Source organism: Falco cherrug, chromosome 3 (genome assembly GCF_023634085.1).
Source record: "Falco cherrug isolate bFalChe1 chromosome 3, bFalChe1.pri, whole genome shotgun sequence".
Lineage (NCBI taxonomy): Eukaryota > Metazoa > Chordata > Aves > Falconiformes > Falconidae > Falco > Falco cherrug.
Window position 1 is genome coordinate 14781666 of NC_073699.1, and position 60948 is coordinate 14842613.

At 58.1% G+C, this 60948-nt stretch overlaps 2 protein-coding genes across 4 annotated transcripts in view; both read left to right on the top strand.

Annotated features, from left to right (window-relative positions):
- LOC102059710 (microtubule-actin cross-linking factor 1, isoforms 6/7) overlaps positions 1-5950 on the top strand; it is a 36509-nt gene extending 30559 nt beyond the window's left edge. For all 3 annotated transcript variants that reach the window (XM_055703899.1, XM_055703901.1, XM_055703900.1), the window contains 11 exons: positions 317-460; positions 1556-1744; positions 2093-2207; positions 2296-2462; positions 2917-3079; positions 3335-3489; positions 3570-3644; positions 4053-4170; positions 4423-4610; positions 4691-4811; positions 5043-5950. In XM_055703899.1, the coding sequence (XP_055559874.1) occupies positions 317-460; positions 1556-1744; positions 2093-2207; positions 2296-2462; positions 2917-3079; positions 3335-3489; positions 3570-3644; positions 4053-4170; positions 4423-4610; positions 4691-4811; positions 5043-5089 (1482 nt within the window). In that variant the 3' untranslated portion in view covers positions 5090-5950. The remainder of the gene's footprint in view (positions 1-316; positions 461-1555; positions 1745-2092; positions 2208-2295; positions 2463-2916; positions 3080-3334; positions 3490-3569; positions 3645-4052; positions 4171-4422; positions 4611-4690; positions 4812-5042) is intronic.
- Positions 5951-15664: 9714 nt separating this feature from the next.
- EPPK1 (epiplakin 1) lies at positions 15665-60562 on the top strand. The gene is made up of 5 exons (XM_055703857.1): positions 15665-23239; positions 23342-23602; positions 24578-29743; positions 30050-36121; positions 57029-60562. The coding sequence occupies exons 1-5, from the start codon at positions 15665-15667 to the stop codon at positions 60560-60562; spliced, it is 22608 nt and encodes a 7535-aa protein (XP_055559832.1).
- The last annotated feature ends 386 nt before the right edge of the window (positions 60563-60948 follow it).

The window sequence follows — 60948 nt, forward strand, 5'->3', positions numbered from 1 at the left end:
CTTGCCCTGGGACATCCTGTTGCTGGGGTCAACTAGGACATTGAGAGAGTGTGGGGTGCACCACGCTGAGACATGTTGGGTCCCATCACACCAAGACATGGGATTTGGGGCACGAAGCACCCTGAGGTGTGGAGATTTGGGGTCCTCAGCACCCCATGCAAAGACAGCTATGCTCAGGGAATGTGCCCGCTCAGCCCAGTGCCCTTGCCCTGCCTTTGCACCCATCTGGGTGGAGGCTGGTCCCTGGAGTGCTGGAGGGTGCAGTGGGGTGCAGGGAGCTAAGACCCGGCAGTACCACAGTCTGTGCACCCTGCAGGAGCTGATGAAGTCCCTGCAGTGCCAGCAGCTGGAGCTGGAGTGCATCACCTCACTGGGGGAGGAGATCCTCTCCACCTGCCATCCGGACTCTGTCATCACCATCAAGTCCTGGGTCACGGTCGCCAAGAGCCGCTTCCAGGAGGTGAGCAGGGCACCCCTTCTCCATCCCTCCCTGGGCGGGGAGCAGATCTGCACCCGTGCCTGGGACTAGCACAGCCTCCCGCCTTTCCCACCGCCGGTGCCTCTTTGTCACAGCCCTCCTGACTGGTGCATTGTGAGGGGCTGGGAGTGCTTGGTCCCATCCCTGGCCGACACATACGGTCTTGGTCTTGCCAGTGACCAGCTGGCTCTTGCTTGGCTCCTCTTGGCCTTCCGTGAGCTGCTGGGATGTACTGCCCCTGCCAGCCCTGCTTGCCCATCCTGGGGCCATGCCGGGGGTCACCAGGCACCTCTGCAGTTCCACCTGTGTGGTGGTGGCTCACTGCTGTGTGATGGCAGATGCCATGCAGCCCAGGCAGGGAGTCCCCTAGGAGCAGTGTCCTGAGGAATCCCCATCCCAGACTCCGCTCCTGCAGTGGCTTGGAGGCTCGCCCCAGCCATTGTGGGTTTGCAGGTGAGAGTGCTCCTGGCTCCCCCTGAACGGGTCTGACAGGTTCAGCCGATCCCTCGACCTCATCTACACAAAGCCCTTAGTGAGCAGAGATTTTTGGTATCTGATCTGGATCTGCCTTGGGGTCTGGCCTCCCTCAGGGCTGCTCTTCTCACCCCTCACCTGGATAGCAAGGATGTGGCCCAGCCCCGCTGTGAGGGTAGCCACCACGTCCACTGAGGCACAGACCTGGGTACTGGCACGTTCAGCCACTGTCTGCAGGGACATACCAAGGACTGGTGCTCAAAGCAGCGGCAGCAGCACCCCAGAGCTGCAAAGGCCCCTCAGCAGATGAGGGGCAGCACTGGCAGCCCTGCAGGAACTCGGGCCTGCCCCATGGTCACGGGTGGGCCATGGAGCCCCCATGTCCCTGCCCCATAGTCACTGGGGCTGCTGCCCGGGGGTCTGTGTGCCTGCCCCATGGCAAGGGTGGGCCAAGGCTCCCCGTGCAGAGACTCGTCCCCACTGAAGCAATGGCCCTGGGATGCCCGCTCGGGGCTGCAGGCGCTGGGGTCCATAGCAGGGCAGCTGGCCCCGTGCCCCCCGCTGCCAGCCCCCGTGGCCCAGCTCCCCTGGCCATGCCCACAGGTGCTGAGCTGGGCCCAGCAGCAGGGCGAGCGGCTGCAGGTGCAGACGGCCAGCCTCGCGGCCGAGCGGGAGGAGATGGCCCAGCTCATTGACTGGATCACAGCCGCCGAGGAGGCGCTCAGCCTGCGGGACCAGGAGCCGCTGCCGGAGGAGGCTGAGCAGCTGGAGGAGCTCAATGCCCAGCACACGGTAAAGGACCCTGCGCCGGGGGCTATGCTTGTCCCCCCTAACCTGCGTGGCCCTGGGCAAACACTCAACCCAACCAAGGACTTTCAGGTGCACCAGGCTGAGGCTATGGGTGCAGCTTCTGCATGCAGCCGTGATGTGGAAGCACCTTTCAGGCGTGGCAGCAGCCACATCCCAAGCCCACTGGGTCTGTGGCAAGGACTGCTGATGCAGGAGGGTCCTGGGGAGGGGGAAGAAGGGCTGATCTGTGGGTGACTGTGCTCCCAGCTTCAGCCCCCTACCCCAGCTGTGCTGGCAGGGCATGCCTAGGGGACATGCTGGTGGGCACTCAGCGCCAGTGCTCTGTGGCAGGTCTTCATGGAGGAGCTGAACCGTAAGCAGCCTGACGTGGAGAAGGTCACCAAGAGCTGCAAGCGGAAGCTGGCCACGGAGCTGGGCCCGCCAGCTGCACGCCGGCTGGCCACACGTAAGGATCCCCCCGCCTTGCCCCCTGTGCTGCACCATGCCCTGGGACCCATGGCTGTGCCCTCACCGCATGTCTTCGCTGGCTGCAGGGCGCCGCAGCACAGGGAAGGCACAGGGCACACCGGTGGTGCCGCTCGGGGGGCTAGAGCCCCAGACACCCCTCATGGCCCAGCTCCTGCACCGCTGGCAGCAGCTCTGGCTTCTGGCCCTGGACCGGCAGTACCGGTTGGAGACAGCCCTGCAGCACCTGCGAGAGGTAGGGGCAGCCCTGGTGGTTCTGCAGCCCCAGGTGGGTGTGGACAGCTTGTCTCACCTTCTGCTGGTGGGAGCCTCTGGCCTTGGGTCAGATGCTGGTGGGGAAGGTCCTCAGGGTCAGTGGGATGGAGCAGGCATCTTCCCAGATCCCGTCCCTGCAGCTGGGAGTCCTGGTGCATCCCTGTGGGCTGGGGTGAGTGCACCCCTGAGAGCCAAGAGCCAGCTGCTGGAGCCAGCGCTTCCCTTTGCAACCCAGAGCTGGGCTCCTGGGCAGAGAGACCCCCCTGCCAGCCTCAGTGGTGTCAGGGCTGGGAGCAATCCGGCTGCATGGCAGCGAGGCTGAGCCTGAATGTGGGTCCTGCGAGGGGCATAGCACGGTCACCCAGGCTGACATGATGGGGGTTTAGGGGGGTCTGTCCGGCTGGTGCGTTAATTCCTGTCTGTGCCTCTCCGAGCTGGAGGAGTTTGCTCACTTTGACTTTGGGGTCTGGAGAAAGCGTTACATGCAGTGGATCAGCCAAATGAAGTCCCGTGTCCTGGATGTTTTCCGAGGCATCGACAGGGACCAGGATGGGCGCATCAGCCAGCGAGAGTTCATCGAGAGCGTCCTCTCCTCCAGTGCGTGCCCCCGGGGCTGGGCTGGGGTGGGCTGGGGCTGGCTCGTTGGGCTCCTGCACCCCACAGGGCTTCCCCCCTCCCTGAGAGCCTGGGAAAGGGCACTGTGGGGAGAGGGGGGGCAGTGCTGGCAGAGATGGGGAGGGACAGGGTCTGCCAGCCAGGATGCCCCTTGGAGGGGGCCAGGATTTGGTGCTGACACCAGCTAGCTTTGGTACAGGGGTGCACAAGGCATGGTGGTCCCCTTCCCCCCTGCAGAGTTCCCCACCAATGTCTTGGAGATGAATGCTGTGGCGAGCATCTTCGACATGAATGGTGACGGCTTCATCGACTATTATGAGTTTGTCAGCGCCCTGCACCCCAACCGGGACCCACTGCGCCGGATCGCTGACGCTGACCAGATCCAGGATGAGGTATGGCAGCAGGGCTGGGCCTGGGGCTGGGCAGGGTGGCGGGCCCCGCCGTGGGCCTGAGCCAAGTGTGCTGTCCCCAGGTGAACAGGCAAGTGGCCCAGTGCAACTGTGCTAAGCGCTTCCAGGTGGAGCAGATCAGCGCCAACAGGTACCGGGTAAGTGCCAACCCACACCACTGCTGCCACCTCCTGCTCTGCCACCATGGCCAGCAGCCCCCGTTCCCCAGCTGGGGTCCTGGGATTGCTCTGACACCTGTGCACAGCCTGCACCATGCAGACATCCCACAGCTCCCTCTGCGCTGTGACTCCCTGCCCCAGACCCTTTGCAGCAGTGGGGGGAGGGCACATCCCCGTGTCCCATGGCATCCCTGGCCACAGATGCTGCACACTGTGGCACAGCAGGAAGGGTAGTTGTGGTGGGAACGGAGGTGCCACAGGGGACCCAATGGGCTGGTGATGGGCAGATCTGGGTGCTGGTACCTGCTCTGGCACCCCCTCCCTGGCTCCCAGCCCTGCCAAACCCCACTGGCCCCTGCCTTGCCCTGACATCCCTCTCCCCCACAGTTTGGGGAGTCCCAGCAGCTGCGGATGGTGCGGATCCTGCGCAGCACCCTGATGGTGCGAGTCGGTGGGGGCTGGATTGCACTGGACGAGTTCCTGGTGAAGAACGACCCCTGCAGAGGTGGGTGTGGATGTCCCACACTGGGCATGGGGCACCCATGGCCAAGGGTCTGCAGTGGACTGAGGCCAGGAGAGCCCTGACGTTGGTGTGGTGGGCATCCCTGGGCCCAGGTGGGATATCTGTGGGGCCATGTGGGTCGGTGGTGTCCATGTGGGACACAGCGCACTGGGCTCCCCAGGCTCTCGCACTGCCCGGCCTGGGGCCGCAGGACCTCCAGCACCAGCCCCACTCACCACCTCTTGTCATCTCCAGTGAAGGGAAGAACCAACCTGAAGATCAACGAGAAGTACCTGTCCCCAGACGCCTTCGGGGCCGCTGCAGCTAAGTGTGCGGGGAACCAGTCGGCCCCTTCCTCCAAAGTGCTGTCCCCTAGCCGCTCCAACTCCAGCCTCAGCCTCTACAGCAGTGCCTCGGCCCCCAGCAGCCCCCTGGCCAGGAAGGTAAGGACTGGAGAGCCCCTCCAGAAGTCCTGAACCCCCCCAGCCTGGCCACCACAGGTGCTGACCCTCTCCCTCCCCAGTCGGTGCTGCGGAGGACGCGCTCCGGAGATCGGTGCCCCCGCTCCCGTGGCTCCCTGCTGCCTGACGGAGGTGAGCTGCAGTTCACCGCAGCCGAGGAGAGCCTGGCTGTGGCACCCCCAGGTGAGAGCTGTGCCACTGTGGGGGGTCCCCTGCCCGCCCTGGCCAGCCTGCTGCAGGCTGCACCTTGCTTGCCCCACAGGGCAGGGGACTGGGGGGCTGCGGGGGGCCGTTGGGCCTGGGGAAGCACAGAGTCAATGGGGTGATGTGGGACAGGGCAGTGGGGCTGTCCCCCAGCCCCTGGAGTGCCAGTGCAGGAGGGCATGCTGCTCCAGCGCTTCCATGCCCTTGCAGAGCCGCCGGAAGGGTCCCCGCCAGAGCGCTGCAGCCCCTGCCGCTGAGCCCCCCCAGCTGCCCACCCTACGCCCAGCACCCTTGGCCGGCCCCACTCAGGACTCTCCTCCCTGGCGGCTGCCCGCCCCGAGGCTGGAGGTTGGCAAAGCCGTGGCCATGCGCCCCAAGGGTCTCTGGCCCAGCGCTGCGGCCCCCCAAGTGGGCACCCACCTGCAAGGGCTGAGCTGTCTGTCCGTCAACGACTCCGCTGGGCCTGGCCCCAGCCTATATGCAAGCATCCCCTGACACACACCAAACCGCCCCTGGGCTCTGGCTGGCACGGCCCCATGCCCCACCAGGCACCGCGTGGGGGGCCAAGCCCCGGTACCCCCACTCCAAGCACCCGGGGCAGCTGCCGGCAGCATCCTGCAGCTGGAGGTCAGCCAGGGCTGCGGCAGCCCAGATGCTCCTGGGCTGGGCCCTATCCTTCTCCCCTAGGTTCCTGCGCTGTGGGGGTGACTGCTGGTGGCCCCGGGCACTTGGCATTGCTGGCGAGGGGGTCCCCTGTCCTGCCACCTGCATCCTGGTGGGAGGTGGCTGGGCTTGGTACCTGGGCACCAGGGCCCCTCGCTGGATGCAGAGCCCCGTTTCTGGTGCTAACCCTCACCCCTTGGGCCTTCGGTGTGTGCACACAGGGCCCCGGCTACAGCTGCCCCCACAGCCCCCGGCAGGGTTGGGGCTGCCACAGGCTGGGGGTCCCTCGTGCCTGTGCCCCCATCCCGCCTGCAGCACCCGTGGGTGGTGGGACCCCTGCCCCGCTGACGCATGCTCACGTCACCCTGCTAACCGGACAGCAGTAGAGCTGAATGTAACCCTGGCTGGGCACAGCCCTGCCAGCCACAATAAAGAGTAGGTTTCTTTTTCTATGAGCACCTGGGGCTTGCTGCAGTCTGTCAGTCTGTCTGTCTGCTCATCGCGGCTGCTGCGGCCAGGCGGTGCGGGGCCAAGTAGCATTGCCAAAGCTGATGCACATATGGCCCAGCATGGTGGCACGCAGTGGCCAGGGATGGCTGGGTGTGCCTCCAGCTGGGTGCCACCAGCAGACGCCTGGCGCCATGGCTGGCAAGCCCGGGGTGTTGCAGCGGGTGCCAGCGGGCACCACGCCGTGTTGCCTCCTTTCTGAGGAAAGCATTGCTGGGATTCCTGCTGTGCCCCAGCACCTCTGCCTGGGGCTGGGAGTCCACACCCACAGTGGGCAGCTCTGGGAGATGCCATGTCCCTGTCCCTGTGTGCTGGCTGCCCTTCTGCCACCCTGTAGCTCTGAGGGCACCGGCAGTGTCCATGCGGTCCCTGGCCAGCGTGGTCCCCTGTAGCACTGTGTCTGTCTGCCCGGTCCCATGCTGGCGCAGCTGGGGGACAGTTGGGATGGGGTATGGCTGCAGGTTGGGGTGGGGTGAGGTGTCTGGAGACACTGGCTGTGTCCCGACTCCAAAAGGTGGGGACATATTGTGTGCGGGGACTGTCCCCAGGTGTTGCAGCAGCATGGCCCTTGTGTACCAAGACCCCTGGGTACGAGGGCTGCTGCAGTCCTCTGATCTCCCCTGCGGGGCTGAGGCTTTGCAGGTTGCCTCCTCCCTTGTCTCAGTCCTGTTGGCTGGCTGACCATGCCTTCATGGATTTTGGTCCCATATCTGCACTGTTGTCCCCTAAAAATGTCTCCACGCTTTATTTTTTTTATCTGAATAAACACTTCTGTGTCAGAGAGTAGCCAAAGGAGGCCAGGTTTGGAAACACAGCAGAGAGCCTGTGCTGGGGCATGTCCCCATCCATGCACAGAGAAGCATGTGGGTTGAGGCCCCTCGCTCTGGCACCGCTGGCAGCCCCCTGAGAGCGGTGCTGAGCCCCGCCGCTCTCCACAGAGCAGAGCATCTGCCAACATGTCCTGGGATGGTCCGTGCAGCGCTGCCAGCACAAGCTGGGACCGCTGGTACAAGTTGCGTTGCACATTCCTCTGCTTATGGAAATCTCTTCCACCACTCCCAGCTGGGGTAACACACCCGGCACCACTGGCACCACCAGCCTGTGTCAGCCACATCCAGAGCCCTGGGCAATGACTCCAGCTCGGGAAGCAAAGACAACAGGTGTGGGGTGGCTGGGGTGCGTGCACACAGTTTGCAAAATGTTTGCGTAGCCATGCAAACCTTGGCAATGCAGCCTCCCCAGGGCTGGAGCTGGGGATGGGCGCCATATGATGGACAGACAAACAGACCCAGGGGATGGGGGTCCAAGTGAGACTGCACTGTCTTCAGGGAGATGTGGTGCAGAGGGGGATGCTCTGGGGGAGCCTCCACAGCTCGCAGCCTGTGTTGCGGCTGGGAGAGGAGAACCACATGGCTGCAAGCACGTCGCTTTGCTGCACGAGTGGCTCCTCGGGCAGCGAGTGAGCAGGCAGAGGGGGGAGAGCAAGGCTGGAGGCTTGGTCCCAGGCAGGCACCATCATGGCTGGGCATTTGGACCCAAGATCCCACAGCTGTGCTGTCTGGTGGAGCCGGGTTGCGTGGGGCCCTGCGCACACGGCAGAGCAGCCCTCTCGCCGGTGGGAGCCCTGCAGAGCCAGCTGGCCCCCGCCACAGGGAGAGGGAGGCGGGTGCCACCCTGTTGCCCAACCACCCCAGCACTTGCCCCAGCTGTGGGAACCCCGGGAGCGGGGCCTGCCCTGCCTGACGGGCCCACCCTGCACACCCCACACAGCCGTCCCAGCCCCGGACTGGAGCCACACACCCGTGGTGGTTGCTTCATCCCCCTTGATAGACACATCCAATCCCCTCTCCAGGGGCAGCGTGGAGTGTGAACCCCAAGGCTCCCAGCCTGCTGAGCAATCCCCCAGCCTGTGCCGCAGCTCCTCCAGCCCTGGGGCACACAGCCCCAGCTCCAGCTACTCTGTTCCTGGCTTTGCTGCTTCCAGCACGGGTGTCTCCAGGATACTCTGGCTTCTGCCTGCAGGCTTGGGTGCTCCTGCCTGCAGTTTGCACCCATATCCCACTCCAAGCCCTTGCCCAGTGCTGGGGTATGGTGCTGCTGGGCAAGAAGCGAGACCCCGGAGCCCTCCAGGACCCCCATCTTGCCCTGTGCACCACCATCTGGGCATGGGGTTGAGACGCCTGCAGGGCTGGAGGCAATGGCACGATGGAGTTGGAGGCTGGTTGGGCTGGAGGCTTCGGTGCTGCACAGGTTGGTATCGGCACACCTGCTCTGCTCTCAGACTGGGGCCAAAACACGTACAAGCACAAGCGTGTGAGTGCGCAGAGCCGCTTGCATGACAGATGCATGTGCGCAACTGTGCCTCTGTGTGTGTGAGCAACTACAGTCACCTGTGCAAGAGCATTTGTGTGTGTGGACATGGGTATTGGGCAGCAAAGCCCCAGCAGGCATCTCCTGGCACTGAGCTCAGTGTCTGGCCCGAGGCTTAACGTGGTTTGTCCCAGCCAGTGAGGGGCTGTGCTCCTGCACCGTGTCACCCCTTCCTCAGTGCTCGTCTGGAGAGATGGGGAGCACGGTGACTTGCACCCAAACTGTCCCATCCTCCTCATGCTGCCATTGCAATCTCATTGGTGCCACCAGCAGCACTTGTCTCCCCCCCGAGCTACTGGAGCCATGGGGCTGTGCCCTTTGCTGCAGGCACATCCAGAATAGCTGGACCTCAGGGTGTCCATGGGCCTGGACTGCTTGTGGCTGGGAAAGCCCAACATGGCACAGGGGGACATGCAGCCTGGTGATGTCTGGCAGTGTGGGTGAGCACAGCAGGCTGCTGCACACCAGGGATGTGCTGGAAGTACTGGATGGCATGTCCCTGTGGAAAGGGAACCCGGCTGGTGGCAGCAGCGTGGTTTGCCGTTGGGAGACTGGCAGCCGCTGAGCCCCACGACAGCAGCACACAGTAGTGGTGGTGAGCTCCCTGTCTGCGACACATTGCAACACCCTGCCAGCTCGACCCAAGCCCCTGCTGCTCCTGCTCGGGCGCAGCACCCTTTCCACAGCTTCCATCAGTAGCCAGGCATGGCTGGGTCTGCCAGCGCACCCTGTGACACCCAGCTTGGTGAGCCATCCCCACCAACCCACCCACGTGGGGTTTCCCGCTCTGGGACAACTCCTGCAATACTGAGCAACCGCATCCCGATGCCTGTGCCTCTGGGCTTTCCCCTCTCCTGCAGCAAATGGCTCCATGGCCCCGCTGGCTCAGCAGCCAGCACAGCAGGCGTGTCACCAAGGCTCGCGGCAGCCAGCTGCCACCTCCAGCCCCAGCCACGGCCGCCCACGGGCAGGGGAGAGGTGCCCAGGCCGGTCCCCTCCTTGTCTTTGTACGTAGCTGAGATGCTTTGGTTAAGCCACATATGGTTAGTTCCAATGTATACCCATGAATTGCAGCCTCACATTACTGCTAATTACTGTAACCAGACCCTTTCCTCTGCCTTTGGGCGGCGTCCCCAAGAAAGCAAAAGCAAAACAGTGTCGGCAGGCACAGCACTGAACAACACAGCCCAGCCCAGTATGGCCCAGCACAGTGCGCCAGTTCCTGCCTGACCCAGGGCAGGGACCCAAGGTCCCGTCCCTGCAGGGAGATGATGCCCCATCAGCCACCCGTGTCAGGCTCCCCAGTCACTGGCTGGCTGTGCCCATGACTGGCCCCACTGTGGCCTTGGTGCTGTCCTTGCCCCCTGCGTGGGCTTGCAGGACCCCGAGGAGGCTGCAGGTAGGCACTGCTGGCCCAGACCCCGCTGGTGGATGAGAGGATCAGCACCTCCACAGCCTTGCCAGTGGAAAGCTCTGCGGTGATGGCACCGCTCCAGCACACTGGTGCAGCGTCCTCTGCGGTGATGGTGACGGCAAACGCTTACCCCTGTTTGCCTTTGGATTAAGGCTCCTTAGGACCTTCCAGGAGTGACACCTCTGTGACATCTGTTGACAATGCCTGTGCAGCCGTTGGAAATCGAGGCTGGTTTCTGGGATGCAACCTCCTCTCCATGTGCCACAGGAACAGGGACAAGTATGGGGGCAGCTGCCAGGGCGGACACAGCCCCTGCCCCTCTCACCAGCCCCACCGATGCTGCCCCTGTCCAGACATTGTCCCACACGTCCAGGGCATTGTCTGCACCAGCCCCTCTCTTGACCCCGTAGCTCTGGTGTGGCACCCTCCCGAGGGTCCCTCTGCCCTCCCATGACTACCAACACAGTGGTGCCCCAGCAGCGGGCACATAGGGGGCTCCTGCCTGGTGCTCGGCCATGCCATTCCTGGCGCAATACCCCTTCACATGGGGTACACCACCACTGCTGGGGTTAGCCGCACCCGCAGCAGGTGCCAGGGCTGTGTGCCCACTGGACCACACCGTGCCATGCCACAGGCTTGCCCAGCCAGCCCTGTGCCTGGATACCGGCAGCTCTCCAGACAACACACTCCCACATACCATAAACATCTTGCCCAAGCCATGTGCATCCCTTCCTCAGTGCATTGCCCTGCGGGTCTGGCACCAGGAGGAGGCTGTGGCACGACTCTGCAGCGTCCGGTGGTCCCAAAGGTCCCTGCCCCTGTGCACAGTGCTTGCTGTTCTTTTGGGGCTCATTGAGCACTGATGGCAGCAGGGAGAGGAGAAGGGGTGCTCAGGGGGAAGGGGGGAGCTGGGTATGGGTATGGGTGCAGGGTCCAGAGGGAGGGTGTGGAGCTGGTGACAGAGGCAGGGCAGGGGTGTTTGGGTGACTCAGGTGGCAACGGGGTGGCTTGGGCATGTTTTGAGCAATTCAGGCTCTATGTACACATCCAAGAATGTGGGCAAGTTTGGGGGTGGGGTGGGTGGGAAAGGATCCCCCTCTCCACCCCAGCTGCCATGGTGCCAGGGGCAGGCCCACAGCTGCAGGTCTGGGGTCTGTTAGCCCTGCAGCTGCAGCCCGGCATCGGGCCAAATAGCCACGGCAAGTGCAGCCAGTTTGAGGGGAAATGGACATACAGCAGGCTTGGGTGGCAAGGGCTGCAGGGGCTGCCCTAGGAGAGTGCAGGGGGGGAGCTGCCACCAGGATGAGGTGCGGGAGCATTGCTAGGACTGTGGGCATGGGGCATGGGGTGTTAATGGGATGCTGGGGAGAAGGGATGAGAGGCTGCTGTGGATGGAAGCAGCATGGGCACGCTGACCTTGTGGTCTCTCCTGGCTTTTTCTCACCTCCTTTGTGGAGGGCGCTACCCGAGCAAAAGGTTGCCTGCTGGGACAGGGCCACTTGCCCACACTGCAGCCATTTTGGGACCAGCAAACCCCTCGCCCTGCTTACAGCTCTGCCCACCAGGCCGACCTCAGACAGACCCCTTGCAAGGGGGGACCCTGGCGCCCAGAGGGAGCTGTAGGGAGGGCTGGCCCACATGTTTCTGGCAGGGCTGGGCTGGTGTGTCATCCCCAGGGGCGGGGAAGGGCAAGGTTTTAAACGTGCTTTGGTCCCGGGCAGGAAGCAGCGGCAGAGCAGCGGGACTGCAGGCACCTGCCGGGCAAGCCCATCCTGCGACCACTGCGGACAGGTAGGAGAGGTCCAGCGGAGAGGGGCTCGGCTGGGCATCACGGTGTTGTGCTGGGGGCCACAGCGGTCAGAGGCACTCACCTGGGTCCCCAGTATGCAAGGAATGCAGCATTGCCTGCACCGGCTGCTCTGGCTGGGCTGCAGCCAGGTGCCGGGGTGGGACAGTGGGCGTAGGGCAACAGCCATGCGGTGCTGCAGCGTGCCAGGCACCACCAGCCCTCATGGCTGAGCACAGTGGGAGGACGGTGGTCCATGATCCTGGCATGCCCCGGGACTAGGACAGGAGGTGATGACTGTCTGGGCAGGACAGCTCCCAGAGAAAAGCCCGGGATGCCTCAGTGCTCCAGTGGACACAGCGGGGCTCATCAGGGTAGTGGGTGCCTTGCAGAAGGGTCAGGCAGCGGGGCAGGGCACAACGGGGACTGGCAGCACTGTTGCACAGTACCCAGTGAGGTGGGTGCACGGTCCTGTGGGATTGCCCCACCATGGGCAGGGTGCGGCCCCATCTCACAGCTGCAGCGGAGGAGCGGTCCTGCTCTAGGCACCTCATAGGGCACGTCAGCAGGTCCTGCCACTGGCCATCGGTGGGACCCAGGCACTTCGTCCCCTGCTGCATGGCAGCAGGGCAGGCAGCACCATCTGGGAAGGAGTACTGGGCCCCCCCAGCCCCGCTTAGAGCAAGGACCCCCGAAGTGCCCCACCTACCTACCCTGTCCCTATCACTCTTCCATTACTCCCTCAGACAACTTCTCTACTGCTCTCCCTCCCCCTGAAACACCCCCAGCTTCAGCCTGTCCCACCCGAGACCACCTCACAGACTTCCTCCGGCCCTGCCAGGCTCCCACCCACCGCCCCAGCCCCTCTCCAGTGCTCTGCTGCCCCTTCCCTGGCAGACAACTCCTCCACCACCCTCTCCCTGAAACCACGTACCCCACTCTGCCAGTAAAACCTGTCCCTTCTCCCCGTCCCTCCCAATGGCCCCCAGCAGCCTCCCTCTCCCCAGCCACCACCAGCCTACTGGTGCACCCTGTGGGTGCGGGATCATCCCACGGGACGTGGGGCAGCCGTAGCTGTAATGCTTTCCCGTGTGCTGGGTGTACAAGGAAGAGCCTCCTGCAGTGACTCAACGCTCGGGTGCTGGCGGCACCAGTGGGTGTGAAGAGGCTGTGGGTGCACGCGTGCAACGCCGTCCAGAGCCGTGGTTTGCACCAGCATGTTTCCTGATGCAGCCAGCAGCAAAAGGCGTGGAGCAGCAATTGCTGCTGCCAGGGAGAGCTGCCTGCGTCGGGGAGAGACTGTGGCCCCGGGGGGGGGCTGCAGGTGCCAACACCTGAAATTCCGCCAGGAATCTCCCTGGCTTTGTAGGCAGTGCTGGTTACTAAAAGTTTCCACGGGGCTGACGCCTTCTGACTAAAAGGAGAAGAGTCCTTCCCCTGTCCGCATGGCCGCTGCTTCCTCCTCTGCCCGTGAAGGGCAGGGGGCTCCACCTCAACTCCGGGGGGAACCTGCCCCTGCACCCCTAGCTCCGATGGGAATTGGGCTTTCCAGTTAGGGGTGGTAGTGCACAAACACCTTCTGCACTCTGGTGCCGGTGGCCAGCTCAGGTCTGGGACATGATGAGATCTGCCTGGGGCTCTCTGGATACTGCAGCCACACTGCTGCTGCCCACCTTTCTGCCCATGGCATGGCTGGGCTGAGCCCAGCTTCCCCCAAGCACAGCACAGCCTGCACCATCTAACCCAGAATCTCTGCCAGGAAAGGGCTGCAGGGCCAGGAACAGCTTTCCCAGCCCTGCAAGGTGGCATGGTCGCAGGACTGGAGTGGGCAGAGGTGGTGGTGAGGTGCCACCAACCCTGTCGTGTGTTTTGCATGCACACGGCACCAAGCACAGGGCTGCCCAGCACCAGCACATGTGGGTGTGTGCACCCAGCATGAGCCCACAGGATGGAGGGGACAGCCCTGCAAGGCAGGGGACCCCCTCACTCCTAGCCCACAGCACAGGACAGAGTGACTCCCCCAGCTCTCAGCCAGCAAGACGGGCCCCTCACCCCCCTCCAGCAGGCAGAGACACACACCCTGGAGTCCTGACTCTGTTCTCCTCCCCTTGCCCAGTGTGGCTCAGGACGGCCCTTCCCAGAAGCAGGAGCAACACCCGTAGCCGTCCCGCCCGTCGTCCCCACCTTTTGGCTCCAGAGCCAGACGCAATCCTGAACCTGCAAACACAAACAGCATTGCCTGGGCAGATCCAAGCACACATGGCTGCGCTCACACTGACATCACGGGCGGATGGAGCCAGTGCCTGTTGGGACCTCTCCCCCGAGATGGGCAGCCAGCCTGGAGCAGGGCTGGGACAGAGGAGCCCTTGCGAGGAAAAGGTGCTGGCCTGGCTCGGAATGAGCTGGAGTGGGCACACAGGGATGGGGCCGCTGCACATAGCCTCATTGGAGAGGCTGGTCCTGTGGTGAGCATGGCCATGGGCACAGTGTGCACCGGCACCAGCACGCTACTTTCACTCCCTGGTTTCTTTATACTGGGGATGTGGGGAAGGTTGTGGGCTGGTCCACACCAGATACAGCTGGTCCGTGCCATCCCCACTCAGTGTGATCGTTGCAGGAGGGTCAGCAAGGCACTGTCTCTCTCTGGGGCTGCTGTGCCAATGCCCTTCCACATACAGTGGTGCATACCATGGGGTAGCTCTGCTCTGGTTGTGTCCTTGCAGCTGGGTCTAGAGATGCTGGTGGTCAACAGCATGACCCAGCCAGCTCCACCCCAGAAGCTCAGGCAAGCAGGACTCCTCAGCATGCTGCAGAGCTTCGTGCTCTCTCCCATGGCCTCACCTGCCTCTGTAGGGCTGGTGCAGCCCTGGCACACCCCACTCTGCACTGGTGCCAGGGGCTGTGCGAGGGAATAAGGAGCCATCTCTGCTGCCCTGATGTAGCAGAGCCAACCCCCTCTCTTCTCAAACCGGCTCCAAAACTGCAGCCTCCTGCTGCAGGACTGGCTTCCAGCCAGAGGACGTGGACGCCCCACTGTGCAAGGTTGCGGGCAGTGAGGCTTCTCTGCAGCAGCGTGTGCCACAGTTATAGCCCAGGGGCTAATGACAGCTCCCAGACCTCTGCACAGCCCATACTCAACCACAAGCACCCTCCAGCCTTTCAGTGTGCACAGCCCAGCACCCAACGGCCTCATACTCCCTCCAGCACCATAATTTGACTGTATAATGGCTGTGCTGTGGTTGATCCCAGAGTGTCTAGGAGCTTTTCAAAAACAGGAGTGTAGGCATGCAGGTCCATGTGGCCTGCTGCACCCAACCCCTTCTCTTTCTGCTGGTCCCCCCTTCCCATGCTTCCTGAGCAATGCAAGGGGGGAAGATACCCCATCTCACTGCAGCAGTGGGCACCAGGCAAAGAGCCTCCAGAGCTTCTTTTGGGTGCCTGGCAGTTCCAGCCCCTGCTGACTGGTGTTGCTGTGAGGAGTGTGCCAGGGGACCAGGCTGACCCCCTGTAGCAGCCTTTCCACCCCGGCTGGGGATTTGCTTATCCCTGTGCCAGTGCCAGCAGCAGCCCGAGTGAGTGCTGGTACTCCCTGGTAGCTGCTGCTTTTGGATGGTGCTTTGCCCCCAGGGCCTGATGTCCTTCAGGCCTTTGAAGCACTGCACAAGGTTTTTGTGCAGAGATGATCTCTGCACAAACTGGTGGCTAAATTCATGTGGCAAGGGCTTTACTCCTCACAGGAGCCAAGCCTTCCCTCAGCTCAGTGCTCCACAGGTCCCACTGGTGCCTCTGCTCTGGTGTCCTTCTCTCATGCTGAGATGTCCTAGTGCAACCGGCAAGCCTAGCTCAGGAAGCAGAGGGTGCTTGCCTCTGCCAGGCCTGACTCAGCATGTCAGCTTCAGGGATAAGCACACTGCCCTGAACATGCTCAGCCTTTGGCTGTTACTTCCTACTGCCTCTGAGGCATTTATTTTTCTTTTTTCTCCCTGTATTTAGCATGCAAACTATAGAGAAGCTGATTTCTCACTGAGCTTTCCCGTTCTCTCCCCTTTCTCCAGAGAGGCTTGACAGCTGTGAAAGGAGTGCAGCGGGAGGATGGAGAGCAAGCCAGCAGTGAATGGCCATGCTGCCCTCATCTCTCACCAGGAAAACATGCCAGGAGCAAACCACTTGTGCCAGGACATAATGCCTTGCAAACAGAAAAAAGCAGCTGACAGGGATGTGACAGTGATGGATGCTTCTAGCGAGCCCTCTAAGGCAGCTGGCAGCATTGCTGGAGTGTATGTAGAGGTTTCAAAGAAGATAATGAGCTTTTATGATGCCACCAGAGAGCACCTCCTGAGTCTGGATTCAGCACTCTGTCTTCTCGAGGCCCAGGCAGCCATGGGCTTTATCATTGACCCGGTGAAGAACAGGCATGTCTCCGTGGCAGAAGCTGTGCATCTGGGGCTGGTGGGGCTGGAGCTGAAGGAAAGGTTGCTCGCTGCAGAGAAAGCTGCTACTGGCTTTGTGGACCCCTACACAGAAGAGAAAATCTCCCTCTACCAGGCGATCCAGAAGGACCTGATCGGGAGGGAGCAAGGAACCCGGCTGCTGGAGGCCCAGATTGCAACCGGAGGCATCATTGAGCCAGCCACTGGCTGCCGGCTCCCCGCAGATGTTGCCTGTGAGAGGGGATATTTAGATGAAGAGATGAGCCAGCTCATCTCTGACCCCAGCAATGAGGCCAGCAAAGGATTCCTCAACCCCAGTACTATGGAGAGGGTCACTTATACGGAGCTTATAAAGAGGTGTATTGTTGATCCAGCCTCAGGCTTCCTCCTCTTGCCCCTGCAAATCACGTTCCCAGGTCTGGGAGGGAGGGTGAGCAGCAGGGATCTTTTTGACTCTGGCATCATCAGCTCTGACATGTTCAGAGGTCTTGAGGAGGGAAGAGTTTCTGCCCAGGAGGTAGCAGAAAATGACTCTGTTCAGCAGTTCCTGCATGGGACAAGGAGCGTGGCTGGTGTTGTCCTGCCTTCCGGTGAGCGGAAAAGCCTTTACCAGGCACTGAGAGAGCACCTCCTGGTGCCTGGCACTGCTCTGATGCTCCTGCAAGTCCAAGCCTCCACGGGCAGCCTAACAGACCCCATAAAGAACAAAAGCTACTCAGTTGATGAGGCTGTCAGGATTGGTCTCATCGGCCCAGAGCTTCACAAGAAACTGTCTTCAGCTGAGAGAACCATCACTGGATACAGGGACCCTTACACTGGAGAAATGCTGTCTCTGTTCCAAGCCATCAGGAAAGGCTTCATCCCCAAGGATCATGGCATTTGCCTTCTGGAGGCTCAGATGGCTACAGGGGGTATAATTGCTCCAGGCAGGCACCTCCGTGTCCCTACAGAGACAGCTTGTAAGTGGGGGTACCTGGACGAGGCCACAAGACAGCTCCTCTCCAGTCCTACTGATGACATGAAAGGGTTCTTTGACCCCAGCTCCAAGGAGAAGCTGACCTATGCAGACCTGCTCAAGCGCTGTGTCACTGATCCCAACACGGGGCTCCTTCTGCTGCCGATTGGTGGGGACAGCAGAGAAGAATCCAAGGGAACCCACCTCTTTTTTGACCATAGGACCCAAACAACTCTGGAAAACACACAGGTATCCGTTGCTTTGGGTAAATTCAAGGGAAAGTCAGTGTCTCTCTGGAAACTCCTCTTCTCAGACTACATCCAAAGTGAGCAAAGAGCTGCTCTCACTCAGCAGTACCTTGCAGGAATGCTCTCTACACAAGAATTGGGTAAGGCAGTCAGTGCCACCATTGAGGAAATGGCTTCCACTGCTAATGTCACTTTTGAAGGACTGAGGGACCGTGTGACAGCTGACCAGCTTCTGAGCTCAGAAATTATCAACAAAGATTTGTTTAAGAAACTGAAGGAGGGAGAAACATCAGCCAAAGAAGTTGTTGGCATGGACACTGTCAAGAAGTACCTGCAAGGGACAGGTAGCATTGGTGGTCTGCTGCTTCCTGACTCCCAGGAGAAGATCAGCATCTACCAGGCAAAGCGGAAAGGACTTTTAAGGCCAGGAACATCACTGATCCTCCTGGAGGCACAGGCTGCCACTGGATTTATCATTGACCCAGCTGCCAACAAAAGGTACTCTGTAGATGAGGCTCTAAGAGCGAACATCATTGGCCCAGATGTTTACAACAAGCTACTGACTGCAGAGAAATCAGTCACTGGCTATAGAGATCCTTACTCAGGGAACAAGATCTCCCTCTTCCAGGCCATGAAGAAAGAGTTCATTGTGAAGGAACATGCTATCCGCCTGCTTGAGGCCCAGATCGCCACTGGCGGCATCATCGACCCTGTCAACAGCCACCGCATCCCTGTGGAGGTGGCCTACAAGCGCGGCTACTTTGACAAGAAGATGAATGTAATCCTTTCTGATCCCAGTGATGATACCAAGGGCTTCTTCGACCCCAACACTCACGAGAACCTCACCTACCTGCAGCTGAAGGAGAAGTGCATCACAGAGCCCTCCACAGGGCTCTGCCTCCTTCCCCTGAACAGCAGGAAGCGCCAGTTCATCGATGATGACACCAGACGGGTGTTCAGGAGCTCCTGGCTGCCGGTCAGGTTTGGGCGGTTACGGGGGGAGAAGGTCTCTGTGTGGGACCTGCTGAACTCCGAGTACTTTAGCGAGGGCAGGCGCAGAGAGATATTCAACCACTACCAGCTGAAGAAGCTCACCCTGGAGCAAATTCGAATCATGTTAGAGGAGGAAATGAAAAAATGGGCCCCCATCAAGTTCCCAGCCATGAGAGGCAGTGTCAGCGCTTACCACCTGATGGAAACAGGTGTCATTGACAAGGCCCTGTTTGAGAAGGTGTTGGAGGGATCCATCACACCTAAGGAAGTTCTGCACATGGACTCTGTCAGAAAGTATCTCTACGGCTCTGGCAGCATTGGAGGTGTTGTGCTCCAGCCATCAAACCAGAGGTTAAGCATTTATGAGGCCATGAAGCAAAACATTGTTGTACCAGGAGTAGCCCTCCCATTGCTAGAGGCCCAGGCTGCCACAGGCTTCATCATTGACCCAGTGAACAACCAGAAACTCTGTGTGGATGATGCTGTCAAGGAGGGAGTCATTGGGCCAGAAGTCCATGAGAAGCTGCAGCATGCAGAAGGGGCTGTAACAGGCTATAAAGATCCTTTCACAGGCAAGAAAATACCCCTCTTCCAGGCAATGAAGAAGGGCCTGATTGCGGACAGCCAAGCCATGCAGCTGATGGAGGTGCAGATGGCTACAGGAGGCATCATTGACCCAGCATGTGGCCACTATATCCCCATAGAATCTGCCCAGAAGCGAGGGTGCCTGGATGAGGATACAAGCAAAGCCCTTTCTAAACCCAGTGACAACAACAGAACCTTCTGTGTCCCCGACAGCAAAGAGACTGTGACCTATGCGGAGCTAATCAAGCGCTGTCAGAAGGATGAGATCTCTGGCTTCCACTTGCTGCCTCTGCCACAGACAGCTGCTCCTGCCTACACTGATGAACAAATCCAACAGATTTTCAAGGAAACTGTGGTGAAGGAAAAAGGGGTCTCCCTCTGGGAGCTAATCCACTCTGGGTATTTCACTGAAGAGCAGGGAAGACACTTCGTGGAGAGGTTCCGGTCTGAGGAAATGTCGCTGGAGCAGCTGGTTGCTCTTGTGCTCAGACTGGTTGAGGAGATGGAAATGAAAGCCCGCACCCAGATCACCTTTGAAGGTTTGCGGGGCAGTGTCCCTGCAGTATGGCTGCTGGATGCTGGCATCATTACTGAGAAGATGTTTGAAGAACTGGCTCAGGGCAGAAGAGCTCCAGAGGAAGTGGCTGCGATGGAGAGTGTGAAGAGGTACTTGCAGGGCACAGGCAGCATCGCTGGGGTATTCATAGAGGCATCCAAAAAGAAGATGAGCTTTTACGATGCCATGAAAACCAACTTACTCCTCCCTGGGGCTGCTCTGAGACTGCTAGAAGCTCAGGCAGCCACAGGATACTTAACTGACCCAGCAACAAACCAGAGACTCAGTGTGAGGGATGCTGTGAAAGCAGCAGTTGTTGGAGAAGAACTCACTGAGAAACTCCTTCTTGCTGAGAGGGCAGTGACCGGTTACACAGATCCCTACACAGGGAACTCCATCTCACTGTGCCAAGCGCTCAGGAAAGAGCTGATTCCCCTGGAAGATGCTATTCCCTTCCTAGAGGCCCAGTTGGCCACAGGAGGGGTCATTGATCCCATTCACCATCATCACCTTCCACTCCAGGCTGCATGCAGGTACGGCTTCTATGATGAAAACCTGAACCAAACCCTCTCTCGGATGAATGACAGCACCAAAGTCTTTTTTGATCCAAACACAAAGGAGAACGTGACCTACCAGCAGCTGAAGGACAGGTGCATTCACGAGGCTGAGTCAGGTCTCTGGCTGCTTCCTCTGTCAGAAAATGTGATGTTCTGTGTGGATGAACAAACCATGGAGGTGATGAAATCTGTGACTGTTTGTGTCAATGTAGGGCGGTTCAAAGGACAGACAGTGTCAGTCTGGGACCTTCTTAACTCTGAATACCTCTCAGACGGCAAAAGAAGAGAGCTAGTGCAAAAGTACAAAGATGAAAATACTGAAGTGCTGCAGGAAATTGTAACAAGTGTCACCACAATCATCAAAGAGACTGAGACACAGGGCAAGAAATTTGCATTCAGGGGCCTGAGGAAAAGAGTATCTGCCAGTGACCTCTTCCAGTCTCAACTGATAGACAAAAAAACCCTTGATGAGCTCAACCAGGGGAAGAAAACTGTCAAAGAAGTGACTGAAATGGACTCTGTCCGCAGGTACCTAGAGGGCAGCAATTTCATAGCAGGGGTCCTTATACAGCCAAGCAATGAGAAGATGAGCATCTACCAAGCCATGAGGAAGGGCATCCTGAGGCCAGGGACAGCACTGGTGCTGCTGGAGGCACAGGCTGCCACTGGCTACATCATTGACCCAGAGAAAAACAAGAAGTTTTCAGTGGAGGAAGCATTAACTGCAGGCCTAATTGGAGGGGAGATTTTTGAAAAGCTACTCTGTGCAGAAAGAGCTGTGACAGGCTACACTGACCCCTACACAAAAGCCCCGATGTCCCTATTTGAAGCTATGAACCAAGGACTGATTGTGAAGAGCCACGGCATCCGCCTGCTTGAGGCCCAGATCGCCACCGGCGGCATCATCGACCCCGTGCACAGCCACCGCCTCCCCGTGGAGGTGGCCTACCGGCGCGGCTACTTTGACCAGGAGATGAACCAGATCCTCTCCGACCCCAGCGATGACACCAAGGGCTTTTTCGACCCCAACACCCATGAGAACCTCACCTACATGCAGCTACTGGAGAGATGTGTTCAAGATTCAGAGACTGGGTTGTACATGCTGCAAGTTGTACAGGAAGGAGGGAAGTACTTCTACATTGATGAGCTTACAAAACAGGTTTTGCGCTTAAAGCCCCTTAATGTGAAAGTTGGAAAGTTTAAAGACCAAACAGTTTCTATCTGGGAAATTCTCTGCTCTCATTACATCTCCGAGCAGAAAAGGAAAGAGCTAGTGATGCAGTACAAAAGCAAAACCCTAACACTGGAAGACCTTACAGCACTGATCATGAAAATAATTGAGGATACAGAGCAAAGAGCAGAAGGCCTCAAGGTTAAAGGACTCCGAGGGTATGTGTCAATATCAGAATTGTTTAACTCTGAGATAATTGACAAGAAAACTCTAGATCAGCTGCAGGATGAAAGTCTCACACTTGTGAGCCTCACAGAGAGGGACACCATCAAAAGGTACTTGGATGGCACTGGATGTATTGCTGGGGTTCTACTCCCATCAAGGAAAGAGAAGATGAGCATCTACCAGGCCCTAAACAAAGGCCTCCTCACAGAGCAATGTGCATTGGGGCTGCTGGAGGCGCAGGCTGCCACTGGTTTTCTCATTGACCCACTGAAAAATAAGAAGCTATCCGTGGATGAGGCTGTCTCATCTGGGCTGGTGGGGAGAAACTTGCACAAGAAACTCCTGTCAGCAGAGAAAGCCGTGACAGGATATGAAGATCCTCATACAGGAAATAAAATATCTCTCTTCCAGGCAATAAGGCAAAAGATAATAGTCAAGGAGCATGGCATCCGCCTGCTCGAGGCCCAGATCGCCACCGGTGGAATCATTGACCCCGTGAACAGCCATCGCCTCCCCGTGGAAGTGGCCTACTGGCGCGGGTACCTAGATGATGATATGTTTATCCTGCTTTCTGATCCAGATCATGGTACAAAAGGTTTTATAGATCCTAATACTCATGAGAAAATCAGTTACAGCCAGCTCCTGCAGAGATGTTCCAAAGACAGAAATACTGGATTGTACCTGCTGCAGGTCATGGAAAAAGATGATGACTATTTCTACATTGATGAGCATACAAAAACTGCCCTATTATGTACAAAGGTGGAAGTGCCTTTTGGAAAATATAAAGGACAGGTGTTGTCACTGTGGGAACTTCTCTGTTCTGAGTACATAACAGAAGAAAAAAGAAAAGAACTGATAAAAAAATATAAAGATGAATCCCATAACATTCTACAAGGAATCATTGATATAATATTAAATATAATGAAAGAAAAAGAAGAGGACAGAAGTGATGTCTGGTTCCAAGGAATCAGGCAACAAATAACAGCATCAGAACTTCTAAGTGCAGGAATCATTACAGAAGAAACAATGGAAAACCTGCATGAAGGAAAAGAAAGGGCACAAGATATAGCAAAAATGGATACTGTGAGAAAATACCTAGAGGGAACCGGAAGCATTGCTGGTGTGCTGGTACCCTCTAAGGCTGACCCCACCAAGATGGAGAAGATGAGCATCTACCAGGCCATGTGGAAGGGCATCCTGAGGCAGGGCACGGCTCTGGTGCTGCTGGAGGCGCAGGCTGCCACCGGCTTCCTCATTGACCCATGCAAAAACAAGAAGTTCTCTGTGGACGAGGCGGTCTCATCTGGGCTGGTGGGCAGCGAGCTACAAAAAAAACTTCTTACTGCAGAGAGAGCTGTGACAGGCTACACGGACCCCTGCACAGGAAAAAAGATGTCCCTCTTCCAGGCCATGAAGAAGGAGCTCATTGTCAAGGAGCACGGCATCCGCCTGCTGGAGGCCCAGATCGCCACCGGCGGCATCATCGACCCCGTGCACAGCCACCGCCTCCCCGTGGAGGTGGCCTACCGGCGCGGCTACTTTGACCAGGAGATGAACCAGATCCTCTCCGACCCCAGCGATGACACCAAGGGCTTCTTCGACCCCAACACCCACGAGAACCTCACCTACATGCAGCTCCTCCACCGCTGCGTGCCCGACCCGGACACGGGGCTGCTCATGCTCCAGCTGATGGACAAGGGCTCCGTGCTCTACCAGCTGACAGAGGATGCCCGCAAAGCCCTGCAGGACGCCCGCACCACCCTCAGCGTGGGGCTCTTCCAGGGCCAGAGCGTCACCGTCTGGGAGCTCCTCTTCTCCCGCTACGTCCCCGACCACCGGCGCCAGGACCTCCTCCGGAAGTACAAGGCGGGGACGGTCACCATCTCGGAGATGATCACCCTCCTCACCGCCATCATCAGCACAGCTGAGGGCCAGGGCCACGGCACCGCCCTGGCCCGCAAGCCAGTGCAGCGCGAGACAGCGCCGCTGGCCGAGAACGGCGAGGCCACGGGCCCCTGGCAGGAGCAGGAGCAGGAGCAGGAGCAGCAGCTGCAGCGGTCCCTGAAGTCCCACACTGTCGAGGTGTCGGCGGGCGGCTTCCAGGGCAGGAAGGTCTCCCTGTGGGAGCTGCTCTTCTCCAAGTATGTCTCCGAGGCAAAGAGGCAGGAGCTGCTGGGGCAGGCCCGCGCCAGGAGTCTGGCGCTGGACGAGCTGGCAAGGCTCCTCACCGTGCTCGTCGAGGAGGCGGCAGAGCAGAGCAGCAAGATGAAATTCCCGGGCCTCAGGAGGCAGGTGACTGCCTCGGATCTGGTGGACTCGGGCATCATCGACAAGGACACGCTGGCCGACCTCGTCCAGGGCTCCAAGACCGTGGAGGAGGTGACGGAAATGGCCTCCGTCAAGCGCTACCTGGACGGCACGGGCTGCATCGCCGGCGTGCTGGTGCCCTCCAAGGCTGACCCCACCAAGATGGAGAAGATGAGCATCTACCAGGCCATGTGGAAGGGCATCCTGAGGCAGGGCACGGCTCTGGTGCTGCTGGAGGCGCAGGCTGCCACCGGCTTCCTCATTGACCCGCTCACCAACGAGAAGCTCTCTGTGGACGAGGCCATCTCGTCCGGGCTGGTGGGCAGCGAGCTGCACGAGAAGCTCCTGTCGGCCGAGAGGGCCGTGACAGGCTACACGGACCCCTACACTGGCGACCAGATCTCCCTCTTCCAGGCCATGAAGAAGGAGCTCATTGTCAAGGAGCACGGCATCCGCCTGCTGGAGGCCCAGATCGCCACCGGCGGCATCATCGACCCCGTGCACAGCCACCGCCTCCCCATGGAGGTGGCCTACCGGCGCGGCTACTTTGACCAGGAGATGAACCAGATCCTCTCCGACCCCAGCGATGACACCAAGGGCTTCTTCGACCCCAACACCCACGAGAACCTCACCTACATGCAGCTCCTCCACCGCTGCGTGCCCGACCCGGACACGGGGCTGCTCATGCTCCAGCTGATGGACAAGGGCTCCGTGCTCTACCAGCTGACAGAGGATGCCCGCAAAGCCCTGCAGGACGCCCGCACCACCCTCAGCGTGGGGCTCTTCCAGGGCCAGAGCGTCACCGTCTGGGAGCTCCTCTTCTCCCGCTACGTCCCCGACCACCGGCGCCAGGACCTCCTCCGGAAGTACAAGGCGGGGACGGTCACCATCTCGGAGATGATCACCCTCCTCACCGCCATCATCAGCACAGCTGAGGGCCAGGGCCACGGCACCGCCCTGGCCCACAAGCCAGTGCAGCGCGAGACAGCGCCGCTGGCCGAGAACGGCGAGGCCACGGGCCCCTGGCAGGAGCAGGAGCAGGAGCAGGAGCAGCAGCTGCAGCGGTCCCTGAAGTCCCACACTGTCGAGGTGTCGGCGGGCGGCTTCCAGGGCAGGAAGGTCTCCCTGTGGGAGCTGCTCTTCTCCAAGTATGTCTCCGAGGCAAAGAGGCAGGAGCTGCTGGGGCAGGCCCGCGCCAGGAGTCTGGCGCTGGACGAGCTGGCAAGGCTCCTCACCGTGCTCGTCGAGGAGGCGGCAGAGCAGAGCAGCAAGATGAAATTCCCGGGCCTCAGGAGGCAGGTGACTGCCTCGGATCTGGTGGACTCGGGCATCATCGACAAGGACACGCTGGCCGACCTCGTCCAGGGCTCCAAGACCGTGGAGGAGGTGACGGAAATGGCCTCCGTCAAGCGCTACCTGGACGGCACGGGCTGCATCGCCGGCGTGCTGGTGCCCTCCAAGGCTGACCCCACCAAGATGGAGAAGATGAGCATCTACCAGGCCATGTGGAAGGGCATCCTGAGGCAGGGCATGGCTCTGGTGCTGCTGGAGGCGCAGGCTGCCACCGGCTTCCTCATTGACCCGCTCACCAACGAGAAGCTCTCTGTGGACGAGGCCATCTCGTCCGGGCTGGTGGGCAGCGAGCTGCACGAGAAGCTCCTGTCGGCCGAGAGGGCCGTGACAGGCTACACGGACCCCTACACTGGCGACCAGATCTCCCTCTTCCAGGCCATGAAGAAGGAGCTCATTGTCAAGGAGCACGGCATCCGCCTGCTGGAGGCCCAGATCGCCACCGGCGGCATCATCGACCCCGTGCACAGCCACCGCCTCCCCGTGGAGGTGGCCTACCGGCGCGGCTACTTTGACCAGGAGATGAACCAGATCCTCTCCGACCCCAGCGATGACACCAAGGGCTTCTTCGACCCCAACACCCACGAGAACCTCACCTACATGCAGCTCCTCCACCGCTGCGTGCCCGACCCGGACACGGGGCTGCTCATGCTCCAGCTGATGGACAAGGGCTCCGTGCTCTACCAGCTGACAGAGGATGCCCGCAAAGCCCTGCAGGACGCCCGCACCACCCTCAGCGTGGGGCTCTTCCAGGGCCAGAGCGTCACCGTCTGGGAGCTCCTCTTCTCCCGCTACGTCCCCGACCACCGGCGCCAGGACCTCCTCCGGAAGTACAAGGCGGGGACGGTCACCATCTCGGAGATGATCACCCTCCTCACCGCCATCATCAGCACAGCTGAGGGCCAGGGCCACGGCACCGCCCTGGCCCGCAAGCCAGTGCAGCGCGAGACAGCGCCGCTGGCCGAGAACGGCGAGGCCACGGGCCCCTGGCAGGAGCAGGAGCAGGAGCAGGAGCAGCAGCTGCAGCGGTCCCTGAAGTCCCACACTGTCGAGGTGTCGGCGGGCGGCTTCCAGGGCAGGAAGGTCTCCCTGTGGGAGCTGCTCTTCTCCAAGTATGTCTCCGAGGCAAAGAGGCAGGAGCTGCTGGGGCAGGCCCGCGCCAGGAGTCTGGCGCTGGACGAGCTGGCAAGGCTCCTCACCGTGCTCGTCGAGGAGGCGGCAGAGCAGAGCAGCAAGATGAAATTCCCGGGCCTCAGGAGGCAGGTGACTGCCTCGGATCTGGTGGACTCGGGCATCATCGACAAGGACACGCTGGCCGACCTCGTCCAGGGCTCCAAGACCGTGGAGGAGGTGACGGAAATGGCCTCCGTCAAGCGCTACCTGGACGGCACGGGCTGCATCGCCGGCGTGCTGGTGCCCTCCAAGGCTGACCCCACCAAGATGGAGAAGATGAGCATCTACCAGGCCATGTGGAAGGGCATCCTGAGGCAGGGCACGGCTCTGGTGCTGCTGGAGGCGCAGGCTGCCACCGGCTTCCTCATTGACCCGCTCACCAACGAGAAGCTCTCTGTGGACGAGGCCATCTCGTCCGGGCTGGTGGGCAGCGAGCTGCACGAGAAGCTCCTGTCGGCCGAGAGGGCCGTGACAGGCTACACGGACCCCTACACTGGCGACCAGATCTCCCTCTTCCAGGCCATGAAGAAGGAGCTCATTGTCAAGGAGCACGGCATCCGCCTGCTGGAGGCCCAGATCGCCACCGGCGGCATCATCGACCCCGTGCACAGCCACCGCCTCCCCGTGGAGGTGGCCTACCGGCGCGGCTACTTTGACCAGGAGATGAACCAGATCCTCTCCGACCCCAGCGATGACACCAAGGGCTTCTTCGACCCCAACACCCACGAGAACCTCACCTACATGCAGCTCCTCCACCGCTGCGTGCCCGACCCGGACACGGGGCTGCTCATGCTCCAGCTGATGGACAAGGGCTCCGTGCTCTACCAGCTGACAGAGGATGCCCGCAAAGCCCTGCAGGACGCCCGCACCACCCTCAGCGTGGGGCTCTTCCAGGGCCAGAGCGTCACCGTCTGGGAGCTCCTCTTCTCCCGCTACGTCCCCGACCACCGGCGCCAGGACCTCCTCCGGAAGTACAAGGCGGGGACGGTCACCATCTCGGAGATGATCACCCTCCTCACCGCCATCATCAGCACAGCTGAGGGCCAGGGCCACGGCACCGCCCTGGCCCGCAAGCCAGTGCAGCGCGAGACAGCGCCGCTGGCCGAGAACGGCGAGGCCACGGGCCCCTGGCAGGAGCAGGAGCAGGAGCAGGAGCAGGAGCAGCAGCTGCAGCGGTCCCTGAAGTCCCACACTGTCGAGGTGTCGGCGGGCGGCTTCCAGGGCAGGAAGGTCTCCCTGTGGGAGCTGCTCTTCTCCAAGTATGTCTCCGAGGCAAAGAGGCAGGAGCTGCTGGGGCAGGCCCGCGCCAGGAGTCTGGCGCTGGACGAGCTGGCAAGGCTCCTCACCGTGCTCGTCGAGGAGGCGGCAGAGCAGAGCAGCAAGATGAAATTCCCGGGCCTCAGGAGGCAGGTGACTGCCTCGGATCTGGTGGACTCGGGCATCATCGACAAGGACACGCTGGCCGACCTCGTCCAGGGCTCCAAGACCGTGGAGGAGGTGACGGAAATGGCCTCCGTCAAGCGCTACCTGGACGGCACGGGCTGCATCGCCGGCGTGCTGGTGCCCTCCAAGGCTGACCCCACCAAGATGGAGAAGATGAGCATCTACCAGGCCATGTGGAAGGGCATCCTGAGGCAGGGCACGGCTCTGGTGCTGCTGGAGGCGCAGGCTGCCACCGGCTTCCTCATTGACCCGCTCACCAACGAGAAGCTCTCTGTGGACGAGGCCATCTCGTCCGGGCTGGTGGGCAGCGAGCTGCACGAGAAGCTCCTGTCGGCCGAGAGGGCCGTGACAGGCTACACGGACCCCTACACTGGCGACCAGATCTCCCTCTTCCAGGCCATGAAGAAGGAGCTCATTGTCAAGGAGCACGGCATCCGCCTGCTGGAGGCCCAGATCGCCACCGGCGGCATCATCGACCCCGTGCACAGCCACCGCCTCCCCGTGGAGGTGGCCTACCGGCGCGGCTACTTTGACCAGGAGATGAACCAGATCCTCTCCGACCCCAGCGATGACACCAAGGGCTTCTTCGACCCCAACACCCACGAGAACCTCACCTACATGCAGCTCCTCCACCGCTGCGTGCCCGACCCGGACACGGGGCTGCTCATGCTCCAGCTGATGGACAAGGGCTCCGTGCTCTACCAGCTGACAGAGGATGCCCGCAAAGCCCTGCAGGACGCCCGCACCACCCTCAGCGTGGGGCTCTTCCAGGGCCAGAGCGTCACCGTCTGGGAGCTCCTCTTCTCCCGCTACGTCCCCGACCACCGGCGCCAGGACCTCCTCCGGAAGTACAAGGCGGGGACGGTCACCATCTCGGAGATGATCACCCTCCTCACCGCCATCATCAGCACAGCTGAGGGCCAGGGCCACGGCACCGCCCTGGCCCGCAAGCCAGTGCAGCGCGAGACAGCGCCGCTGGCCGAGAACGGCGAGGCCACGGGCCCCTGGCAGGAGCAGGAGCAGGAGCAGGAGCAGCAGCTGCAGCGGTCCCTGAAGTCCCACACTGTCGAGGTGTCGGCGGGCGGCTTCCAGGGCAGGAAGGTCTCCCTGTGGGAGCTGCTCTTCTCCAAGTATGTCTCCGAGGCAAAGAGGCAGGAGCTGCTGGGGCAGGCCCGCGCCAGGAGTCTGGCGCTGGACGAGCTGGCAAGGCTCCTCACCGTGCTCGTCGAGGAGGCGGCAGAGCAGAGCAGCAAGATGAAATTCCCGGGCCTCAGGAGGCAGGTGACTGCCTCGGATCTGGTGGACTCGGGCATCATCGACAAGGACACGCTGGCCGACCTCGTCCAGGGCTCCAAGACCGTGGAGGAGGTGACGGAAATGGCCTCCGTCAAGCGCTACCTGGACGGCACGGGCTGCATCGCCGGCGTGCTGGTGCCCTCCAAGGCTGACCCCACCAAGATGGAGAAGATGAGCATCTACCAGGCCATGTGGAAGGGCATCCTGAGGCAGGGCACGGCTCTGGTGCTGCTGGAGGCGCAGGCTGCCACCGGCTTCCTCATTGACCCGCTCACCAACGAGAAGCTCTCTGTGGACGAGGCCATCTCGTCCGGGCTGGTGGGCAGCGAGCTGCACGAGAAGCTCCTGTCGGCCGAGAGGGCCGTGACAGGCTACACGGACCCCTACACTGGCGACCAGATCTCCCTCTTCCAGGCCATGAAGAAGGAGCTCATTGTCAAGGAGCACGGCATCCGCCTGCTGGAGGCCCAGATCGCCACCGGCGGCATCATCGACCCCGTGCACAGCCACCGCCTCCCCGTGGAGGTGGCCTACCGGCGCGGCTACTTTGACCAGGAGATGAACCAGATCCTCTCCGACCCCAGCGATGACACCAAGGGCTTCTTCGACCCCAACACCCACGAGAACCTCACCTACATGCAGCTCCTCCACCGCTGCGTGCCCGACCCGGACACGGGGCTGCTCATGCTCCAGCTGATGGACAAGGGCTCCGTGCTCTACCAGCTGACAGAGGATGCCCGCAAAGCCCTGCAGGACGCCCGCACCACCCTCAGCGTGGGGCTCTTCCAGGGCCAGAGCGTCACCGTCTGGGAGCTCCTCTTCTCCCGCTACGTCCCCGACCACCGGCGCCAGGACCTCCTCCGGAAGTACAAGGCGGGGACGGTCACCATCTCGGAGATGATCACCCTCCTCACCGCCATCATCAGCACAGCTGAAGGCCAGGGCCACGGCACCGCCCTGGCCCGCAAGCCAGTGCAGCGCGAGACAGCGCCGCTGGCCGAGAACGGCGAGGCCACGGGCCCCTGGCAGGAGCAGGAGCAGGAGCAGGAGCAGCAGCTGCAGCGGTCCCTGAAGTCCCACACTGTCGAGGTGTCGGCGGGCGGCTTCCAGGGCAGGAAGGTCTCCCTGTGGGAGCTGCTCTTCTTCAAGTATGTCTCCGAGGCAAAGAGGCAGGAGCTGCTGGGGCAGGCCCGCGCCAGGAGTCTGGCGCTGGACGAGCTGGCAAGGCTCCTCACCGTGCTCGTCGAGGAGGCGGCAGAGCAGAGCAGCAAGATGAAATTCCCGGGCCTCAGGAGGCAGGTGACTGCCTCGGATCTGGTGGACTCGGGCATCATCGACAAGGACACGCTGGCCGACCTCGTCCAGGGCTCCAAGACCGTGGAGGAGGTGACGGAAATGGCCTCCGTCAAGCGCTACCTGGACGGCACGGGCTGCATCGCCGGCGTGCTGGTGCCCTCCAAGGCTGACCCCACCAAGATGGAGAAGATGAGCATCTACCAGGCCATGTGGAAGGGCATCCTGAGGCAGGGCACGGCTCTGGTGCTGCTGGAGGCGCAGGCTGCCACCGGCTTCCTCATTGACCCGCTCACCAACGAGAAGCTCTCTGTGGACGAGGCCATCTCGTCCGGGCTGGTGGGCAGCGAGCTGCACGAGAAGCTCCTGTCGGCCGAGAGGGCCGTGACAGGCTACACGGACCCCTACACTGGCGACCAGATCTCCCTCTTCCAGGCCATGAAGAAGGAGCTCATTGTCAAGGAGCACGGCATCCGCCTGCTGGAGGCCCAGATCGCCACCGGCGGCATCATCGACCCCGTGCACAGCCACCGCCTCCCCGTGGAGGTGGCCTACCGGCGCGGCTACTTTGACCAGGAGATGAACCAGATCCTCTCCGACCCCAGCGATGACACCAAGGGCTTCTTCGACCCCAACACCCACGAGAACCTCACCTACATGCAGCTCCTCCACCGCTGCGTGCCCGACCCGGACACGGGGCTGCTCATGCTCCAGCTGATGGACAAGGGCTCCGTGCTCTACCAGCTGACAGAGGATGCCCGCAAAGCCCTGCAGGACGCCCGCACCACCCTCAGCGTGGGGCTCTTCCAGGGCCAGAGCGTCACCGTCTGGGAGCTCCTCTTCTCCCGCTACGTCCCCGACCACCGGCGCCAGGACCTCCTCCGGAAGTACAAGGCGGGGACGGTCACCATCTCGGAGATGATCACCCTCCTCACCGCCATCATCAGCACAGCTGAGGGCCAGGGCCACGGCACCGCCCTGGCCCGCAAGCCAGTGCAGCGCGAGACAGCGCCGCTGGCCGAGAACGGCGAGGCCACGGGCCCCTGGCAGGAGCAGGAGCAGGAGCAGGAGCAGCAGCTGCAGCGGTCCCTGAAGTCCCACACTGTCGAGGTGTCGGCGGGCGGCTTCCAGGGCAGGAAGGTCTCCCTGTGGGAGCTGCTCTTCTCCAAGTATGTCTCCGAGGCAAAGAGGCAGGAGCTGCTGGGGCAGGCCCGCGCCAGGAGTCTGGCGCTGGACGAGCTGGCAAGGCTCCTCACCGTGCTCGTCGAGGAGGCGGCAGAGCAGAGCAGCAAGATGAAATTCCCGGGCCTCAGGAGGCAGGTGACTGCCTCGGATCTGGTGGACTCGGGCATCATCGACAAGGACACGCTGGCCGACCTCGTCCAGGGCTCCAAGACCGTGGAGGAGGTGACGGAAATGGCCTCCGTCAAGCGCTACCTGGACGGCACGGGCTGCATCGCCGGCGTGCTGGTGCCCTCCAAGGCTGACCCCACCAAGATGGAGAAGATGAGCATCTACCAGGCCATGTGGAAGGGCATCCTGAGGCAGGGCACGGCTCTGGTGCTGCTGGAGGCGCAGGCTGCCACCGGCTTCCTCATTGACCCGCTCACCAACGAGAAGCTCTCTGTGGACGAGGCCATCTCGTCCGGGCTGGTGGGCAGCGAGCTGCACGAGAAGCTCCTGTCGGCCGAGAGGGCCGTGACAGGCTACACGGACCCCTACACTGGCGACCAGATCTCCCTCTTCCAGGCCATGAAGAAGGAGCTCATTGTCAAGGAGCACGGCATCCGCCTGCTGGAGGCCCAGATCGCCACCGGCGGCATCATCGACCCCGTGCACAGCCACCGCCTCCCCGTGGAGGTGGCCTACCGGCGCGGCTACTTTGACCAGGAGATGAACCAGATCCTCTCCGACCCCAGCGATGACACCAAGGGCTTCTTCGACCCCAACACCCACGAGAACCTCACCTACATGCAGCTCCTCCACCGCTGCGTGCCCGACCCGGACACGGGGCTGCTCATGCTCCAGCTGATGGACAAGGGCTCCGTGCTCTACCAGCTGACAGAGGATGCCCGCAAAGCCCTGCAGGACGCCCGCACCACCCTCAGCGTGGGGCTCTTCCAGGGCCAGAGCGTCACCGTCTGGGAGCTCCTCTTCTCCCGCTACGTCCCCGACCACCGGCGCCAGGACCTCCTCCGGAAGTACAAGGCGGGGACGGTCACCATCTCGGAGATGATCACCCTCCTCACCGCCATCATCAGCACAGCTGAGGGCCAGGGCCACGGCACCGCCCTGGCCCGCAAGCCAGTGCAGCGCGAGACAGCGCCGCTGGCCGAGAACGGCGAGGCCACGGGCCCCTGGCAGGAGCAGGAGCAGGAGCAGGAGCAGCAGCTGCAGCGGTCCCTGAAGTCCCACACTGTCGAGGTGTCGGCGGGCGGCTTCCAGGGCAGGAAGGTCTCCCTGTGGGAGCTGCTCTTCTCCAAGTATGTCTCCGAGGCAAAGAGGCAGGAGCTGCTGGGGCAGGCCCGCGCCAGGAGTCTGGCGCTGGACGAGCTGGCAAGGCTCCTCACCGTGCTCGTCGAGGAGGCGGCAGAGCAGAGCAGCAAGATGAAATTCCCGGGCCTCAGGAGGCAGGTGACTGCCTCGGATCTGGTGGACTCGGGCATCATCGACAAGGACACGCTGGCCGACCTCGTCCAGGGCTCCAAGACCGTGGAGGAGGTGACGGAAATGGCCTCCGTCAAGCGCTACCTGGACGGCACGGGCTGCATCGCCGGCGTGCTGGTGCCCTCCAAGGCTGACCCCACCAAGATGGAGAAGATGAGCATCTACCAGGCCATGTGGAAGGGCATCCTGAGGCAGGGCACGGCTCTGGTGCTGCTGGAGGCGCAGGCTGCCACCGGCTTCCTCATTGACCCGCTCACCAACGAGAAGCTCTCTGTGGACGAGGCCATCTCGTCCGGGCTGGTGGGCAGCGAGCTGCACGAGAAGCTCCTGTCGGCCGAGAGGGCCGTGACAGGCTACACGGACCCCTACACTGGCGACCAGATCTCCCTCTTCCAGGCCATGAAGAAGGAGCTCATTGTCAAGGAGCACGGCATCCGCCTGCTGGAGGCCCAGATCGCCACCGGCGGCATCATCGACCCCGTGCACAGCCACCGCCTCCCCGTGGAGGTGGCCTACCGGCGCGGCTACTTTGACCAGGAGATGAACCAGATCCTCTCCGACCCCAGCGATGACACCAAGGGCTTCTTCGACCCCAACACCCACGAGAACCTCACCTACATGCAGCTCCTCCACCGCTGCGTGCCCGACCCGGACACGGGGCTGCTCATGCTCCAGCTGATGGACAAGGGCTCCGTGCTCTACCAGCTGACAGAGGATGCCCGCAAAGCCCTGCAGGACGCCCGCACCACCCTCAGCGTGGGGCTCTTCCAGGGCCAGAGCGTCACCGTCTGGGAGCTCCTCTTCTCCCGCTACGTCCCCGACCACCGGCGCCAGGACCTCCTCCGGAAGTACAAGGCGGGGACGGTCACCATCTCGGAGATGATCACCCTCCTCACCGCCATCATCAGCACAGCTGAGGGCCAGGGCCACGGCACCGCCCTGGCCCGCAAGCCAGTGCAGCGCGAGACAGCGCCGCTGGCCGAGAACGGCGAGGCCACGGGCCCCTGGCAGGAGCAGGAGCAGGAGCAGGAGCAGCAGCTGCAGCGGTCCCTGAAGTCCCACACTGTCGAGGTGTCGGCGGGCGGCTTCCAGGGCAGGAAGGTCTCCCTGTGGGAGCTGCTCTTCTCCAAGTATGTCTCCGAGGCAAAGAGGCAGGAGCTGCTGGGGCAGGCCCGCGCCAGGAGTCTGGCGCTGGACGAGCTGGCAAGGCTCCTCACCGTGCTCGTCGAGGAGGCGGCAGAGCAGAGCAGCAAGATGAAATTCCCGGGCCTCAGGAGGCAGGTGACTGCCTCGGATCTGGTGGACTCGGGCATCATCGACAAGGACACGCTGGCCGACCTCGTCCAGGGCTCCAAGACCGTGGAGGAGGTGACGGAAATGGCCTCCGTCAAGCGCTACCTGGACGGCACGGGCTGCATCGCCGGCGTGCTGGTGCCCTCCAAGGCTGACCCCACCAAGATGGAGAAGATGAGCATCTACCAGGCCATGTGGAAGGGCATCCTGAGGCAGGGCACGGCTCTGGTGCTGCTGGAGGCGCAGGCTGCCACCGGCTTCCTCATTGACCCGCTCACCAACGAGAAGCTCTCTGTGGACGAGGCCATCTCGTCCGGGCTGGTGGGCAGCGAGCTGCACGAGAAGCTCCTGTCGGCCGAGAGGGCCGTGACAGGCTACACGGACCCCTACACTGGCGACCAGATCTCCCTCTTCCAGGCCATGAAGAAGGAGCTCATTGTCAAGGAGCACGGCATCCGCCTGCTGGAGGCCCAGATCGCCACCGGCGGCATCATCGACCCCGTGCACAGCCACCGCCTCCCCGTGGAGGTGGCCTACCGGCGCGGCTACTTTGACCAGGAGATGAACCAGATCCTCTCCGACCCCAGCGATGACACCAAGGGCTTCTTCGACCCCAACACCCACGAGAACCTCACCTACATGCAGCTCCTCCACCGCTGCGTGCCCGACCCGGACACGGGGCTGCTCATGCTCCAGCTGATGGACAAGGGCTCCGTGCTCTACCAGCTGACAGAGGATGCCCGCAAAGCCCTGCAGGACGCCCGCACCACCCTCAGCGTGGGGCTCTTCCAGGGCCAGAGCGTCACCGTCTGGGAGCTCCTCTTCTCCCGCTACGTCCCCGACCACCGGCGCCAGGACCTCCTCCGGAAGTACAAGGCGGGGACGGTCACCATCTCGGAGATGATCACCCTCCTCACCGCCATCATCAGCACAGCTGAGGGCCAGGGCCACGGCACCGCCCTGGCCCGCAAGCCAGTGCAGCGCGAGACAGCGCCGCTGGCCGAGAACGGCGAGGCCACGGGCCCCTGGCAGGAGCAGGAGCAGGAGCAGGAGCAGCAGCTGCAGCGGTCCCTGAAGTCCCACACTGTCGAGGTGTCGGCGGGCGGCTTCCAGGGCAGGAAGGTCTCCCTGTGGGAGCTGCTCTTCTCCAAGTATGTCTCCGAGGCAAAGAGGCAGGAGCTGCTGGGGCAGGCCCGCGCCAGGAGTCTGGCGCTGGACGAGCTGGCAAGGCTCCTCACCGTGCTCGTCGAGGAGGCGGCAGAGCAGAGCAGCAAGATGAAATTCCCGGGCCTCAGGAGGCAGGTGACTGCCTCGGATCTGGTGGACTCGGGCATCATCGACAAGGACACGCTGGCCGACCTCGTCCAGGGCTCCAAGACCGTGGAGGAGGTGACGGAAATGGCCTCCGTCAAGCGCTACCTGGACGGCACGGGCTGCATCGCCGGCGTGCTGGTGCCCTCCAAGGCTGACCCCACCAAGATGGAGAAGATGAGCATCTACCAGGCCATGTGGAAGGGCATCCTGAGGCAGGGCACGGCTCTGGTGCTGCTGGAGGCGCAGGCTGCCACCGGCTTCCTCATTGACCCGCTCACCAACGAGAAGCTCTCTGTGGACGAGGCCATCTCGTCCGGGCTGGTGGGCAGCGAGCTGCACGAGAAGCTCCTGTCGGCCGAGAGGGCCGTGACAGGCTACACGGACCCCTACACTGGCGACCAGATCTCCCTCTTCCAGGCCATGAAGAAGGAGCTCATTGTCAAGGAGCACGGCATCCGCCTGCTGGAGGCCCAGATCGCCACCGGCGGCATCATCGACCCCGTGCACAGCCACCGCCTCCCCGTGGAGGTGGCCTACCGGCGCGGCTACTTTGACCAGGAGATGAACCAGATCCTCTCCGACCCCAGCGATGACACCAAGGGCTTCTTCGACCCCAACACCCACGAGAACCTCACCTACATGCAGCTCCTCCACCGCTGCGTGCCCGACCCAATGACTGGTCTTTATTTCCTTAATATTTTTTGAAGAAAATTTAAAACTTTTTTCATGCCCTTCTTCATTACTGCCGTGGTGTTTAATTTTGCTAATGTTAATAGTTCTTTGTCTCCTGGTATATTCCTTTTATATAGATATATATACATCATATTTTTAAAAAATCCTAGTTGTATTCAGCTTATTTTCTGGGTTTTCTCCTTTTTTTTCAGTAGCCTGACTACATCAGGTATAGCTTTTAATGACTGCCCCAAGCATTTTGGTATAGCGTATTAAGTCTTCATCTTCTGTAGTCTTTTAAGAACCCAGGAAAGAAGTTGGGTTGTCTGTGGTCATTTTGTTGAATTATCTTGTCTGTATTTTCCTTATCCAGGTTTAAATGGAAGTATGTCTTCATGTGGTGTGTGTTTTGTAGTGAGAACTGTATTTTTATTTTCCTTCTAGTGTGTTTTCTTTTACATGAAGAACATTCTGTTCCTAGCACATTTGCATGGCATTATTGGAGTCACAGGGTTTGAAGCCTAGTTTTACTTGTAGCTCAGATTTCCACATAGGCACTATGTCAGGCTCGTTTTAGGTATCACCAGACTGGGATGCATTCTCTGTCTTTGCTTTTAATGTCTCAGCTTGTCTATTTTTTCTGGGGGTGTCTGGACTACATATACCCTCATCTTAGAGTGGTTTGGTCTCTCACTGATCCACACACTCAGTTCATGCCCATGCTGTGCTTTCCATCCCTTTCCATCCCTCCAATTCTCCAGCTGTCCATGGAGCCTCTACAGTGAGCTGTGGTCCACGTGCTCTATGCAAAAGCTGCGAGCCGCAGTGTGTGTTATCATGCTGTATTTCTAGCCTATCCATCCACGGTCAGGGAAGCTGGCAGAGGAGCATCCATTCTCTCCAGCTGGATCCTCTGTGCATTTCTCAGCTCCTTTTGTCACCCTGTGTCCTGAGCTGCCTCAGCCCATGAGCCACACCGCTGGAGAGGAGGCAGCCCTGGAACTACTCTGCCACAGACTTCAGGGTTGAATAATGCTACTACTGTTTGATAGAAGAAAACTTACTCTCTTTAAATGCATTACCTTAGGCTAGTTGCCTTAATTAACCCAGTAATGTCCTGTAAAATGGACTTTTTGCCACAGCTTGTACAGCTGATAGCTGGAAACAAGTGTAGATTAGCCATGGAATTCCTCACCACAACTTGCTGTGTATCCCAAAGGTTTGCATGGGCTCAAAAAGTGAATGGACAGATTAACGGCAGAGAAGTCCCCTGAGTGTTGTTAAATGCAAAGACACATCTCTGCCTCAGCAGGTCCCTCAGCTGCAGGTTACTAGAAGCCGGAAGACACGATCAGGGAGGTGTTGGTGAGGTTTGCGCTGCTCTTACATACTTAGGGTAGGCTCTGATACTGGACAAAGCTGGCTGCTGCACGGTGGAGACACGGCCTTCTGCTCTGGGCTGGTATAACTATGACTGTCCTACCACCATCTGCATTACAAACATGGGGGAGCATCAGAAACACCACAATTCACTGAAAGTGCCAGAGCATAATGGGGAAGTTTTACAGCTCTCAGGCCTAGCCACACTCTGTACTGGGGTTAGTTCAGCTTCTTAACACACTGACCTGCAGACACTGTAATGCCATCTCCAGGGGGGCTTGATGATCTGGGCTCCTATGTAAATCAAGGGGCCTCATATTAATCTTCTACACTCCTGCTCTTTCCTAGAAATTGATTAGAAAATGCTTTAGCTGAAGCCAGGGTGAATGGCCAAGCTGTGTCTTTCACACTATCTAGCCTTGTGCATCTCTGCCTCTCAGAGCCCTGCACGCTGCTGCTGTGTAAGAGGGCTCACTACCAGCTGCTGCATGAGACAAAGCACCCAGCTGGATAGGCCCTTGCCCTGCTCCATCATAGCCATTCCTTTGTTTCTGCCCACATCCCTTGCTCACAGACTGTCTCCTCTCATTCAGTCTCTAGTTCCACATCTTTCAGCCTTCGCCATGCTTTTCACCTGGTCTCCAAGTGTCTCTGTTCATAGAATCACAGAATGACAGAATGGTTTGGGTTGGAAGGGACCTTAAAGATCATCTAGTTCTACCCCTCCATGCCCTATACCTTCACTAAACCACATTGCTCAAAGCCCCATCCAGCCTGGCCTTGAAAAAATACCATTTAACTAAACCCAACTGAAAGCTAGTGGCTTATTTTTTATATATTCCACTAGGATATACAAAAGAAAAAGAACCAAGGGGAAACTCCATAGTATTCTGAAGTTCTCAGACTCCTAGCGCTGGGCCAGAGCATCATCTGCCAACAGCCAGCACCTCAAAGCTTGGTTGTTATCACCTTGTGGCACTGGATATGGAAAAAAGCCAGTCTCACATAGAGATCAGGAATGGGAGGAGGACTGCACAGGATAGAAAGCATGCACTAAGGAAAGGACGATAGGGTAGGGCCTTGCAGCATGGGCCCAGCGCCAAAGCTTGGCTGCCTTCCCCACCATGCTGCTCTGTGCAAGGACTGTGCGGCGAGCAGCTCACAGCTCTCCCCAGCACATTAATAGCAGGCAGCACTGAAGCGTCATCTGGCAGCTGGAACAGCCTTCCCAGGCAGCATGGTAGCCTGGCCTGGCTGCAGGCTACAGGGCAGATACGGAAGCAGGCTGGTTAGACAGTCAGTTCTTCCTCTGTCAGGGGAACAGGGGCTTCCATGGCCACATGGACCATCAGGGCTCACTTCAGGAGTTGTGTTAGACAGCCACGCACTTGAACAGCCAGGAGCTAGCACTACCTCTGTAAGAAACTCAGTACCAGGCAATGAAGCCTAATGGGAGTGTGATAGCAGTGATGGTCCTCCCTGACGAGGGATGCAGAGAGTGAGCTGAGGCAAAACAAACTTCGGGGCTTGTGATCTGGAGTCACATTGTGACTTGCCTGCAGGGCGGAGGTTTCTGGAAAGGCTCATAAGTGCTGGGGAGGAGACTGTGACCATGGACCCCACACAGAGGAAGATGAAGGAAAGAGGTTCTGGCATTAAAATGTGTGGTTCAGGCAGGAAGATGAAGGCCAGGCCTTCCATGACATTATTCCCTGAAGCAGGCCAGGTACCACGTGGAGGTCAGTCAGCTAATAAAGCAGACATAAATTCATAAAATGGGGCTGAGAAGCTGAAAAGATGTTATCATAGAAGTTTTGCATCTCCAAGCAAAGGAGAGGCCAAACTCACACCTGGTGAGGTGGGTGTTGGTGTCTTTTCCCCAAGTAGCAAGCAATAGGACAAGAGGAAATGGCCTTAAGTTGCACCACCAAAGGTTTAGATTGGATATTAGGAAAAATTTCTTCACTAAAAGGGTTGTCCAGTGTCACAGCACTCTCCAAACCATCAAGCTGCAACGAGGTCTTTTACCATCACAGATAGCATACTCTTCATGCTAGTCCCTCTGCTGCCTCCTCCTTGTCTCACCTGATCAAGGGCCCACTCTCTCTTCTCTTGCTTCTTTCTCTCTCTCTTCCTCGGCAGTTCTCTCTTTCTTGGCTACCCAACCTCTTAACAGAACAGCCACAGCTGCACCTTATCTACATCAGCCAACCCACCACCCCTGAGGCCAGCCCACAGTTGTATATTATCAAGGATAATTAATCCAGCTTCATTCCTCTACAGTCCAGCACTGGAACAGGCTGCCCAGGGAGGTGGTGGTGTCACCATCCCTGAAGGTATTTAAAAGATGTGTAGATGTGGCACTTGGGGATGTGGTTTAGCGGTGGGCTTGGCAGTGCTGGGTTAATGGTTGGGCTTGATGATCTTTAAGGTCTTTTCTAACCTGAATGATTTTATGGTGAAAACCAGAATGGAGAAAAGGAAAAGGGAGGAACCATTAAAAGAAGCAGAATCTTGTTTAAACACAATACAGGAAAAAAGTAGAGAACCAGGATAAATATCTAGGGTTGAGGAACTGGAATGCCTCATCTTCAACAAAACACCAGCATGCCATGGGCTTCTTGCAAGGAGGCTCAGCAGGTGGATGCTGTGACACCAAATTACAAAATGCACAAGAACAGCAGAGGAAGGTGTGCTGGTGGCAGCATGGGGCCCTTATCAGAGAGCTTAGAGCTGGGTCAAAGTCGCAAGCACACCATCAGAGAACCCCGGACTGAAGTTCCAGCTCCAGGGAGCAGGGCAAGGGGAAGGTGAGCAGACAAAAATAAGGGGCAGTGGCTGGCTGTGCAGAGAGTGAACTAGGTAGATAGTGTCCTCTGCAGTCAGGAGGAAGGGCAGATCCCGAGCAGGGATGTAGAGGGGACATAAAAACATAGATGACATGGATAAGGCAAGCAGGGAACTAATATTTGTTATTTTCCATAAGAACTAGGTTGTGGAGAAACATCAGGAAAGATTTCTGCATGCAGCAGTTAAACCGTGGCAGTTGCTGCTGGGGTGTCATGGAGGCAGAAGCTGCAAATGCTCAAAGGAAAGAAAAGGCAAGAAAAAGTGATCCATCTTCTCAGTGAGGGGGTCACCAGTGGGGCCCAGAGGGCTCCATGCTGGGAGCTGAGCTGTTCAACACATGAAGACATGGCCTGGGAAATGCTGTGAACAGTGAAGAAACAGATGGTATTAAATTATTCAGCTTAGTAAAGAAAAGTGCCAGCTGCAAAAACTGCAGGAAGACCAAGCAACATAGAGTGACTGGAGTTAAAATAGCAGATGTTCAAGGTAGGTAAAAAGGCACAGAGAGGGAGAAGCAATCCTAGTGTCCGTGTACCCAGCTGTGAGTTGCCACCGGTCAGCAGCAAGAATTGTAACAGATTATTTGATGTGGGCTCAACAGCGGTCAGAATAAATCAAATGTTAGGATTAGGGAGGGAATGTGCCTGTGCCAGGGTAACATGCACAAGCTGCGTCCATCCAAAGGCACCACATCATACCCCGAGGGGAGACCAGGCTCCTTTGTGGAGCTGCAACCAGGATCTCTGCAGTGGCCCAGCTTTGGCGGTCAGTGGGGCTTTGGGGCTGTGAGGCAGAGTGGAAGGAGAGCACCTGCTCCTTTGAGGGTGTCTGGTCAAAGGAGCCATCAACAAGAACATACAAGAGCAAACCTGATAGGCAAATCATACGGGATGTGGCAGTGGGAACAAACCTGGCCAGTCACACCAATGGGTCAGTATGTGTGGAGTGAGAGGATGCTTATTTTTTTCTGTTGAGATGACAAGGAAATGGAAGGAGGCAAACACAGAGACATAAAACCTGACCAATAAGTGTTAACAGAGACAATAACCAGAAACAAATCTGATCAGTGGCATTAAGTGATGGGTTATGAAGAAACTGCAGGCACACTAGGACTTCATGGCTGGAACAGATGTAACCCTGAGGGTCTCAGCATCAGTAGCTGGAGGGGTCTCAACTCACTGGATCTGGGGAGGGTCCCACAGACTGTGTACCAAAAACCAGCTACTGAGGGGGACTAGCATGAGTGAGGGCTCCATGCTGATGGCTGAAGCGGGACCACAGGTCACAGTCCTTGTGGGACATGGGACCAGCACGTGTGCCGGCTGGTGGGGGGGCTGTAAGCATCTTCCCCAACCCTGGTGTGCATGGGGAGTGTGGGTGTGTGCTCACCAGCAAACATCAAACTGACCAGATGGTAAGTAGGGGACCCATGGGTGAGGATCTGGGCAGGTCTGTCAGCAGGCAGAGGGGCTGTGTTGGTACTCGGGGTCCATGAGTGTGCGTGTGCTTGCAAACCCAGTCTCATGTCTGTGCCTGCAGTAGTGACCTGCTGCCTCGGCCAGTCCCAGAGGAGGAGGGGACATGGCTGCCTGTGCTCATGTGTGATGCAGGTCCTGTGCACGGGTGCTACTGATGGCAGCACCTTTTCTGTGGCAGGCTGTCTGACTGGCTGTGTCAGTGTCCTGTGTCTGTCTGTGTGTGTGTCTCTGGGATACATGTGCAGTGTTGCTGCTGGTTGAACCTGCAAATGAGAGGGCAGCAGCCATGTCCCTCATTCTGTACAGACACCCGAGGTGGGCTCCAGCAGCTGGGCAGGACCATACTGGGTGGTACTGGGCTGCAGTGACCAGGCTAGAAATGACAGCCACTCCAGTCATCCTATAGCAGGTATTTTCATGCTCGCAAATAGGGGTTCCAAGCAGATGCCCAGTGGCTGGTGGGGCAGTTGGCAGGATGGTGCAGGGACGCTGCTGGGACTGGTGCTGACGGCGGTGCTGTCTGTCTGCACACCAGCTCTGGCTCTGTTTCCACCTGTGCTGGGAGCTGCCTCTGGTGCCTTTGGGTCCACTGGAGAGCAGAGCTGGCATGGACATAGCAGGTCATAGCTGTTGTCATGACAGTACCCAGTATCTCTGCTGGGGGCTTCTTGAAGACCCAGCAGCAATGTTCTCAACACATTGCAGGATGCACGTTCCTGCAGACTGGTGCGCAATGGATGCCTCAGCCCAGAGCTCAAGACGGCAGATGTTGCCATCAAGGTCTGGGACTGCTAACAGTGCCTGGGGCATCTGAGCAGGCTGTGCACTATCAGGGAAAATGGGGAGAAGATTTACAGGGTATTCACAGAGACCTGGGGCCAGGATCTGGGATGCTGCAGAGAGGCTGACCAGATTTGTCCAGCCCTCAGACTGTTAGCACTTGCTTCCCTTTCACATGAGCACCAATGACATTGCCAGGAGTGACCTGGAGGATATCAGCAGTGGCTACAGAGCTCTGGGAGCAAGGACTTTGCCCAACTTCAGGAAGGAGCCTCATGCAGTTAACAAAGGGAAACCCCAAGTCCTGCCCCTGGGGAGGAACAGCCCCAGGCACCAGCGTGGGCGGGCTGGCCTGCTGGAAGGCAGTTTTGCAGAAAAAGACTTGGCTGTCCTGGTGGACAAGCTAAACATGACCCAGCGATGTGCTCCTGCAGCAGAGAAGCCACCAGCCCCCTTGGGCTGCATTAAGCAAAGCATTGCCAGCAGGTTGAGGGAGGTGATCCTTCCTCTCTGCTCAGCACTGGTGAGGCCACACCTGGAGTACTGGGTCCGGTTCTGGGCTCCCCAGCACAACAGATGTGGACTACTGGACACAGTCCAGCAAATGTTCACAAAAATTATGAAGGGACTGGAGCTTCTCTCCGTTGAGGAAAGGCTGAGAGAGCTGGGACTGTTCATCCTGGAGAAGAGAAGGCTCGGGGTCATCTTGACAGCATATATAAATACCTGAAGGGAAGGAATGAAGAAGATGGATCTTGTCAATGGTACCCAGTGACAGGAAAAGAGGCAAGACAGGACAGGAGGTTTTCTCTGAACATCAGGAAACACTTTTTTTACTGTGATGTGGTCAAACATAGGCACAGATTGCCCAGAGAGGTTGCAGAGTCTCTATCCTTGGAATTACTCAAAACCCAACTGGACATGTTCCTGAGCAACCTCAGGACATCAGGCTGGTTGTGGCTGACCCTGCCTTGAGCAGAGGGGATGGATCTCCGGATGTCCCTTCCCTCCCCTTGGAGGTTATCGACACTGCATGAACACAGCCCTGAGCAATCTGATCTGATCGGACCTGCTCTGAGCTGGACCAGACAGCCTCTGAAGCTCTCTTCCAACCAAAATTATTCTATGACCCTGATTTTCTGGTTTTTGGTGTTTTTGGTGGTTTTTTTTTTAAAGAGTAGAATGGACTGTGTAGTTCCAGCCTCTATACCTCACCTGCCCATCACCAAGGGCCATGCCTTCCAGCCCAAGCATGGCAGTGTTCTTGTTGCTCCAGGACATGCCACAGCCTCATCTGGCCATCTTCTCCTCCACCTGGGCACCAGTATGGCCCTGCTCACCACACTGAAACAGTGCCTTGCAAGAGACACTCAGTCCAGGAACACGCCCAGACAATAATTAAAAATTATTGTTGATAATTAGGCATGAAAACTGCAAAGATGACCATCACACCCACCTTCCTGCCACATCCTACTTCAGGCTTGAGGGCCCCATTATCTGGGAACATGATCGAAGTTGGTGGCCTTTCTTGGGAGGCCAGCTCCCACTGGCCTCTTTTCAGCTGCCTATTCAAAGCCTCTCCTCCCTTTTTGTCTGTTTTACCCTTCATGGAAGCTTGACTTCGTCTTTCCCAATGGCAAATGGGCATAGCTGCTGTCAGGTCCCCAGGCAGCCAGCTACATTGCTGGGCATAACATCCGACTACATTGGCCGCAGCACGGTGCCCCTGCGGCCGCTGCATGCCCTGGGCTGGGAGACCTGTGTCGTGCCATGGTCCAGTGCACCACGCAGGAATGGTGCTTGGCTCCAGCAGCACCCGGAGCTGGACCCTGGGACCAAAGGGTGCTAAGCTGTGGCCTCCAGGAGATCAAAGCACCCACCAGCAGCCAGCCAGGTGTGCCTGTCCCCTGCCTGCCTCCGGAGCCTGTGTAAGTTATCCTCTGTGGCATGCTGCCTCCTGCGCTGCCTTCCTCCCCCACCTTCATTCCTGGTCCACCCAGTCCTCTTCCCCTGAGCTCCCAGCTGTCTTGTCCCCCTGTCTCACTCGCCATCAGATCTCCAGCCCTGCAGTATGCACCTCCCCATACACTGGCAGCATTTCCCACACACTGACCTATTGGCCACCACCATTAGGTTCCTGGCTGCAGCCCAAGGCTGCACGTTTGCTGCACAGCTTTGTGCCTTCCCAGAGCTGTCCTCCTCTTGGCCAGGGAAGGTCCAGAGATACTACCCCCTCAGCCATTCTGCTGCCTCCCAAGCCCCTTGGAGCTCTCCCCAGCCCCATTACAGGGTGAATCATGGTCTCTTCTGGTCTTTCACCTGAAGCCCAGGTGTCACAGCCCCCTGAGTGCTCCCTGGCCCCTGCCTATAGGGACTGCCTCCACACCAGGACTTCTCTGGCGCTGGATACCCACCTCGCAGGACAAGAACTGAGTCAGCTGGGAGCCATGAGCCATCTTGCACCAGAATCCCACCACCTCTCCCTCACCAGGGCACAGCAGCTTCTGTGTGGGACCAGGTTCCCCCACCCAGCTCAGCTGCACGCTTGGCAATGCTGGACCACCCTTGCTTGGCCAGTCCTGACAGTAGCACCCACTGGCAGCTCCCTGTCCCCTGCAGGCAGGGCTTGTAGCCCTGACCAGCTACATGCAAGCCACCCCTACTGACCCCATGCCACAGTCTATGGGGGCTGTGCTTACCCCTTCCCTCCCACCCTGGAGCTCACTGCTTTTGCCCCTTCACTGGCCAAAGCCAACAAACCATCAGGCTCTGGGGGGTGTTCTGTGACCTCAATATACCCAAGCAGCAGCCCCAATAGTGCCCCGATGGCACATCCGAGGATCAGCTGCTGGCAGAGCTGGAAGAGGTAAACATGAGAACTGAAGGCCCTGCTGATGGTGCAGAGGGGTAGGGATGAGTCTCCTGCCTGCCCACAGCCAAACGCAGAGCTGCTGGGGAAGCCCTGCGTGCCATCTGGTGGAGAGGTGCAATCAGGTCACCCTGTGCCCCAGCTCTCCGTGGCACAGTGAGCCCCATGTCCCAGAATGCCTCTTGGATTTCCAAGCTCCTGGCAGAGGAACATGAGCTTCTGCTTTGTGCGCAGCCCTGGTGGGCACATTCAGGGGATGCTTGGCCAAGCACCATGAACTGCAGCAATCAGAACAGTGGCTGCAAATCCCCAGAGTCATATGTCTGCATCTGATCTGGTGGCACCGGTCATGTGAGCGGTGCCATCACCCATCGTTGTCTGGGCATCCTGCTGTGCTGCACAGGTGGTGGTAGGCTCAGCAGGAGGGAGCGTGTATAGGCTCAGCCAGCCCGAAGCCAGAGCAGTCCTGTTATGGGGGGACATTTATCAAGCGATGATCTCTAGAGCGGGATTTTTTCCTTGCTGCTCTCAGCAGGCTGTTCTGCCAGCAGCCACCATCCATTATCTGTGTCCGAGGAGCAGGGGAGGGAAGACAGATGCTTGACTCTCAGAGAAGAGCAGCAGAGCTGCATTGTCTGCCAGCTGGGAGATGGACCGAAGGGCAGACCCCACCAGCTATGTTCAGCTCTGCACATTCCAGTTGTGCCCCAAGGTTGGCTCTGCAGCCATCCCGACAGCCAAGGCTCTGCACTGCATGGGCTGCAGTGTGTCAAGGGGCCTCACAGCCCCCACCGGAGCAGGAGCTGCATAAGCAGAGCACTGTGTCTGTGCCATCTCCCAGTGTGCCTTCGGGGAAAGACAGGAGTACGTATGGAGAGACCTGGGCAGGTCATTAAGTATATATCCTTCCCCTCGCTGTGCCTGGGAGCTGTGGAGAGAAACTCCTGTGCCAGGAAGCTGGGGAGCCAAAGGATAAGCAGGTTCCCTGGAAAGGGTGCAGGAAGCATGGCACACCCCTGGCACAACCCCAATGCCTCTAGCTTATCTTCCTCCCTGCCCCTGCTGCAAGCCAGGTGGCCTGAAGCACCAGCAAAAGTCTCGTCAATCCCTGTTTCCCAGGAATCACGTGTCAGGGTAGAAGATGTTTGAGAGTTCCTTTCCCACAGAAATCAGAGCTGTGCAATCACGTATCTCCTAGACAGAATAAAGAGGATTTTTGTCTTTTCTGTTTGCTCATGGTTGCCTGCCTGTGCCCATCCCTTGGGTGCTGGGCTAGGGTGGTTCTTTGTGGTTTTTGAAAGAGGACATTTTTGTTATTCTTCCCTTCAAAGGCACATTGCATTGCTCAGCTCAGCTAGCGAGAACAGGCAGAGCAGGCGTGGCAGCGTGAGGTACCTGCAGTCAAGGTGTAGTTCCTCCTCAGGTCCAACACCGCCGGCTCACACAGCTCTGCAGGTCCCGAGTCAGCTGCATACCTGCCAGGAGCACCCACACAGCGCATGGGTGGCTCCCACGCCTCAGGATGCCTCTGCCTCTGGGAATCCCAGTGCTCGAGCTCCACACCGTGGGTCGCACCAGGCAGAGGTGCATTGGGTGCTGCTGATTTTCTCTGGTTAATGCTGTCCTCTGCTATGTAGAGGAGCTGCCCATGCAGGGACGTCCCCAGAGGGCTGCTTGAGCACAGGGGACATCCCTCTCTACATCAGCCACGAGGCTGCTGCCTGTTCTGTGCATCACCTTCCACAGCGATCCCTGAACCACTCTGTGCCAGCTGCCATAAGTCCAGCTGCATGGCTGCAGGGACCGACACTCCTTGGACCGGCTGGAAGGGAGTCATGTCAGCATCCAGGCTCTGGCAGAGGATGTTTCCCAGATCAGATGCTGAAGGAAAACAACACTCCCCAAATATTCCGGTGCTGAAGCATCCTTGAGAAAACCATCTCCCAGCTCTCTGATGTGGTTCATGGCTGCTTCAGCCAAGGACACCTACACCTTCCGGCAGGTGAGGCAGAGCCACCAGGCTGCAGATACCCGAGTCCAGGCGTCTCCATGCCAGGCCTCCTGGGAAGCTGCAGGACCAGCTGGTGAGTCACTGAGCTCAGCGGAGGACAGGGGCATCCCATGGGTCTGCATCCTGGCTTTGCTTTCTGAAAAGCTGTAGTGAGGGGCAGCTAGAGAGGTGGAGGCAGAGCATATCTGCATTTCAGACACTCCCAGAGACCTGCACACTCACCTGATTTTTTCTTTACTTCTTTTTAGTGTAAAGGCCATTTGCCCTTTTAATACCTGACTTCATATATATATATATATATGTATGTATAAAAATAGGTTTGAGGCTAGACTGATACATCTGGCTGCAGCTGGGTGGCAGCCCTGGCAATCCAGTGCCACATACATGGATCCTAATGTGACACAAACTCCCCAGACAGTGATGCTGCCCTGCCTTCTGCTGAGTGCATTATGTGCAGTCACTTGAAGACGCGCACAGCCCGTCGGCATGGAGGCACAGAGCACTGGTAGGTGCTGCAGCAGCTTATTCAGGGTTTTGCAGGCAGTCCAGCTCCGGCTGCCCAGGCAAGACCCCAGCTGCAACAGCTGCTGCACTTCTGCTACTCCCAGCCTCTCCCACGGCTGTTTGCATACCTGCCAACCGCATCCCCTGTGTCTGAGCGAAGGGGAAGGGTGGCAGCCAGTTGCCAAGTCACTAAATAAGAAGGTGGTTTCTCCAGAGATCCCCTGAAACTAAGTGATGTCAGTGTTCCTCTTCGAGATAATCTGAGTGCAGTTTCATTTGTGTTCTCACAAATATCCAGCTCCTGGCAATTCAAGGAAAGTGAAATGTAAAGTCATTGTGTTTCGGCTTGTAAACCAAAATAGGATCTGCTGCCTGCTTCGAAAACCATCTGATCATATTCAAATCACAAGAGGTACAGTGCCACCTTACAGTGGCACATCAGCTGTCTCGAAGAGAAAGAAGATAAAATGGGTAAAGCAATCAGCGCTGCTCAGTGAGGACACTGGTTTCCAAATTACTCACAGGTATTCCACCAGCACTCCTGCAGACGGCGCAGCCAAAGTGAGCGCACAGAGTGCGCACCCCTAAGGTGGTCCATGCCACCTGCCTGCCAAGAGACCTGGAGCAGCAAGACTGCAGGTGACCTGAAAGATCTCCTCTTTAAGAAAGATCTCCAGGACTGGGTGCAGACTGGGAGCAGGCCTAAGGAACAGCTTTCCCATGGAACGGACAACTGACATGCCATCTTCCTTCCGCTGTTCTTCTCTTTCTGAGGTTGCAGGTCATCGCCAGTTTTGCAGTTAGGACTCCGTGGTCAGGAACAACCCCCTTGTTTGCTTGTGAGGCCTCATGGTCAGCAGTACTTGGCTGTAGCTGCTAATGCCTAGTGTTGGAGGTGGGCTGGTGCCTTCCAGTGCTAACAGAATGGGGAACGGGCCCCATGGCATCAGTGTCATCAGGTGTGCTGGGCTGACCCTGTTTGGATGCTGGGTGCCTACCAAGACCGCTCCACCAATCCCCTCCTCAGCTGGACCAGGGAGAGAAAACATAATGAAAGGCTCATGGGTTGAAATAAGGACAGGAAGAGATCACTCAGCAGCTACTGCCACGGGCAAAACAGACTCAGCTTGGGGAAATCAGTTTAATTTATTGCCAATCAAAATCAGTGTAAGGTAATGAGAAAATAAAAACTAAATCTTAAACCCTGCCACTCCTCCCCTCTTCCCAGGCTTAACCTCACTCCTGAATTCCCTGCCTCGTCCCTTCTCCCATGGGACACAGTCCTCCATGAACTTCTCCAACCTGAGTCTTCCCATGGGCTGCAGATCTTCACGACCTGCTCTGGCATGGGTCCCTTCCATGGGCTGCAGGGGGGGGATCTGCTCCCCCGTGGGCTCCATGGGCTGGGGGCACAGCCTGCCTCGGCGTGGGCTCTCCATGGGCTGCTGGGGAATCTCTGCTCCAGTGACTGGAGCAACTACTCCTCCCCTTCCTCCTTCACTGACCACCATCACTGCCACCATCACTGATGGGCTCATCACGCCTGGTCCCTCTTGGAGCCGGCTGGCGTTGGCTCCATCAGGCATGGGGAAAGCTTCCAACAGCTTCTCACAGAAGCCATGCCTGCAGCCCCCCTGCTACCAAAAGCTTGCAAACTCCATACAGTGGATAAGATGCTGGTGATGCTCCCAGGTGGCAGACAGACAGATGGGAGCCCTCCTTTAAAGGGAGGGTCTCATGTCTAATGATGAGTGCCAGGAGCAGGGGGAAGGGATGGAGGCAGCACAGTTGCACACACACACAGGCACCGGCTGCACAGCACTCCAGCTAGGCTCTGCCTCGCTGGGCAGTGTCCAGTGTCCCTGTGCCTTAAACACACCAGAAAACAAAGCAGAACAGCTATGGGAACGGGGTTGAGAGGATTTCAACCCAAAACACAGAGGCAAAAAAATGGGCCAGGAGGAGATACACACCCTGTGTGTCTGACAGCAGGTGGCCAAAGCAGTGAACGAGCTTGATGGGACCAAGGTTTGGCACAGAGCACACATGCAAACCTGTGCTTGAGGACCAAGGTTTCAGCTCTGCAACGCAGGGATTGGCATTTATGAAGCTGAGAGGCTCAGTGCAGTCTCTGTCTTGCTCCCTTTCCCTGGGGAAGGCGTGCAGGTGCTGGAGTCACCCGTGGGATGCAGGAATGGCCACCTGCCTGGAGATGCACTTGTGGGCACCCTTTTTTTTCATCAGGCATTCTTGGGGGGGTGGCAGAGGAGCAGGTGAGCCCTGGGACTATAGAGGGCCAGCTAGTCCTGTGCCACTGAGTGCAGCCCCCTTGGTGGCTCCAGGAGCTGGCAGACACGGGGGCTCAGGCACAGGGCTCACCTGCAGCATCACCCTAATCTCCTGGGGAAACACTTCTTGGATACAGCAAAGTTCAGCTTACTCTAATCCACCTCCAAAAAGCCTTTGTCATGGCCTCAGAGAAGATCATGAAAGAAGTAAGCTGCTTCAGGGTTGAAAAGAAAAAGGGTTGTCACATCCCAGAAACAGGCTAGGAGTAAGGAGAGAAGCATAGGATTGAATGTGTGGTTCTTGTCAGGAAGAGGGACCCCTGTTCTCTGCTAAAGAGGGGACAACTTGGGAGCGGGGTCAAGGTGAGGCACCGGCATTTCCATGTAATGCAACCCTCTTCAAGCCATCTGGTGTATGTGAGGAAGGTGAGGCTGCTCTGAGACCTGCACGTGCAGGAGGAGGTGACGTTCAGGGCTGATTCACTGCAAGTGATGTTTATGTGTAGCTTGGGTCACCCCAGCTGCCCCAGGCAGCCAAGGGATAGCAGGTCCATGCAGCTGGTGGTTGCTTTGTGGGTACATCCTATGGGAGACATGTACAAGTGGTCAGAGGAGTCATGCTTTGGGCTCTGGCGAGCATCATGATGTGCTCTGCACAGCTATAACGGGAGCTGGGCTCCAGTTCAGCAGGAGGAATTCATTGTGGGGAGATAAATCACAGCCTCTATTTCAACAAATGCAAAGTAATGCACCTTCAAGGGAAGCCACCAACTACCAGCACTTCAGAGGTGTCTAAACGAGCTGGGCCAGCTTCATATAGTGGTCCAGTGTCACTTGTACAGCTCAGAGGAACATCCTGCTTGGCCATGGTCAGTGCTGTGCCATGCCTGAGGAATGTGGGGGGGACCAATGCAGAGCAACTCAACTCTGCCCTGTGGTGCTCATCTGGCCAGGCTGCGCAGGGGGTCTGTGCTGCACAGAGCAGGCTGCTGAGAGGACAGAGAGATGGGATCCTCCTGCCTAGCCCAGGCCAGGTACCCTTTGCACCCCCTTACACTCTGCTCCTGGCAAGGATGCACCCCAGAAAAAAACTTTCGCTGTAGCCCAGCCGGAATAGCTGAACCTGCAGCGAAATGCAATTAGTAAAGTTTCAATTATGAAAAGCAACATAAGCAGGCTGAAAATAGATGTCACTTGAGGAGGGGCTTCTGAGGATGAAGTAAAGACAACAGAAATGAGTCCTGTGTCCACCTTCACTTCTGCGAACAGAGGGACCTCCTGCCCAGGTGTGTTCCCCAGAGCCAAACCGACCTTAGTGAGTCAGAGGGAAAATGTCTCCGTGTGCTGATCATCCAGTCTGGCAAGCACCTACGCAGGCAGGAATGTGCACCCAAAGCAGGACACCCAGGGAAGGAAGGGCAGGGGCAGGCAGCACCTCCTCCGCACACGGGATACGAGTCTCCCACACCTACATGGGGCCAGAGCCACACCAGCACGCACAGTCACACACCCCTGCATATGTGCAGCTGCACAAGTAGGCTCACCCAAGCATGTATACAGTCCCTTGCATACACACTGTCACATGTGCACACACTTGCACGGTCACCCACCTGCAGGGTCACACAGGAGCACATACAGTCACACGCAGAGGCACAGACACAGGTGCAGGTTGATGGGAGCACATACACAGTCACAGATTCACTCAGCCACAGTCAACACCCAAGCACATACAAAGCTACAGAAATGATTGCACACCAGGACAGTCCCACCAAAACCACTCTTGTTCTGGAAGCAGGCACCAGGTGAGCCTGTTCACCAGAGCTGTGGCTGCAGGGATGTTGTCCATCCTACGCTGACACAGAAATGGACCCAAATAGGGACTGAGCTTCAGCCCTACTCAGCCCAAAGCTGCCCAGAGCCATGAGTAAGTATGTCTCTGCCAGCTGGCCGGCTGGTGCAAGCCCTCTGCAAGCAAGTGGTTGACCGTGTGTCCCAAGCTTCTGGGCAGGGGCTGGCCCTTCCTGCTCACCAGAAGCATGAGAGGTTTCCATCCTGGGGCTGCTTCAGCTGGAGGCACTAACCGCCCACTCCACGCACTGAGAACGACACCAGCAGCCACCAGAGCTCTGGTTCCTGCACGGTCCCAGGCGTGGCCATCGCGAGGGACAGGCTCGGCCTCTGTCCTGGCTGGGGAGCAGGGATAGCTGCAGGAGGGTGGCTGCAGCTCCCCAGCCCAGCCAAGGGACTCGGCCAGAGCAAAGCCAAGTTGAATAAGCCCAGATCTGCGGAGAACTCCACGGCGGCCAGGAGCACGGGCAGGGCAGTCCACAAGCAGTCGTGCTGGGCACCTGTCAGAAGAAGATGGTGGCAGAGAGTTCAAAAGCATCACCGTGCCTCTGCACTCTCCACAGCCATCGCTCACCCAAGCTTCCGTGAGAGACATGCCTCACATCTCGCACTGGGGCCAGTCACTGTGCCCCAGCCCCTGCCACCCTACCTGGGCGCCTGGGTCTGGGGCTGCCATGTCGCTGTGCTGGGGGGGTCGGGTGTCTGTATTTCAGCTGTGCTCCTGTATTTCAGCACAGGGCAGGGCCACTGTGTCATCCCCAGGGGCGGGGAAGGGAAGGATTTAAATCGGGCGCTTGCCTCTGCTGCTCATCCTGGCTGAGAGGCGGAGGGAGGAGGAGGAGGACCAGAGCCTGCCAGGGAGCCAGCTGCTCTGGATACATCTCCAGCAGGTAGGACAGAGCCCATCTGGAGAGGGCACCGGGGCTACCACCCGGCCTTGTTTCAGCACGGCACCCTCTGTGCAGATCCCAGGGGGCTGCAGGGGATGCGGGGACCTTGTCTCTACTCCAAAACCTAGTGTTTAGAGGGCAGTTGCTGAGGCCCAGGGGACTGGTGAGCAGGAGCTCTCCGGCCAGGACCCAGCCCTTTCCAAGAAGGGACAAAGTGACAGAGTGGCACCAGGACTGGATGGAGATGCTGCTCTTTCTTTGTGTCCTCAACACTTCAGTTGAGCAGATAAGGACGTTGGATATGGGAGGGAAGCAGCCAGAGCTATTCGACCTGCCTGAGCCTGCAGGCACCTGAGACAGGAGGCTGCTGACTCGCATGGTGGGTCTTGGCCAGGAGCCTGGCGGCAGGAGGCTGCAAGGCCAGTGCCAGGCTGGGGGGGGCTGACGCGATTTCCCTCCCTGGGACGCAGGCAGGTCTTGGGACCACAGCACTGTCAGGCCACCCCTGCCTACTCTGACTGGAAAACCACTTTCACTGGGACTTCTTGGGCTGGGCTGCTGCGACAGCTTGAAAGGACAGCCAGCTCCTGCCCCGGGAGCTGTGTGTGCAGCCAAGCCCCAGCATCAGGAGGTCTGATTAGAGACCAGTTAATGATAGCTTGCAGTTGGGCAATGTCTTTCCAGTATAGGGTGTTTACACGACATCAATGTCCTACATAGGTGTCGCCTGCTCCAGGGTGTGACACAGCACTCCGCTTTGTCCCAGGCTGAGTGCCACCCCAGCAGGCAGCACAACCAGCCCATCACCTCCCGGGAGGTTTCAGCTGCATCAGTGGAATCAGGCAGGGGAGGGCAGAGAAGCTGCTCTCTAGGGCTGGAGCCACAAGGCTGACCAGAGCTGCTGGCTGTAGAAGAGCCTGAAGCCATGGGCAGGGTCCTCAAAGAGGCAGGGGCTGGTCTCTAACTGCTGGGATAAACCTCTCCCCAATCGCAATCCATTTACACCAGCATCAATCCAATATTTAAACGGATCAAAAGCAATGACTCAGAGACTTTTAGGCCAGTTAGGTAAACAGTTGGAGAATTAAGCTGTGACCCTGATAATGAGTTAAACATATCATTAATGTCAGTCACTGTAGTTTATGGGAGATGGGTGTTCCTAAAGAAATGTTTTGGGTTTCATTTTTGCTGTTTTTACAAGACTGTGGCCTCATCACCATGCAATGTTGTAGATGCTGAAAGTTTACAGGGCTTCCAGAAGAGACCAGGTGACAGTATGTGAGACATCCCTTGAGAAGTACTACGTAGACACAAAATGCATCCAGCTCATGAAATCCACTGAGCTGAAAATAGTCAGAGGATGACATAGAAACCAGGGAAATATTACACACATTGCCCTATTTTCATCTTTCCCCTGTTGTTCATTTATGGTTCAAGATGGAAACAAGACTCTGGACTACACAGATCCTTGGCCTGACTGCATGGCTATTCTGATGTCTGCTCAAGAGCATGGCTGCCTTCCTCTGAAATGCTTCAGACAGCGCAACTAGCATCTTGGTTAAGGGTGCTGCATTTTTTTAGGGGTGAGGGGGTGAGGGCACCCACTGGATTGATTGTGACTGGTCACACTAATTACAAAGCACATGCCTGAATGGGAGAGACCACTACAAGCAGCCACTTACAGCAGGCTCCCTGAGGTACCTGCTCTTAGTCCCCACTGCTGTCTAATCTTTGGGTTTTTATATATATATGTAATTTTATCTACCATTTTACCTACATAACAATTAGCTAATGACACAGACTGACTATTCATGACCTTTCACAGCACAGGAGCTAGAAGCTCCCAGTGAAAATACTTTTCCTGCAAAGTGTGATTAAATCACAGGCCTTGTTGCCCCAGGATGTTGTAGAGGTTGACACCAGACCTGGACTTGCAGACATGACTGCATAGGTCCGTGGAGGACAGCCTGTGGTGGCTACAGACAGTAGTCCACGGCAAGCCCAGCCCAGGATGCCCGGAGGACTGTGTGCCAGAGGGTTCAGCCAGAGAATCTCTCTCTACTATCCTGTTCCTAGAGCAGTTCTCTTAAATATCTGGAGAGAGCACCTTTGCCCTGCTGCAGAGAGCACTTTCAGTCAGACAAAACCTCCCATTGACTCTGTCCCAGTTGCTGGAACTGGCTATAATGGTCCCTGGGACGGGGTGTGGCACCAGCCCACTAGGCCTCCTGTGAACATTGCCCATGTGCAGTTTAGAAGTCAGCATGGGCCGGGATGGTGCCAGCACACCTGTGGCCACAGCCCCCAGTCTGGGACGACAGAAGAATGTAACAAGTTAGGGGCTGGGGGCTCTGCCAACCCAGTGGCCTTAGACCAACAGAGACGCAGGCACATCCCAATTGCAGCAGAAACTGAGAGGTCTCTGCCAGCTCGGATCCACTGCTGCATGGGGATCAGCCACTCATTTGTTGCTAAGACCATTCCCACGTCCTGTGTCACAGAACCACAGGACGGTGGGGGCTGGAAGGGGCCTCTAGAGACCATCTTGCCTAACCCCCTGCAAGAGCTGGCTCTCCTCAAGCAGGTTGCACAGAGTCATGTTCAGGCACGTTTGAATGTCTCCAGAGAAGGAGACTCCACAGCCTCTGGGCAGCCTGTCCCCGTGCTCTGTCACCCTCAAGGGAATGAAGTCTTTACTCATATTCAGATGGAACCTCCTGTGTTGCAGCTTGTGCCTGTTGCCCCTTGTCCTGTCAATGGGCATCACTGAAAAGAGCCTGGCCCATCCTCTTGACACTTGCCCTTAAGATATTGGTAGACATTGATAAGATCCACTCTCAGTTTTCTCCTCTCTATGCTGAACAGCCTCAGCTCTCTCAGCCTTTCCTCATAAGGAAGATGCTCCAGTCCCCTCATCATCTTCGTAGCTTCTACTGGACTCTTTCCAGTAGTTCCCTGTCTTTCCGTGTCATGCCAGGGTGGTGTGGGATCACACAGCAAGAAGAAAGATCTCCATGGACAGCCATGAGTCAGGCTGTACCTGCCACCCTGCTCAGTGCTGGCAGTGTCCCACCACACTCACACCCTGCCTGTGACCAGCACAAAGCCAGGCATCATGATGGTCTAAGTGAATAAGAGCAGAAGATGACTTTGCAGCACTAGCCAGCACTTCTCTGCAGCTGGATAGTCACTGGTGGCAGTGTTATCAGGAAGTCACTGCTGTTTGTTGGCACGACCTGTGCTTGTCAAATGACCACCAGCTAAATCTGCCAGCCCCAGGGCAGCACAGGAGCTAGTACTGATGAATCAGGGAGGTGAGCAGTGGCCATGCTTCTTGCTGGTGCCCTGTGGCACCAGCCCAAAAGTGAGCAGTGTCACACGAACAGAAGGGGAAGGTCATAGAGGCCACAGGTTTGAGGCAGTATCTGGCTCTGGAAGAGCAGGCAGATCCTTGAGGGCCCGGAGTGGGGCCAAGTTATTCATGCTGCTGATACCATGCTTCTTTGCAGAGTACCAGTCTCTCACTAAACCTGCTACTCTGTGACACAGCCCTCAAACCTCTCTGCTTGCAGGTGTCAGAGGTGCTGGTTAGTTTCGTTTCCCTCATCTGCTCTCTCTCATACCATTATTTGTTTTCCTGCCCTGAGTGCAAGAGCTTTTTGGCATAGGTGGCAAGCCTGGTTGCAACCAGCTGCACAGAGAAGTGTAGAGCCCACCACTGCAGCGGGCAGGTGCACAGCATGCTGAACAGGCAAATGCACCAGCTGGGCTGTCACTGCTGCTTCCAGAGAGCTCTTATCCGCTGTTCAAAAGGGAGCTGGACAAGGGGCACTCTTGGCCCTGAGATTGCTGCTGAGCAAGGAGGATGACAGCAAAGCCCCAGACCCCGCTCCAAGCTTCTCTCTGGGCTCCTGCTACCACATCCAGGGAGATGGCTTTCTTCACACACACCATGAAAACTGCACAAGAACCTATGTCTTACCAATTTATTTCTTTCTCTCTCCTCAGAAAACACGGTGCCCCACGGTAGCAAGGTTATTCCCCAAAGACAATGCAGAAGACGAGTGGATCCCCTCAGAACAACAAGTCAAGCAACATGGGAAGTAACCTGCTAGATATGGGTGAGGGTGGGAGCAGCTTCATAGCTGGAGTCTTCATCCAGACCATGAATAAGAAGATGAGTATCTATGATGCCATGATGAGGGGGCTCCTGACACCAGGCACGGCCCTGGTGCTGCTGGAGGCGCAGGCTGCTTCAGGGTTCCTCACCGACCCCGTGAAGAATGAGAAGCTGTCGGTGAAAGAGGCGCTGACTGCAGGACTCATAGGCAGAGATTTTTATGAGAAGCTCCTGTCGGCAGAGGGGGCCGTGACAGGGTACACAGAGCCATACACAGGACACAAGATCTCCCTCTTCCAGGCCATGAAGAAAGAGTTCATCGTCAAGGAGCATGCTATCCGCCTGCTCGAGGCCCAGATCGCCACCGGTGGCATCATCGACCCCGTGCACAGCCACCGCCTCCCCGTGGAGGTGGCCTACAAGCGTGGCTACTTTGACCAGGAGATGTGTCAGTTTCTTTCTAACCCCAAGAACCAAACAAGAAGTTGCTTCGATCCCAACACACATGAAAACCTGACTTATACACAGCTCCTCCGCCGCTGCGTGCCCGACCCGGACACGGGGCTGCTTATGCTGCATGTGATGGACAAGGGCTCCGTGCTCTACCAGCTGAACAAGGATGCCCGCAAAGCCCTGCAGGACGCCCGCACCACCCTCAGCGTGGGGCTCTTCCAGGGCCAGAGCGTCACCGTCTGGGAGCTCCTCTTCTCCCGCTATATTCCTGATCACCAGAGAGAGGAGCTGTTGAGGAAATACAAGGCGGGGACGGTCACCATCCCGGAGATGATCACCATCCTCACCACCATCATCACCAGGGCAGAAACGGAAAAAAGGGATCTGAGCTCATCCACAGTTATACCCAACAACGAGGTGAGAACATCACAACCAGTTCAGGATACACAGTCCCAGGAGCAACAGTTGAGAAAGTCCTTAAAGTCTGCAACCATCTATGTCACTGCTGGTGAGTTCCAGGGGCAAAATATTTCCTTGCTTGATCTGCTCTTTTCCAAATACATCCCTCAAGGGAAGCGGCAGGAGCTGCTGGAGCTGTACAGAGCAGGGATACTGACCACAGAACAGGTGGCTACTGTGGTCACCACCATCATAAACAGAACAGAATCTGCAAATGCCATGCTCATGGCAAGTGCCAGAAGTCCACACAAGGCGGTGACAAGAACAGAGGAAAATGGAGATGATTTTTCAACACAAGATGAACAGCTAGATAACATCTTGAAGTCTACCACCGTTGATGTGCCAGCTGGTGAGTTCCAGGGGAAGGAGGTCTCTGTGTGGGACCTGCTCTTCTCCGACTACATCCCTGAGGAAAAAAGGCAGGAACTCCTGGAGCTGTACCGTGAAAGGGTATTAACTGTGGAGCAGATGATAACTGTTGTCACCACTGTCATTAAGAAAAAAGAAACTACAAGCAGAAAATTCCTAATTGCAGACAAAACTTCTGGCAAGGACACTGTGTCAGCAGCAGAAGAGAAGGAAGACGACTCCACCAAAGAAGAACCATGGGAAACAGCCTTGAAAACCACAGTTGTTGATGTGGAGGTTGGAGAGTTTCAGGGCCACAAGGTATCTGTGTGGGACCTGCTCCACTCCAAGTACATCCCTGAGGAGAACAGAAAGGAGCTCCTGGAGCTGTACCAGGCAGGAGAGTTAACCCTTGACCAGGTGAAAACCGTTGTCAGCACTATTGTAACCAAGGCAGAAGCAGCAAGGGCAGAGCAACTGGCAAATGCGAGTGGTCCAAGAGCAGAGTCAACAGTCGCAGAAGCTGAGCACACCTGCCGGCAGGACAGGACCTGGGAAGAGACCCTGAAGTCCACCACAGTTGAGATGTCAATGGATGAGTTCCAGGGGAAGGAGGTCTCTGTGTGGGACCTGCTCTTCTCTGACTACATCCCTGAGGAAAAAAGGCAGGAGCTCCTGGAGCTGTACTGTGCAGGGACATTGGCCTTGGAGCGGTTAATAATTGTTATCACTGCTCTCATTAAGAAAAAAGCATCTACAGGCAGGAAATTCCTAATTGCAGTCAAGACTTCTGATAAGGACACTGTGTCAGCAGAAGAGAAGGAAGACGACTCCACCAAAGAAGAACCATGGGAAACAGCCTTGAAAACCACAGTTGTTGATGTGGAGGTTGGAGAGTTTCAGGGCCACAAGGTATCTGTGTGGGACCTGCTCCACTCCAAGTACATCCCTGAGGAGAACAGAAAGGAGCTCCTGGAGCTGTACCAGGCAGGAGAGTTAACCCTTGACCAGGTGAAAACCGTTGTCAGCACTATTGTAACCAAGGCAGAAGCAGCAAGGGCAGAGCAACTGGCAAATGCGAGTGGTCCAAGAGCAGAGTCAACAGTCGCAGAAGCTGAGCACACCTGCCGGCAGGACAGGACCTGGGAAGAGACCCTGAAGTCCACCACAGTTGAGATGTCAATGGATGAGTTCCAGGGGAAGGAGGTCTCTGTGTGGGACCTGCTCTTCTCTGACTACATCCCTGAGGAAAAAAGGCAGGAGCTCCTGGAGCTGTACTGTGCAGGGACATTGGCCTTGGAGCGGTTAATAATTGTTATCACTGCTCTCATTAAGAAAAAAGCATCTACAGGCAGGAAATTCCTAATTGCAGTCAAGACTTCTGATAAGGACACTGTGTCAGCAGAAGAGAAGGAAGACGACTCCACCAAAGAAGAACCATGGGAAACAGCCTTGAAAACCACAGTTGTTGATGTGGAGGTTGGAGAGTTTCAGGGCCACAAGGTATCTGTGTGGGACCTGCTCCACTCCAAGTACATCCCCGAGGAGAACAGAAAGGAGCTCCTGGAGCTGTACCAGGCAGGAGAGTTAACCCTTGACCAGGTGAAAACCGTTGTCAGCACTATTGTAACCAAGGCAGAAGCAGCAAGGGCAGAGCAACTGGCAAATGCGAGTGGTCCAAGAGCAGAGTCAACAGTCGCAGAAGCTGAGCACACCTGCCGGCAGGACAGGACCTGGGAAGAGACCCTGAAGTCCACCACAGTTGAGATGTCAATGGATGAGTTCCAGGGGAAGGAGGTCTCTGTGTGGGACCTGCTCTTCTCTGACTACATCCCTGAGGAGAAAAGGCAGGAGCTCCTGGAGCTGTACCGTGCAGGGACACTCACCATTCAGGAACTAGTCAGCACCACCAGCAGTATTGTGACAGACAGCAAAGAAAGGCATCTTGCAACCCTTCCCCAGCAGACAGTGGATCTCCTCCAGTCTGAGGGCTCCTACATTACTTTTGGCCCATTCCAGGAGCAGAGGGTATCAGTGTGGGAGCTCCTCTCCAGCAAGCAAGTCTCCGAGTACAAACGAGAGGCACATCTCGACACTTATGGCACAGGAGGGCTGACCGTGAACAAGATCACCATCACCACTACTGTCATCATAGGCCCACAGCACAAGAAAAGACACCACTAGGACCACTAGCATCACCCACCCCAGAAGAGGAGCGAGCTCGTGGAGTAGGCATGGCCTGGGCACTTCTGAGAGTTTGCTTCCCACGTAACTCAGTTGAGGGCAGGAACAAGCAGTGACAAACCTGTGTGCAGAATGGGGCGGGCGCTGGTTAAACTCCTTGCTGTCTCAACTACTACTTTGCTGAGGTTTCTTTTGCCCAACAGAGCTTTCCTGGTGGCATTGTGGGGAGGGTCCAGGAAGGCTTGTGCCTGCAGCTTTATGCCGTGCACACACAGGCACTGACAAAGAGAAATGCAGGGCCAGCACCCCAGTCAGATGGGTTGGAGGCTGCCACAGATGGGAGCAGGCAGAAACCCCAGTGCAGGAGCTGCAGGCAGCACAACTGG

Excerpts from the sequence above, each read along its gene's own strand:
- EPPK1 (XM_055703857.1), top strand. The coding sequence starts at position 15,665 with ATGGAGAGCAAGCCAGCAGTGAATGGCCATGCTGCCCTCATCTCTCAC. Across the intron at positions 23,240-23,341 it reads AGGGCCAGGGCCACGGCACC|CTGCAGCGGTCCCTGAAGTC; the intron begins GCCCTGGCCCGC and ends CAGGAGCAGCAG. Across the intron at positions 23,603-24,577 it reads AGGTGACTGCCTCGGATCTG|CGCGAGACAGCGCCGCTGGC; the intron begins GTGGACTCGGGC and ends AAGCCAGTGCAG.